The sequence below is a fragment of the Lottia gigantea genome (genome assembly GCF_000327385.1).
Source record: "Lottia gigantea unplaced genomic scaffold LOTGIsca_24, whole genome shotgun sequence".
NCBI lineage: Eukaryota > Metazoa > Mollusca > Gastropoda > Lottiidae > Lottia > Lottia gigantea.
In genome coordinates this window covers 1,365,425-1,437,513 of record NW_008708707.1, presented here as the reverse complement: position 1 = coordinate 1,437,513, position 72,089 = coordinate 1,365,425, and the positions used below count along the sequence as shown (strand labels likewise).

General features: G+C 36.3%; 2 protein-coding genes across 2 annotated transcripts; both read right to left on the bottom strand.

The window, feature by feature from the left end:
• Window positions 1–59,369: 59,369 nt before the first annotated feature.
• On the bottom strand, window positions 59,370–59,615 carry LOTGIDRAFT_79517 (hypothetical protein; the record flags this gene model as incomplete). Its single annotated transcript, XM_009055238.1, has 1 exon — window positions 59,370–59,615. A coding segment is annotated over one exon (246 nt), but the record flags the coding sequence as incomplete, so codon positions are not given.
• A 3,895-nt stretch (window positions 59,616–63,510) lies between these two features.
• LOTGIDRAFT_73599 (hypothetical protein) lies at window positions 63,511–66,000 on the bottom strand (the record flags this gene model as incomplete). Its single annotated transcript, XM_009055234.1, has 2 exons — window positions 63,511–63,764; window positions 65,667–66,000. Coding segments are annotated over 2 exons (588 nt in total), but the record flags the coding sequence as incomplete, so codon positions are not given.
• Between the last annotated feature and the right edge of the window lie 6,089 nt (window positions 66,001–72,089).

Sequence of the window (72,089 nt, the reverse complement as noted above, 5' to 3'; positions counted from 1 at the left end):
TCTCTTAATAAGTAAAACTGAGTCGATAGAATTCTGCCACCAACAATACTCCTTAGAGGGTTAGAATTAAATAACCTGCCAAAGATCTGAGTCGATGACATAATTGATTTGTCAATACTAAAATCTCATCATATAAGTAGGTTATTCCATTAGTTTTCAGAACAAATCAAAGTACTTTACGACGTCATCAGCACATTGAAGCTTTAGTAACCATCTTGTGATCCGAAATTATCAATAATTACAAACAGATATAGATGATGTTATTTATTATGCTTTAAGGTTGGTTCCGCTGGGACACAAGAAACTTGTTGATGGACGAAATATACCTTTGGGATTTTTAACCATGCCAGTGATGCAGTTCGGGTGGGTTGATGGAAAAAGCGTCTAATCGATCGGATGTGAAAATATTATATACCGAGGCCGAGTGTGCTACAGGCTGTGCACGTTTATGACCCTAGCAATCGAGAAAGAGCAGGCAGCGTATTCTCAAAACGACCTTAGCGCTGGGATGTCCTAGGTTCTTATCTTCTAACATTGATTCCAGGATATCCTAGCGCTAATATCGTTTCGAGAATACATGGCCAGGGTAACCCCACTGTCCTGGTAAAAATGTCTCTCGGGCGCATTGTATGGTGTTGCCTTCATTAGCATAAATAGATGCAGAAACGATGAACACATAAATGCCTCGGCCCGTGCTTATATAATGGATGTTAAGTTTTTTTTTAAATTCAAGAGCTTAAAGTCCACAGTGCAAAGACCTGTGGGAGTAAGTGTTCCATACTCGTTGCTTCAACAACCTAAAAAACAGGATTGATTTTTTTGTGAGATCTACTTCGCTAAAATAAAATTCCATTCGTGCATGTTGAGACTAAAATTGATATGACTGTTTTCTTCATTCACTACATTAAAAGGAAGGTAAACAGTTAACTTGTCGTCTCAACAACCTACTCACTTTAAAATCTTGTCAAAGATATCGCAATTTAAAGTCGCGATTTGACAAAGAGTTTGCAAACATGAACGAGTAAGAAATATAAACGAGAAGGCTTTGAAATATGCAATGTGGAATTTTTGCCAGAACAAAACTTTCCCAACTTGGGGTGTTTTCATCCCAGGGGGTGTGGCACGGGAGTTTCGGGGGTGTGGACAACTGATGAAGGAGAAGTTTGTTTTTTTGTGGGGGGATATCATATGGTTCCAAAGAAAACAACAATAGCCTTCCCACTGAGCATCTTATTGCAATCGTATGATTATATATCCATTATTATGTGTGATTATTATGCTTAGTTTGAAGAAAATTTATAATGTTTTGAATGTCTATTGTTTTCTGGGTGTGAGGGGTTGAAATGATTACTCCAGGGGCGAAGGCTGAAAAGGATGGGAACCACCGATGTTTCGTTCCATGCAAACGACTTGGTGCCTTTTCATGTCAGTAATCAGTCCTATATCAGTGACAAGGAGACCCAGCTAGAAAAGATCCTATCTTAATCCTATAATGGATCGAGCCCCAAACCTTATTGTCGCCTCAAATATGATTGAGAAAGACGTGAAACGCCATGAAGTGTACAATGGGGAATTTTGTGCCAGAACAGCAGCAGTGCCTCTTTGTTTTAATACGATGTGTTTGTGTATTAATACGTCTTTAATCACTGAAAAGTTAGCAAGTAACAAACTCGCTGTGACATGGCTAAAAGCTTTGAATGACATTTTAATTGACTATCAGGTCGATGCCAATTATCTCGTCCATTTTAAAGTTCATAAATGCTGTCGTATTGATTACATGTATGGGATTTTGATGATAAAAACTTGGAGCATCACGATTGACTGAATTCAAATTAATTCACGAAAATGATAACATTATAATAAAATTTTTATAAGAAAATTCCGAGGAAATATCGTCCCTATTAACAAACTACAAATTACATATATACAAAACCTACACAAATAAAACCAAACGATGTAATTTGTGTTTAACTAAAATGCCGCCCAAAGCACAAACGTTCCTTAATTGTCATGAAATGTAGCCACGAGAATAGTTCTACGGACGAAGGCTGAAAATAGATCAAAAGATTGCATAGTGTGAAACTCTGAGTAACGACGTGATTCAAGTTATGATATTTCTATATCACTCTACAATTGATGTATTGAGCACTATTTTAACAGTGGTATTTCTATCTCACTCTACAATTGATGTATTGAACACTATTTTAACAGTGGTATTTCTTTATCGCTCTACAATTGATGTATTGAGCACTATTTTAACAGTGGTATTTCTATATCGCTCTACAATTGATGTATTGGGCACTATTTTAACAGTGGTATTTCTATATCACTCTACAATTGATGTATTGGGCACTATTTTAACAGGGGTATTTCTATATCACTCTATAATTGATGTATTGAGCACTATTTTAACACTGGTATTTCTATATCTCTCTACAATTGATGTATTGGGCACTATTTTAACAGGGGTATTTCTATATCACTCTATAATTGATGTATTGAGCACTATTTTAACACTGGTATTTCTATATCTCTCTACAATTGATGTATTGGGCACTATTTTAACAGGGGTATTTCTATATCTCTCTACAATTGATGTATTGGGCACTATTTTAACAGGGGTATTTCTATATCACTCTATAATTGATGTATTGAGCACTATTTTAACACTGGTATTTCTATATCGCTCTATAATTGATGTATTGAGTACTACATTAACAGTGGTATTTCTATATCTCTCTATAATTGATGTATTGAGTACTACATTAACAATATATTTTTATGATAATTACAAAGAGAAAGAGTTTTATGAAAGAAATAATTACAAATGTAACCAAGTAACCCCATTATATATCTTTAAATTTGTCGCCAACATTATTTTAACATTGTTGTAACAACATCCTGTCGATGTCTTTGATGTATTTCATCATATCTATATTTAGTTCAAGGGCTTAGCAAGATGTAAGGTTACAATATTTAAGTGGTTCTGGTAAGATGCAGACAGGGCACTGGAGGGACCACATTGTTGTATCACTGCTGTGGTGTTGCTCTTGGGCTGTTGTCCTGTCGGGAGGTGGCAACTCGGAAGTTGCTCAAAGATATTCAAATCTGTTGGGTTGGGACGGGAAAAAAAATAGCAGTACATACGCAGTGTCTACTTGTTTGTGTTCCAAAGCTGGCTTGCTCACATGGTGAAAATGGTGAAAAGAGATAATAATAAAAATGATAACGATAAAAGATACAAACTAAAATAAATGGACCATGACCATACTAATTACACGTATGAAAAACGTTAGAATACTGAACATCTTTAGGACACCCATGTACAACACCTTATACTAAGTATGCAATGGGGATTGTCATCTCGGCAGCTGTGCAAAATTCTTATATCTCCTTAAAACTTCAGCGTTACGTTAAAATTGAGAAAAAAAATCAAGTGTATCGGAAAATAGTGTACCAAATGCCCTTCTGTCTAAAGATTTTAAGATTTTAAGTTTTAATCTATTTGGAAGCTTCACTGATTCGCAGTACATTACAAATATAAATAATGTGTGTTGAGGGTCCCACGTCGCCATGTTCTTGTCTACAGGTTCCAAGTTGCATTTAACACTTTGATAAGCAATATTGATCACACCAAATTTTGGTTTTGGCGAATCAAGTTAATTTTATATTGCCCATTGCTTTTTACTTCCAACTATCCTATTGAATTGATTATCCAAGGCTACAAAAATACTCCCCGCCCCCGACCTTGCTGTGCGATAACCCCGGTCAATAAAAAATACCCAACCTTCGCTGCCCTTTGCCTTTTATTTGCTACTATCCAATTAATTGATAAACCCAAGTCTACAAACGCCCCCCCCCCCCCCCCTCGTTGCGGTTGCCCTTTGCTTGCTACTATCCAATTAATGAGATAAACTATAGTCAGCATTAGATGACATTAGATAAAGATAATATATTAGGACGTCAACCATTTTAAAATCGATACAGCAATTAAGGAGGCATGTTTTTATTTTTTATTATTCAAGACAAACAAACATGGTTATTTAAAGGGATATATTCGTCGAAATATTGACTGTGTGTGTCGCTTTTCAGAATGCTTTACAGTTTCAAATTATAAGAGACTGTAATCCGAAGACCCATACATTTATATGAACCAAATATTTACATGATATAGAGCGTTACTGTAATCTGAGAAGTGACGTCATACATTAATGACGCTTATCACCGTTTCCAACGATTAAAGCAATAATTACTTATTTAATTGTTGACAAATGTGGTGTAGATCATATAATCTGATAATCAACAAGTAGCTGATATAAGGTTTTTATCGGCAGATAAAGTTAAATATTTAGACGACTAGACAGCATGATCTCAACTCGTGCGTAACCCGAACCTATCTAACTGATATTCAGATAAAAGTCAGACTTAAAAATTATCAAATCGTCTGTATATCTCTTGTTTAATGGGTTTCAATTGTTCTGAACAAATTGATCGTCTATAGAATATAATTGAAAACAAAACCGGCCTACAATATTAATTACAAGGTGATTAACAATCAGTATGGTTGTCTTCACAAACCTACCAACGTATATCAACGTATTACCAACGTTTGTCATTTGATTTAACCAAAACAAAGGTTTTAAAGAACTGGAATGATGCAAATAGAAGCATCAGAACCTTAAAAGCTAAAGATCTCTTAACAATATCTTTAAGAGAGTGTCATGTTTGCTGAAAGCCTGTTTAGGATAATGAATACATCGTAGAAATTCGGGTGGTACAAAATTAACTAATCCACATGCGGTCTTAGATACTACATACAATAAATAAACCTAATACTAACCATCAGAACCGCAAAACGAAACCCGAAATCGAAAACAACAGTGTGGCAATTTATTGGTAGCAGCTAATGAATTTTTCAAACAATTTAATAATGAAAAGTGGAATCAGGCCACGTATTCTCGAAACGATCTTAGCGCTAGGATGTCCTAGGTTCTTATCTTCTAACATTGATTCTAGGACATCCTAGCACTAAGATCGTTTTGAGAATACGTGGCCAGGTGTCTAGAATATTAAGCATTCCCTGCCTAGGGCCACGCCAGTCAAAGCTTCTCAACTTAAACAGCAAATACCAAAAAAATAGGAACAAAAGAAATAGCGACTTGATGACAAATTTAAAAGTTTATCCATGTATATTATAAAGTGACATATTAAATAAACTTGAAGTCGGTTGTTGAGACTAAATATAAATATGCGAGTCTCGAAACTGGTAGGCGACCGAGAGAAATTATATGTTTTAAGGTAATCTGATAATGACCGACTTCCTCCTTGTTTTCCTGACGCTAATTTCCTCGCGATCAGTACTGTCAACAGACAGTTATCTACCGCTTCCTTACCGTTTACTGGAAACACGATTTTCTAATTAATCGTAACCAGAGAGAGCTATCCACTATTGTATGCTTTGGTGTTGCTTTAGGTTACGATTTGTAAGACTCTGTTGGAACATGGCAACAATAATGGGTCTATTTAGGTCTAATAAGAACAATTTCATAATTGGCTTGAAAATTCAAATGTCAACGCCCGTGGTTTTTACATAAACTATGTGCAATTTATAGCAAAAAATGTCATGTGATGGTATCATTGAAAGCTAGTTGAAAAGATTGTTGACCTGACGAAGCTAGTTGAAAAGATAGTCGACCTTACCATATGAGAACCTGCTGTGCCATTTTATCAAAGCTACCATTTTAATGCTCTTAAAATTGCCAGAAACCAAGTCGTATGTCAAATGTAGCAAAATCAATATATTACTTTTTGTATTGAATGCTCAGCTTTGGGATACCAAGTGTTATCTTGGTGCGTTATTTCATTATCATTTTGGGGTCAAGAATCCCCTATCAGACTCATACCTCCATCCTGCTTAGCCACACTGCCATTAGACCAGGAATATAACTGGGGTGAACAATGGCAATTAACCGACATTATTAGAGAATGAATTGTTGAAAAGCAGCGTACCAATTCCAGGAGTAGCGAACCAGTATTCGATAAAAATATATTAAACATTTGGTCTGTGAACCTGTTTCTAGCGAGGGATTCCCCCAAAAATTGACTAGCTCAAAACTGTTCTCCTGTACAATTAATGAGCCCTTTTTAATGCTTTTCAAAATTGACAGAAACCAAGTCGTATGTCAAATGTAGTTAAATTAATATTTTACTTTTTGTATTGAAGCTAAGGCTTGGGATACCAAGTGGTATCTTGGTGCGTTATTTCATTATCATTTTGGGGTCAGGAATCCCCTATCAGACTCAAATCTTCATCCTGCTAAGCCACACTGCCATTAGGCCAGGTATATAATTGGGATGAACATTGGCAATTAACCGACATTATTAGAGAATAAATTGTTGAAACGCAGTGTACCATTTCCAAGAGTAATATACTAGTGTACCAATAAAAATTAAAACTAACCTTAGACATGGGACCCGGCTTCCGGTATTCGTGTATATTTTTAAATTGTAAAAGAAATTTAAGGCCCTTCAATTGTATATGTATATGGAGATCACTTACAGTCCACACTAGTCTCAATCATTTTATTGTATCTCGAGAGACTTGGTGAATATATCAGGCATGTATCACTACCAACGGTAGTAATTATTTATTCAACCAATTTTATATACCAACATTATTAACCTAGGACAAAGAGAATAATTAAGCCATATTTGATTGTAGTGTAAATGAAGGCACTCAATTGTGCATGATTGTGTTCCCTCGGCGCACTCTTTTCCTAAAAACATTGGCATTTGCTCTATCTTAAAGAGAAATGTCTAACATCATGTTCTCTAACCCCATGTCTCCTGCGTATGAAAAACAGTTTGAAAAAAGGCGTTTGAAGTTATTGTCTTTGAGCTCCCGGTTGTAAAGAACTTTTTGCAATTGTTTTCGCGGATTGGAATATCAACTTCAAATGAATAATAATAATTTAGTCCAAGAATGAATTTTCATTGATATAATATTACAAGTTTTTGCCACAATTTGCTATATTTGGTAGAAAAAAACGTTGCGGCGCCAGATACACATATGGTACAGACCGACTTAATGGGGGGGGGGGGGACAACTGTTGAGATCTGTTGAGTTTGAGATCCTAAATGCGCATGGGCACAAGCCTCTCAATCCACAACCTTCCACGAGGGTTCTCCCCAAACGTTGTGAAAAATACAAGAATAGAATACGTGTAGAAATCATATTTCTAAATTTATTAGTGGAGGTACTATTCGGGATACAAACAATTTTTCTATGATTTCGACATGAAAGATATTGCCCATCGCATGACAAAGGTCGTTAAGTAGAAAAAAACAAATCACTTCGCCTACAGAATGCAAGTCTGACTTAGTTTGAGATGACAATCAAACGTAAGTTCTTCTGTTTGATCAGTTTTCATTAGAATAAATTGAGATTGAATGAAGATTCACTCCTACGACCTGCACTGGGTGACACAATCCAGACTATAGTCAAACAGAGCAAATACTTACAAAATACTTCAATGTATGGGCTGTTTTATACGCACATACATAATTTATAGACCAACACCATCGTCTGTACTTATGTATTATGCTCCAACGTCTATGTTTGTGGTAAACATATTTTAAGTCCAAACCACCCTTCCCACCCTATACAAATATTAAGCTCTAACTTTTATGTCCGTGGTATACATAGTATATAGCCCAAACCAGCGTCCTGCCTCTTACCGGTTATGTTCGTGGTATACATCTCATAGTATGAATCACATTTTGCTTCCATTTCCCAACGTTTATGTTCGTGGTATACAAGCTTTATAGCAAACAAATCCATGAAAATACGATTTCGTTATTGATGGAAGCAATAAAAGATTTAGATATATCATTTTTAACGGAGTATTAAGCTCAGATTCATTCAAATGAAATAGTGATTAAACCTTTGTGAAAGATTGGAAACGTAAAAATTGATCTTTGTGAAGGTCGATTACAGCTATAACGATGTGAAATTCAATCCATTACGCCGGCAGATGAATCTTAAACATATGATGGCATATGTTTCATTTGATGCAAAAACTGCCCTGTAATTACTGGAAATTTAACCTATTCTCCGATTTTATTCGATTATACGCTTCGTACTGGATTTAATTTAAAAGGCCAATGGCAATATGACATACATAAATACAAAACAAAAAACGAAAAATGTCGTTTCTTTTAAAACCTCAAACAACCGTACATTTTCCTCTTTGCTGGCAACGGAGAAATGATCTTAAAATAGACAATTTTTGCTCAGCAGTTTTCTTTGAAACAGTGTATTCTACAGTATCATAAAGAGGGCTGAGCAGTATTTCTACAGCAGTATTTTACCACTATTTTTCGCTCAGCAATATCCTGTGGTATTTCCACCAGTATTTTTACAGTATCGTATGTCTATTTTAAGCAGTATTCTACAGTATCTTCAATAGTATTTCTACACTACAGTATATTACAATATATGTTCAGCAATATTCAATACTATTGAAAGCAGTTTACAATATCTTGTAAAGTATCCTCAGTAATATGATAGTATTTTAAACAATATCTTACACACTATATCAATCAGTATTTCTATAGTATCATAAACAGTATTTACAGTACCATGAGGTATTTCTACAGTATTGTTAACAGTATTTCTATAGTAACTTAAGCAGAGGTCAACAGTAACTTAAGCAGAGGTCAACAGTATCTTAAGCAGAGGTCAACAGTAACTTAAGCAGAGGTCAACAGTATCTTAAGCAGAGGTCAACAGTATCTTAAGCAGAGGTCAACAGTAACTTAAGCAGAGGTCAACAGTATCTTAAGCAGAGGTCAACAGTATCTTAAGCAGAGGTCAACAGTAACTTAAGCAGAGGTCAACAGTAACTTAAGCAGAGGTCAACAGTATCTTAAGCAGAGGTCAACAGTAACTTAAGCAGAGGTCAACAGTATCTTAAGCAGAGGTCAACAGTAACTTAAGCAGAGGTCAACAGTAACTTAAGAAGTATCTACAGTTCCATGAAGTATTTCTTCAGTATCTTAGGCAGCATTCTGCAGTATCATGACCATTTTCAGTATCATAAACTGTTTTTCTACCGTATCATGACCAGTATCTCTACAGTATCATGACCATTTTCTCTACAGTATCATAAACTGTTTTTCTACCGTATCATGACCAGTATCTCTACAGTATCATGACCAGTATCTCTACAGTATCATGACCAGTATCTACAGTATCTGCAACATCTGAAACAGTATTCGAATATTTTACAGTTCTGTAATATATCAAGTTGTCGTCTCTATAAAAAAAATCTTGGATTCAATATTACTTGGTAATTAATCTATCGTTTGTAATAATATTACTACGGCATCTTCTATTGTCTTGTGCATTAAAGTTAAAGCAACAAACATAATTGAACTACGAAGTTCAATCATTCAAAGACATTTCGATGAATGGTCAAAATTACCGTCCAAAACCAAAACGAAGTGTTCATTATCTGTATCGGTCAAGGAAGAACTGTTTTTTTTTCTAGTCATGCATCCTGGAATCTAAACTCGAGTGTTTTTCAATCCGTCGATAGAAACCAAAATATATAGTTCAAACACAAAGTGAAAAGAAGTCGACAAACATAGATAACTGAGTTTATCCCGTAGAAGAACTGGTGTAGGGAAGGGCATTGTTGGTTCGTTACTTTCACAAGCAGTCACTTTGGGAGGACCATCTACTGCTAGGGGAAGTTTGTTGCAATAGCTTTCTTCAAAATCTTGTAGATAAAGAACACCAACTCTGTGCTTCAAGGACCATCTATTGCTAACGTCAATCGTCAATCGACATAGGAAACGATGGTCTTGAGGGTTCTCTTTTCTTTCAGATTCTGCGCCTCTATGACTTTGTATTGCTTATGCTGTCGGTCTTTAGGCTAAATGCAATTGCTTCTTTTAGGAGAGAATGATCTTTGCGAGATCACTTATTTAACAATCGGGCACATTCAAAGCCTCACCACCCCATCCCCGTCCTCTACCCGTAACCAGCACACAAGCATCTACATTACCGGACCAGTGATCAATGATATTGTGCCTTATAGAAATATGATATCTCAGTAATTTGCCCACAATCTCATTAACTATATAACTAATAGGGACAGATCTTCTCAAATGCTATCATCTTACTGTACAATTACAGAGTTTTATCCCTGTCATTTGGATATAATATTGAGTTACATCCTGCGTTTTTCCTAGATCGAGTCTGCTTATAAAACCGTGTTATCAACGCTGTTTGAACATTGAGGGAACAATTATACCATAGAAACTGGTATTTTAGTGTGTAGATCAAATGTAAATGGAAACGCTGGCTTATACTGTTTTCTGAGTGGTTCAAAACATGATTTTATTGCCATAGCTATACCGACTCATAATATTAGAGAAGCGATCTTATTTCTTGCTCTCAAGGCCTTCCACTAATTTATCTTAAGCAAGCCAATTAAAGGGTGCGGCATTGTATTGGTAGATTTTAGTCTTGAATATATGTTAATAGCCTTCAGAAATACTAGAAATGTACGCAAATCGCATAATTCCTTAAAAAATATTTAAAAGTAGGAAATTTACTCACTAATTCTATTATGTCTTTTCTATGTATCACAGAATATTTTAAAATGACGATTCGTCATTTTAACATTCAAATGCGGATAATTCTGGACACACATGGATCTTTCTTTCTTTTCTTTTAAATTAAAATGTTCAAGATCTGGAAAATTCGATCTTGCGATAAATGGGTATGGATAATCAGGCAAGAACCAACACCAAGAGGTTTGGCAAAAGATCAGTTGGAAGACAGGATCCTCGTAAAACTAAGTTGTTATCCTTTTCTGTTTTTCTTTGTCATTAAAATGTTGACGAACTGAATAATCAGATCTTGCAATGTCTTAGAACATTAAAATCATCTTTCGGTAGATTACAATCCGTTTAAGGTTGATTAACTTAAACTGCTCGTGAGAGTTAAGTCGTTCAAAACTAATCTATTTAACTTTCAATATAAAGTCTAGATGAACGGTGTAAATCAAATTAACTTCAAAATAAGTCATACACACATTTAATTCTAAATTGTTTCTTCTTTTAGATGAAGTCAAGGCCATTTGCTCGCTTTAATGTGTCTTTTGATTTACTTTTATTTCTCGTGTTGTACGTCCTCTCATCTTTGCCAGAAACATTCGTCTTTGATTTTGGTTAATGACTAATGGCATAATTTAACATGCGAGGTTTTGAGCTCGTGATCAACGAAGAACTCTCTGCTACCAATACGTAAATGATCGTAGTTCGACCCGACGGAACACTGTTTGATTCTGTATCCGTTTCCAGGCCTCTCAAAGTACGTCTATTCAGATGCAGTTACGTTAAACCGTTGGCCAATTATTTAGATTTTGCTATCATTGAAAGCTTGGGCTTGGATCCCCGACTTTGCGATGTCGCGTTCTTTGGGTATTGTGGTCCCTGTGTGCAAATTGGCCAGATTATATTATATCGTCATTTATTGTTGAATTTTGATAAATGATATTTCGCACCAAACAGCTTCATGGTTTTCCCGCTTCCTAGGGAGAAGAGCAACGCAAATACCAATAAACGCAATAAGGAACATGTAACACTATGTAAAGCCACTATTTTTTTTATTTAATGTGATTTATTTTTTGTTATCGCTGTTCAATAACTTAGCAACAAGAATATATGCGAATAATTGCCTATTGTTGTAAGACACAGTTTTAAAAGATGTCTCAATACACGTCACCTATCAGCGCGAAAAGATAACTACCAGATATATCTCTAAAAAAAAATTACGGTACCAATAAAGCAATATATAATGTATGTTCTTGATGGGTTTGTGGATGCCCTAGAACAATTGATAATGGTTATACTTAGTATCTTGAAAAAACCATTGAGTCGTATGATCATTGCCTAAGTGATAGAAAAACTGAGACTGCAGATTAGTGATGCGATACGTATCGCACCAAGAGATCGTACGTGACCTTTACATCACGATTCCTATCGCATCGTGGCATGATTTGGGGGACATCTGTCTGAAATTCAAGGTGCGGCAACTCTTTAGAGGCGTTATAGTCGCACGAAAGATCGTCTGAAAGTGTTCTACCTCGAAAAATGGAATTGATTTTGTGCATTCTGACATGTATTTCGGGCTGAAAGTGTATAAAAATCACAATTTTTCTAGAAAGGACTGTCGCTGCCAGTGAGCGCTACAGCAGACACTGGAATTTTTTAACCTTTCATGTTCGATATGGTGTAAACAATCATTCAAATCCCATAACAGACGAGTTGTTAAATAATATAAGAGCTCTAATCAAAAACTCACTATTTCTACCAGTTGCTAATAAATCTTTCAATAAACTCATTCCATCATTTATATTTTATAGAAAACATGCTTATATTCCTGTTTTGTTATGAAAGTTCAATATTTATATATTCGATTTATTAAAGTTTTCAGTCCTATATTTATTAAAGTCCAATATCTATTCAAGTACTATATTTATTAAAGTCCAATATTTATTCAAGTACTATATTTATTAAAGTCCAATATCTATTCAAGTACTATATTTATTAAAGTCCAATATTTATTCAAGTCTAATAATTATAAAATTTCAATATCTATTTAAGTCCAATATCTATTTAAGTCCAATATCTATCTAAGTCCAATATCTAATTAAGTCCAATAATTATTCAGGTCCTATATTTATCAAATTTTAATATTCATGACATTTCAACATCTATTAAAATTCACTACAATATCTATTAAGGTCCTATATTTATTCAAGTTCAATATATATTTAAGTCCAATATTTATTCAGGTCCTATATTTATTAAATTTTAATATTTATCAAAGCCCAATATCACACGAAAGTTCCATATTTATCAAAGTCAAATTTTCATATTATTATATTTCAATATGTATTAAAGTCCAATATCTTTTAAAGTGCACATATATTAAGGTCCAATATCTATAAATGTCCAATAATTGTCAGCTGTTGGCCTCAGTAAATATTACACTATTTGGGTTGATAAATCCTCAAGTCAGCATCACAAAAAGTCATTAATTGTATTATTTAATATTTGTAATATTTAATTAAGTGTCATGTATAATTAAAGTGCATTATTTATTAAATGTAATATCAAATGGTATTACAATCTGAAAACGCACCAACTTAAAATCTGTCTTATGTAAAAACATAGCCAAAACAAAATTGGACTTAGATACATTCATAAATATAAATTTTTTTTTAAGGCTAGGAAACGTCCTTGGAAATGACATTAAATTCTTTTTATATTTGATTTAAAATCACTTAGAGGCGAATTCCCTCCCTACTTAGCATGATTATCATTTGAAACTACTTGAAAATCTCTCCATTGAGCCCCTAATGTCACCTTTGAGATAAAAAAGCCGATTCGGCTACATTGACATAAAAAAAATATACCACTGGAATTGGCACCCGTTAAAGGTTTACATTATTTCATATTTCCTAAGACTTAGCATGCATAGTTTTTATTTGCCCAATCATTAAACGCAATCGTTCTCCAAAAAGGATTCATTTCCAAACGGAAATGATGATGCAAAATGATCCATTTCCAAACTGAAATGATGATAATTGCGAAAAAAAACAAGATTTCCAACGCATATATATGCTGTTTTTAACAATTGATTGTGATCTCTGTATATTTATCGGAGACACTTATGTCTTCAATTTACACCATACTTTTTTCTATAATTCTCGCAAAAAAAATTGCACATGCTGCATAGGCCAGTAAATCAAACAATTCCATTGAAGTAAACAGAATTGCAACGAAATCTTCAGTAGTCAATCGTGTCCTTTTGCGAAGACATTGTTTTTGATGTAACTTGTTCAACAGACATGTTATATATAATGCATGCAGGGGAGTGTTTAAGAATAACAGAATAAAGTACAGTTGTCGTAATAGTCTATTGTCTAGAGCATGTTGTAGATTGTGTTATTTTCAATGAAAATGTTATGACATGTCCTATCCTAGTTATTGCTGACGAACAACGTTATTCAGTACGCAATAGAGGATATTTTGTAAGGATTTTCTACTCATTTTTTAAAATTTTCAACCCTCATGGATTACTCTCATAAAAGCCAAACTCTTTTATCACCTTAACGAACATTGAGGTTTGTTTCCTTGTGCATCCTAAGACCTGCGTCACTTACAGACTCGCTTCGCAGTTTCGCCATGGACCGGGGAGAGGGGGTGGTAGGGGGAGGTGGGGTTAACGGGCACGGAGAGCTAATAACATTGGGGAATCAAATACACACAAGGCAAACCTGAGGTAGTAATTGGAGTAGCTGTTTAATACGACCACAGTTGAAATAATTGTGCACAAGGGGTATCAGAATATCAGAAGCGTATAAGGGCAAGACGGATGGAGAGCTCAAATATTGGGGACCAAGGACGTGTACGCAAAAGAACCTAAAGTTTACTACGACAACAGAAAACACATTAGCCGACCTTGATAAAAAGCATAAAATTTTAAATACAATCAGTTTTCAATAAAAAAAAAAAGAAAGAGAAGAATAAAATAATTTCCTGTCTCTTTAGATAAACTGCGTCGTAAAACATTTTTTTTTAAGGTTGAGGAAATGTATGGTTTTGGTCGACATTTGTCTTTTCAAGAGAAATAATTTACATAACAATTCACATGAGTTCCGATTAAAAGTAGTTTCTTTAAAATTGACTTCCTCTTACAATATTTAGCCCGTAACCCTTTTAAATTCTTTATCTCGTTGATATTTTATAAGGAGACATTTATGAATATTGCTGGCGGTTGTCAATACATTCTATGACATTTATAAATAGTTTACCTGTTAGCAGTTATACAAATATGTATTCTAATGTAGTTAAAAATACACATTTAAGTGTTTCGCTTTAGGTCATTATTATTTCTGTTTCAGCAGAGTATGTCATAATCTTGAAGCAGTTGGGTGAAGGCATCGTTTGTAGACCACAGCACTTGGGAAAAGTCTGTTGCTTTCCAAAAATGGCTCTGTCATTTGGTTTAACCTTACTTAAATGGTATCCTGTATTTGCGCAGTTTTCTATTTTAACCTATTTTTTTATATTCTCTTTCAGATACGATATTGGTTATATTGTTCTGAAACCTTCGACACGCATTTCTCATACGCACATTTGTTGATACGGACCGAAGTACCGCTCATATGTCTATATCATTCTGCTTTGATGGTACTCTTGAAAGCTGTGTAAATGGGTACAATGTCACACCAAAGAGCGGATGACAGAATGCAGGTCTGCGTAACTGTTTTTAAAATCCCAGACAATTTCGTTAATTATTTCTGCAATCTTTTGTCCCCATTGTAATCTAACAAATTTTTTCCACAATCACGTTCCAATGATTTTTATTTTTAAACAATCAAAGCGTGTGACATAGAGCTAGTTTTATGAAAACGATGACGAAATGCGGAATAGCGAAAAACCCAAAGAAGCTGTCATATTTCACTTTCTTTACTTTGGGTTTCGCTATCCCATAATGCGTCATCGTTATCAAGAAACGATATCTAAATGACAGGTTTTGATTGGTTACCGTGACACGTCTATTAATAAAATAATAATTCCATATACAGTCTAGGTGATTGAAAGATTACCATTTCATCATATGTCACTTTTAATTTTATCATAATTATCTCGCATCAGATTATAGAACGCTGAAATTAATCACGCACAAATTTAATGGAGTATTGCTTCCTTGTCTGCTGTCAATTGGATTATGGGTTTGAAAACCGTTTAAACACAAAGTAACGTCGATCAAATGGTGACTGTGGGTTCCGATCTCGATCGGCGTTTGAAAGTCCGATTGCATTAAATAAGTCATCTGCACTCATTATTCCACTCGACCTAGCTGTAAATAGTAGGGGCACGGATAATCGAGAAAGATCAGTGACATTAGGTCTGGCCAAGGACCAGCTGGTAGAAAGGAACCTGAGTTTTTATTCTAGTAAATTATTCACCTTGTTGCTAGTCTTCGAGAACCCAAACAGGTGCTGAAAGGTTAGACGTAAAACTCCAGTTAATTTCCCACCCACTGAAGAATTTTTCCTAATTCAAGTGAGACACTCTTTTATACTAGACGATTATTCAACATTTACTTTTCAACTCATTTACCTAGTTGAGTTAACTTCTAGTATATCTTTTCAATCGAAACAAATTTATGGCCAAATAATTTTTTAAATTTTTCAGCTGATGAAGAGCCTCTGTAATTATAGAGTAGGTCAAACTATGGTAATTTAAAGACTGAACAGAACGATTTGTAGATGACAAGCTTGTCGGGATGTGAATAGCGGTAATTTTAGACCACAATTCCATCATTATTAGCTTAAAGTTAACACGGTTTCCGGCGTACAAGTGGTCTGATAAGGCAATGTTTTCACGACAAGCGAATGACGTTCAATGATGTATTATGCTTTCTTGACGTTGAATGCAATTGACTGCTCTGATAGAATGAATAGGCGAAATTGGTTCAACAAACCCAATAATTAAAATGTCTGCTTCCAATATTCGTTTAAAGCTTGATTGACTGTTTCTTCTTGAAGATGGGTACAATGTTAACGGTATCAAGTCCATAAGAAGTAAAAAGTTGATTTGATTTGCTTCAAAGGGATTGTGACGAGGTTTTCGAAATTGTTAATGTATATCGGGGACCAGCCCCTTAGCCAGATTTGATAGTTCGAAGGGGCATGTAATATATCTGGAGGGGCAATGGTGTTTAGTTGCAGTAATGGTATTGATCTGTCAGAATTTTTCAGGAGGGGGGGGGGGGGGCTATTATTGTTATTTTCAGTCAGATGTCTATGGTTTTAACAATTCCATAAAAAATAAGTGTTTGAAGACGTCACTAATCGCAAAATATGCTTTTTCACTTAAGTCTCCTCGGGATTAGTGCCGCCATCGAACACTTAGTTTTAGTGGAATTGCAGGAACCACAGACTTCTGCTTGAAAATTGGAATTGTGCAAATTGATGCTCTCAGTGTCCCCGATACACATGCGAAATTTTGAAAACCGTTTTACAATCCCTTTAAGGACTTCTTTCAGATAGATACAATGTTAACGGCATCAAGTCTGTAAGAACTAAAACGATGATTCGATTAGCTTTAAGGAATCCTTCTTTCAGATAATAACTAGACGATTTCTGTAGGCTATTATCGTCAAATTAATTTCCAATCAACAGATTTAATTCAGCGACAGAAATATACGAAACAGACGCTAAATAAGCCACGTGTGAGGAAATTAGCCTTTGAATTAAAATTTGTGTGCAAGCAACGAAGCACGATATGAACTTTATGACCATAAATCATAAATTGGTGATCATGCCCTTAGCGCATGCGTGGGTGAGGAGGGGGACGATCAACTATGAGAATATTTTTCATGAAATATATGTGAATATTTTCGAAGCAATTTTTCAATATATTATGCAATTGGGACTGTGCGTGCTGATGTACTGTTGAGTTCCAATGACCGGCACGGGCACACAAGGAGACAAAAATCCAGTCGGTTGTTTTCCACCCTGTAGATAATCACGTACGGAAAATGAATCTGATTGGATGATTGCAGACGATAAAAATATCTGTGACAATTATCAAACTTGTTTGATATTATAAATTTTGTCGGCGACACGATTATCTTGATTTTTCTCAAGATTCGAGTTGGCGACAAAAATCTCCGACCATGACAGCTCGTGTGCCCGCGCCTTTACCCAACCACCATTTGTGCTTCTCACAATATCAGAGTAATAACTGTCTTTATGACAGCACTATTGCTAATAATAAATGCAAAATGGTTTTGGGAATAAGACTCAGCTAATATTTTCATCAAAAGAAAAAATTCCATTTATTTAAGATGACGTATGACATAAAATTCCATTTACCGACTGTCTTCATATCCTCATTTTACTGATAAAAGTCTATACGTTCATGACAAATAGCACTATACCCAAATATACCCAAACGACATCATAAGGTATCCTTTGGTAGGAACACAGGTCTGACAACCCCATTCGCATAGTGGTATCAGGTGCTCGGAAAGTGTTATTTGCAATTACTTAACAGTATTATCGCGTACAATCATTATAAATATATTATATATTAAATAACAATATATCCCATATACAACAATGGGTTAATCCAGTTAAGGCAAAGCTATAATAATCCTTACTAATTGCAAAGGTTATTAGATTCCATTATTGCATTAGTTATTTATAGTTAAGCCCCAATGGACAGTGTCAAGGCCGGGGGATGTTTCCTGTCTGTGGGGACAAAAAGCGCCAGTCATTGTATAAGCATAGTTTAGGGGAGCTCAATACGATTGGCAGCTCAATATCAACTGAAAGCGGACTTGTCATCTACCGACCAACAAACCTGGCGGCTCACAGCATCATATCGACAAATCAATCAACTGATAATAACTGCGATCAACTGTATATTCGCAGATTCCAACCATTCTGGTTGAATATCAGAATATGTTTGTAATATGGAGTAGTGGCTTCCGGTTTTTCAGTCGTTGATCTTAAGTTGACTTAATCAAGCGAGTGGTCTAATCCTCTTTCCAACTGCTAACAATCTTTGAAATTTTCCTTTCAGATTTCCCCAGTCGCAAGATCGGCCCCCATAAGTAGTCCACGCATACCATCATGCGGGAAAGGTACGTCAGCCATAAGTTCAGCACGCATTAATAGGTTTTATGTACACATCAATACGCAGATTAAGACTGCCCTCATGCCGTAACGATCATCAGTTGCGTATGGTTACCAATAAAAACATAGTGGCCATAGCAACGCAACCCACGCGCACATCATATTCAACCCGTAGGTGGAACATGTTACAGATAGATTTTATAGTTGATTTCGGTTGCTTGTGCGTATACACATAAATTTACACACAGCTCATAGGCTTCAGTATACGCTTTGTTGTGAGGACACCATTTCATGCATCATTCCAGTGTGGCTTGAGAAACTAAGAGGTGTGAGGAACGCCAAACAGATAGATAACCTATCGTGTAAGAGTTTAGGGATTTGGAATCAATTTCGTGTAGCAGTTAGTTAGTAATTGTCATTAGGGAGAATGCTGGCGTGACTACTGAGCGAGTAAGACTATTATTTAATGATGAATTAATGCCAGTAATCCCGGATAACTCACGAAAGCCATTTAGGTGCTGAACTAGATTTCTAGAGTGATTCAATTCGTTCAAATTATTATTTATGTCAGCGGCTTCCGTATTTAATTTCCTGTTTAACTTTATGCGTGTCGGCTCATTTATTTGATCGTTTTGTCCAAGAATATTTTTTACTGTTTGTTTTAGGATGATAAGTTTTTCAGAGGAATTAAAAAATAACCAATTCTTAATTAAGGCGTATACTGGAAGTTGATAGTGGATCAGATGGGATTGGTATATCAGATGGGATTGGTAGATGGGATTGGTATATCAGATGGGATTGGTATATCAGACGGGATAGGTTTATCAGATGGGATAGGTATATCAGATGGGATTGGTATATCAGGTGGAATTGGTATATCAGACGGGATTGGTATATCAGATGGGACTGGTATATCAGATGAGGTAGGTATATCAGAAAGGATTGGTATATCAGACAGGATTAGTATTTCAGATGGGAAGGTTTTACATCAACATAGTTCAGCAAACGGTTTTCTATTTTGATACGCACTTTAAACTTTATATTTTTGCACCAATTCCAAAGTTTACACAACTTTTTCTTTAGACGAAATAGGAGGAATTGAAAAGATTGAAAAAGAAATTGATTTCCACTCATAGACAGCACAATGGGGAAATTTGGTTCGAGGCATTAGCCTACTTCGTCTATTCCAAATGTTGAGAGCTCTACATCGAGCATAGTTTTCAGTTCAAATAGCATCGCTATTCACGATACTCTATCATCAAGTCAACTTTTTTTCACGTCTGTAATATAAGAAAGTAATCGAGACACAATGAGAATCCAGACACGAGTATCTTAGAGTGTAAGTGCAAGATTTGTACGAAGCACAATGCATTATTAATAGCTTCTTCTGTTTGAGTAGACATAATTATGACAAGGCCAGAAGGAGATCAATAAAACATTTGAAGGTTGGTAATTTCCTCCCGATATTTGTCACCTCTGACGGATATTGACTATAGCAATTGTTGGTGTCTTGATAGCGTTTTAAATTCTGTAAGCCATATGCAAGTGCATTTAAGAAATACATTTCAAATTTGTTAGCATATTTAACATATGTTTTAGCGTCGATATCGCAGACAAACACGCTTAGCTCGACAAATCTTGCCATATCAGTTCTTTAGACGTGATATACGTTAGGGCCAGAGCTCAAATGTTATTTTGTATGGAAGTTGCTCTGAACTACTTTTGGATCACTTGTTTTGAGAATTTTTGTCATTTCTTTTGGCTTCTATACAAAGCTGAACCAGTTAGGAGTCCATGCAGACATTAGATAGAAATGTACTATCTTGGCCGTAACTCTCGAGTCTTTCTCAGAGGCAAAAATCCTGTTGTTGAGTTTTCATCGAAACACTATAGGTAGACTTTAAATGTTACCGTAGACATTAGCGATATGATATTTTCTTTCAATTTTCTAAACAAAATTTCTTTCTGGTCAAAATTGGAAGTCAGCTCGTGCTGATCTTCAAAGTTTGTATGAACTGCGTCTTCAGTTCAGATCGAAATGCAATGGTTAAAAGAGGTGCAGGAAATGCAACATTTATTCTGCGGCAGTCAATTTAGTCGCTAACTGAAGGACTGAAAATATCTCCGAAAGGGTCAATTGAAGAGTTCAATTTTCCAAACAAAATTCCTTTTTTGTCAAAATTGGAAGTCAAGCTCGTGCTGATCTTCAAAGTTTGTATGAACTGCGTCTACTACCTTGACTGCAATAACCACCGTGTTTGTATCACAGAACATTGTATTGATTTTGATTTGATTGTACGCTGAAAACGTCTATGATAGTAGGTGGCTATTGCAGTCAATGTATTAGACGCAGTTCATACCACCTTGACATTGTGAAGATGGTTCTTGCTCGACTCTTATTAATTCTAATTACGACGATTCTGCACAATTATTGATGTCACGACTTTTCAGTTGAGAAACCTAAGTAGTTGCTGCAATGGTTAATGGACTTTTTTCGCTGCAATTACCTAGTATAAAATAGTTAATAGATACATGTCAAATTTGTTCCGCCATTTGTTCCGAGTTGGTTTTTGTACGTGACCTTTGTAACATAAAGGCGAAAGGCATGTATGATATATTGCATCTTCAGTTCATTAACCCGTTCTCTAAGCCTTAATTCCCTCCATATCAGTTCTGAATTATATCATAACTGAAGTTATCAATGCAGCAAGGCCTTGCTTACTCAACTAGCTATTTCCAACGACTTCTTGTCAATCTATCGTACACCGGGGCATAATTAGTACCGAAAGTGAATATAAGGTAATTTTCCACTAGAATGGAAGTGGAATTAAGATGAACTACCAGCCAAGTCCTGAGTGTATGAAGTCTTTCTGCCTCACTGCACCATCACGAATATTGCTTCATTCTCGCCTTTAATTTACTACCATGGGACTAACTCAAAACAACTCTGTGTTTATGGCAATAACCCACAATGCTTCAGGCTATGTCATAATTGTCACCACATACAGATTTTTCTCTTTGTTTCTTTCTTCCATTTAACGACTACTTGATTGCCGCAGAAGAAACGTTTCATTTTCTACATTGTATCATTTTAGATAGGAACTCTTCAATTGACTTTATTAGGTGTTTTAAATCTACTATTTGGCTATATCTATGATTAATTGACTGTCGCAGAAGAATGTTTTCATTTCATTCACGTCTTTTAACTCTAGCATGTACATCTGAACTCTTCAATTGACCTTGTTAGAGATTTTGTAATTCCCGTGAATCTAATTTGAAATTAACGACTAATTAAATGCCACAGAAGAAATTATTAATTTCCTACTCTCTCTAAACCCTCGCATTTCCTGCATTGTAGTATTTCGCTCTTTCAGCGACTAATTGACTGTCGCAGAAGAACGTTTTCATTTCATGCACTTCTTTTAACTGTAACATTTCAATCTGAACTCTTCAATTGACCTAACTGGAGATCTTTTAAAATCCCGATAGTGATGTTGAACATATCTACCATTTAAGGAGTAATTGACTGAATGTTTAAATGTAGCATGTCGATCTGAACTCTTCAATTGACCCTTTCGGAGATATTTTCAGTCCTTCAGTTAGCGACTAAATTGACTGCCGCAGAATAAATGTTGCATTTCCTGCACCTCTTTTAACCATTGCATTTCGATCTGAACTCTTCATTTGACCTTATTAGAGATTTTTTAAGTCCTGAGCTTGATTTGCTGATTTGATTTCGGTTGGAATTTGCTTCCATTAACCCCCTGTAATCTCAAACTTTCTGTGATTCGTGTTTCTTAAAAGTTCCTGGTGGAATTGGACTAATTGTGGGCTTTGAAGATTTATGAAGCTGAACGTGATAACATTTCGGTACATAAATTGTTCCGTTCTGGCAGCATGAAGCAGTAAAGAGGCTCATTACTTTCTCAGAAGTTCTTCTCAATACGATAAAAGAAATTGCTAAAGTAGAATGTACTAGACAATCGCCATGAAATTTTGTACTGTCTTCTTTGATATGTACTTGTGTTTTATGTCCTACTTTGTCAACGACATGAAACATCATGCAGTGTACAATGGTAGTAACTGTTGTCCAAGTTCTGCCTATTTGCCTGACGAAATTGCTTCCATTTGTATCGTCAACGACACAATATAAAATGTTAAGACGTCCTTGAAAACATATTCAAAGAGTCTAGATATCCGAGTCTTGGTCGCATCACACTTAATACAACTTCCGTACTCTCGATTATCAAGATCCTTAAAAAAAACAAATTCGATCGTGTAGTGTGTATTTGATTTTCACGAAATCTGCTGATTCGTTTAAATCGTCCGTGTGATCATCTGTACAATGAACTCTACAAAGAGTGCTAGAGATATTTTTGTGTGGGAGGTCACCTTTAAGCTGACATTGCATCGTGTCAAAAACGTTCATGCGTTATTTGTGTTTGAAAATCCCCTGACAGTTTACAATGATTAATTTAGCATTATCATTGATAATACAATAGCGAAAAACCTGAAATAAATCTGCGGAGTGTTGACATTGACAAATCCGTATTCTGCTTTTGAAAAATTGTTATAGGTATTATATTTCCCTTGGTGGTTCATGTTTGCTTTATTGAACAATTAGTTAATACAAAGTCAATAAGCCCCTTATAAATCTCATGATACAAAATTTAATTATTAGCCATTATTTGAGCTTCTGAGTTTAAAATAGAAAAAGTTTTGGTCGTTAGGAATGGGACAATAAACCAATACCCAGGGTGCTAAAGAGAAAGAAATAAGCGAACATATTTGACAAGGATAACACGATGATCTTGTCTATAAGCTGAAATATTTGGAAATCAAAAAAGAGTAGGCTATTGCGGCCGTCTTTGTGAGGTTTTTCGCATTGCATACTGCATGGCGTTGACCGGTACACATGAGAAGGGCGTAAAAATTGCAATTGATGTGCCAAGTATTCGGATAGGTGCTCAAATAAGCAAGAAATGTCCAAAGATCTCTACAGACGCTATTGGGTTTCAATCGAAGGGTTTCAGAGTAGTACCAAAGGTTAATGTAAGTGGCTGAAATTGTTCTATAACGAAATCGATCTTTTCAAACTTAGATGCCCCTTAGATATGGAAGACTAGACGATAAATAATTACTGAAGTCTAAACCAGTCGAAGTTTAAATCACCCCACAGCACAATATTTGGTTGAGTAATTGAATGATTATCGAGATAAGTCAACGTAAATAAATAAACAATGAAATCACAAGTTTCGAGATTGTTTTAAAAGTCAAAATATCAATTGTACCAAAGTGAATAGGTCAGTTGTCGCACATCACATTTCGAACGATTGGACATCCTCCCAGATGCCGCCAGTTGCAAGCAGTCGTTGATGAAGATACTGAGTCTAGCTTGATTGTCTCTTGTCAGTGAGGCATTTAGGAGGGACAGACATGGAAGTCGTCTAGTTGATCGGATGAGACAATAAATTGAGGTCCCGTGTGCTTCAGACCGTACACGTTAAAGACATTTATGCCACTGTCTTGGGAAATTGCACACTGCAAGCAACGTCCGTCTTCTTGGCACAATAGAACGTAAATCCATTGCAGATATTGATACCTTTAGATTAAGGAAAGGGGGCAACGTTGACACTACGTTACAGCCTATCTAAGCACTACAAACTGTAATCCACAAGAAACGTTTTAATCACAGATTTTGTAACAAAAAACGTATTTGCAGACCGCAGACATGGACCAAGTTTAGATTACAAGGCACGAACGACTGTGGTGGTTTTTAATGGTGGTAAACAGTTTGTATTGAATTTGCACGATTTTTCTGACAGACTCGCATATTTTTATATGTTGTTTCCTACGATATCACACGTTTGTTCAACCTCAAATATCATTTCAATTGAATAAGAAATCGGAAGGTAAATTACATGTTAAATATTTCTAAATTGCTGTTTAATATTTCCTAATACTTCTTACACCATTTGCTGATCTTTCCATAGCCAGTTGTGGAGCCAGGGTTACGTCCGAGAGGGGGTTGGGGGCACCTTGAGATTGCGCAAATTTCTAATCTACTTAGGAGATTTTTGCCCTAAAAACCTGCTTTCGGAGCTGCAAGGGGGCCACTGCCACCTCTCTGCCTCCCTTTCTGCCAATTTGGCTCCGCCACTGAGCCCCAGAAGGAATTACATGAAAAAAACATGCTTAGACTCAGACAATAAGACTCTTGCTCTTGTCAGTAATTTAGGTTGGATCCTGGCATAGGTCGTGATGGTACCTCAAATTGTGAACCCGGCTTCCCCGTCAGTGATTCAGAGAAACTGACATGCAAAAACGTTGGTTGTTCAGATGGGGAGTTCATAAGGTCGGTGATTTCGAAGCCTTTCTTTGGCATTAAGGTACGATCCTTATAATACTTGCCGATTTTTAACCCAAATCCTTGAAAGAGGCAAGGCTGATTTGGAAGCTGGCTTGAGTTATGTGGAGGCAATAACCGAGGCTATTCGTGCTAGCAATAAAGAACCAACGATAGTTTTTTATCAATGACGTTTAAAAGTGAGAGAACAAAGTCGAGCAAACCTCAGTTTTTGGGGCAATGGCTGTGTAGATACGCCACTGTACGCAACGAATGAAGGGCGCTGGCCATCTTTACAAGAGCAATAAGAATTTATCCGTCTTCAAAAGTCTAATCAATAACACAAAAAAAAGAATGTAAAAGCCAAATTAGTCTGATTCTCAATTCACGAAGAATAAATAGCATTAAATTGCGACCTTGTCTTGTGGTTGAATAGTGTGGAATATATTAGACTTCTCTATTTACCCAGAAATCTAAAATTCAAATGTTTGTAAATCACAGACACCGAGTTTAGATAACAATCAATAGTGTCTTATTATCATGTCTTAGAGAGACAATGAGAAAACAGTTAGACAGCTTTATCAACTTGTCAACAGAATGTTCACCTTTGTTAATCACTCAGTCAAGTACAAATGTGTGTAATTCAGGCAGAATCAACTTCTGATATATACTCAACTAAAAAGAGGGGGGAATACCGACTTTACGACATCTGAGAACAACTGACAGCATCTGAGAATGACTGACATGATCTGAGAATGACTGACAGCATCTGAGAACAACTGACAGCATCCGAGAACAACTGGTAGCATCTGAGAACAACTGACAGCATCTGAGAACGACTGGTAGCATCTGAGAACAACTGACAGCATATGAGAACAACTGACAGCATCTGTGAATGACTGGCAGCATCTGAGAACAACTGGCAGCATCTGAGAACGACTGGTAGCAACTGAGAACGACTGGTAGCATATGAGAACAACTGACAGCATCTGAGAATGACTGGCAGCATCTGAGAACAACTGGCAGCATCTGAGAACGACTGGTAGCAACTGAGAACGACTGGTAGCATATGAGAACAACTGACAGCATCTGAGAATGACTGGCAGCATCTGAGAACAACTGGCAGCATCTGAGAACGACTGGTAGCAACTGAGAACGACTGGTAGCATATGAGAACAACTGACAGAACTGAACGACTAGCAGCATCTGGTAACGACAGACAGCATCTGAGAACGACTGGCAGCATCCGAGAGAAAATAATCACACGCTATACTGTAATTTACTCGGGAGAAAGAAAGAAAGAAACATTTTTAACAAGGATTAACTTAAGTTCATTAAGGAAACTATCAACCAGGTGGTACTTGGTCAAACCTCGTGGCAATGATCTTTCCGATTTATCCTTTACGGGATCTACTGGAATTATGAGATGACTTATTCAAAGTCATCGAACTTTCTACACTGACCGAGATCATAACACACAACCACGTTTGAGCCTTCAAATCCACGTGTCGAGAAATACCCGCGTTTCAAATCCAAAATGAGGACTCTCGCACTCTTGCCATATACAGAAAAGGCCCATAGAAAAAGAAAGAGAAATGCCTAGTTTGAGGTACATGTATTTTGAAGGAATTATGCGTTTATTATACATTTCTAGTATTTCGGCAGACTATTTATATATATTCAAGAACAAATTCAACTTCCGAAAACGGCGAATCTATCCCTTTATTGCCTGATTCCATGAAGTAATCGCGAACTTTAATAGCTGTTATCCACAACCTGCTAATGGATAGAGATGATTGTGTATCGGAAATAGAATAGTACATACGAAGGATGAGATAATACGGTTTTCAGATAATCCTATGAACTATATTTGTATGACACTGCAATTTCAGAAAATTTACGCACCATCTGATTGGACAAATGAAGACCATGCAGTGTGCAACAAGGAACATTTTGCCAGGACAACAGTATTAGTCAGCAATCTAAGTTTAGGAGTTTTACATCCTACGTTTCTGCATCTGATTGAGCTAACGAGGCTAGCAACCTCATGCAGTGTTCAATGAGGAATATTTTGTCAGGATCGAGGTATAAGCTTATACAATTTTCAGAAAAGAAATGAAGTTTTACGTCCTACTTTTCTGCATATGATTGAGCTAATAAAAGACACATCAGTGTGTAATAATTATTGCTGTTAAGACGTATACACAACGTAAGCAAATTCACTTTTCTACAACTGCGTTTTGTCACAATCCTCTACTTCCAATAAAATTTAATTTACATCTATTACCGATATATAACTATCAACTCCCACTCGTTTAATTAAAACTTAATGATAGAAACACACCACCAGATTTTACGATAAAGATCTTTAATAAGTCATCACAGACAAACGAAAGAGGTTTGAGCTGATGTTGTTTCTAAAAACAGCAACTCAAAACGACCCTCGAGGGTCGCGTCAGCATTTGTCATTCATTTGGAATAATGGACTTTAGGATATGTATTAGCAGCCAAGTGGTTTCTTAAGTAGACATTAAGGCTTTCCATGATAACTGAATTTTCTTCAAGAGGACTAACTTATCTTGCTAATCAGAATCGGTAGATCAATAAGAGTGCCCCCTGGTGATCTGCAATTGGATATTAACCTCAAACCTTGCTTACAGTACGTATCAACTTTTATTCTTCATTTGAGTCGCAATTAGTTTAACTTCTCCTACATCTGAGGAATTTACAAAGTCTGAATTTTACCTCTTCACAATGTCAAGCTATTACAAACTTCGTATTAGACCTAGACTGCAATTTTGTCATGACAGCGGATATTGTCCTACTCGAACGTCCAGACGGATTTCCCATTTCAGCCACCACTACCTGCATCACGGGCAGGTGGTAACCGGGTTGAAAAATCCGAAGGTATTATCTCGAATTTTGCCTTTGATTTAACCCTGAATCTTGAGGTTAGTGTGCAAACGTCTTACTCGCTGAGCCACCGCGGCTCCAAGAAAGCAGGTTGAAAACACATATCTACGACCTTATAAAGGTGCGGGCACAAGAATGGTCTTGGTCGGCGAAGGGTTGCGGGCTCACAAGGAGATAAAAATCTCCAGTCGGTCGTTTTCCACTTTGTCGATAATCACGTGGGGATCATGAAATTGAAAGGAAAATGAATCTGATTGAAAAATGACGCTCTTTCTTGAAATGATAAAATAATCGGCGACAAATTTCGAATATGTTTGATATGATTAATCTTGTCGGCAACGAGAGTATACTCAACACTCGAGTCGGCGACAAAAATCGGCGATCAAGACTGCTCGTGTACTCGCACCATCAGACTCGTCATTAATTTTCAGCATTTGTATTCCAGTCTAGTTAATAAATATCAGTATTGTGCTTTGTAAGATAACACGTGATTTGCTTTTAAATATTTAATAATATCTGTCTTTTCTCGCGATTACATGGAAATGAACATTTCAATAGACGGATTTATCCTAGATTTTGACTTGCTGATAAGCGTACGTACTATACATTTGATAAAAGACGCGATACGGTGTCTGGTCGTGTTTGGTCCCGTACCTGGGGTATTCGGGGATTATTAATTCCGGACTTATTCAAATTTTCGTTTCGTTTTGCAAGAGCTTATATTTTTAATAAAGCCACTTCAGCTAGGGTCTAACGACAACCTTCTTGAAAGTTCGTCAAATTAACTTTTTGGCATAACACCCTTTTCTACTGTCCCCAGCGCTGGTATTTTGTGACGTGGTGTTAAATTGACGGGATGTAGTTAGACCCTGACTGAAGTAGCTATATTAAAAATAAAAAACGGAACAAAGGTTTGGTGTAATTTTAATTAGACTGCGATAATCCCAGTTATGTTTATTTGCACTTTAAGTCTGCCATGTTAGCAAGCTAAACTTCACGAAACTAGTGAAGATTTTGAAATAAATTGGTACTTGAAGTACATAAACATGTGACGATATTCACATGCAGTATTCAATGAATAATCTTAAAAAAAAACTGAATGAGAAAAAATCAATGGTTCTGTTATTGAGTCTGAAGAAAATTTAATGTTACAAATACCGGGATTAGATTTATGCATTTTAAACCCACCTAGACACCGTTGGTCTCATTAACTTGGAACGCACAACAACCTTGTCTATAATTCAAAATTCAAAATTTGTGAACGGAAACCTAATTTTTAATTTATAATGTCGATAGCCCTTACAGGTTTTAATTGTGTTCTTAATGACGTTTGACATTTTGTGAAATTTCTCGGGATCTTGAGAAACACAATCGTTCATAAGAATTCATTCAGGGCTTCACAAGTACCTTGATTACTAATTATTTCTTTAACACTTAGCGGATCCCAAGAGTATTGACCGTCATGAGTTAGAGCATTATATTAAATTACCTTGTTCCCGGTCGACACTACGAGGAGGAAAACCTGTATATACCTATCTTAAGGTATTTCTGACCGCTGAAAATCTTTGTGGTGCATCAGCAGCATTGCTGGATACCCAAACTGCTATCATTCAAAATGGTTTTACGAATGACATCGCACTAGTGTGCATGCCTAACTTTAATTGATCAGATCACCAGTGTTTTGATGGTCTTGTTCCGATCCGGTCGAGATGGTATCCTCGCATTTATCAACCTAGTTCCGCTTGTCAAAAGTAGTGCAAGTCAGTGGGACTGACATGGTAGAAACGTCTAGTTGTTGTTCAAGGCACCGAAGTTCCATATGCTACAGGTTGTTCACGTTAGCTTTTCTTATCATTTTTAGAATCAAATTAAGCAAACTATTTGTCTAATGAATTATCATGTATTCTTAATCATATCATTAGGTTCTTATTGCATATAATTTTGATTTTTAACCAATCATAAATGTCCATGTATGTACAGACTGGATAAACAAAAAATACTTTTTGACCTTTCTTGATCGACAATTCATTGGAATTTTGCTGGTAATTCTCTTCTAATTTAGCTAATTATGAATTAATTATAGGTATGTGAGACAAACTGGTATTTTTCCAAGTCATGAGAACACCTCTACTTTCTATTAATATAAGTATTAGCATTTTCATTTTCATAAATGAAAATAAGGGATCCCTCGACTGTTGGAAATTGAAAAAAGTAGGCTAAAGCCTGTGCCCTCACAAATTTCAACTCGTTGCAAATTGCCTCCTATTAGCCAACTCAGTTACAGAAAATAAGACGTAAAACTAAGCCCAACTTCATGTCATTAATGATCAGAGTTATCCAATGGATTTGAAACGAGCTAAGCAATTAACCTTAATAAATTGGGTTATAGATGAAACAACGAGATGGAGCTCAGAAAGGCGGTCATATCTATCATACCAAATGTCAAGAACGGTGATAAAAGAATCTAGTTTGATATACGCGAATATAAGCAGTTATAAATCCCGCCATTATTTAGCAGTGGCGGCTTCAGCTTCCTGGAGCTGGGAGTTCAAATAGAGAGCAGACTGACTATATGAGGATTGAGAACTCTCGGGGCTGAGATTCCAATTCATTCATGGAGAGGTTTTATTCCTTTCTTAGAATTACGATGTGTGCGTGCAATTGGGGGGCATATTACTTTCCTTGGGGTCAAACGTTTAGGAGTTTTGTCGTTAGGATGAGAAAATAAACCGAGGCACAATGTGCTACGGCCTGTCCACGTTATTGATTCTCTTTTGAAATTTCCGTAGAAATGAAAAGAGGTGCGATTCGGGACGCACCATTTTTCGTGGGGCATCACTCTATCCCCACTCTCGCCCAATGACTCATCTAGATAGGTGGGTGCCCGTGCCCCCACCTCCTGGAAATAATGTTTGACATATGATCTCCTGCATTCTCAGACTCCTCTGAAAGTTAATTTATTGTCTGTTAATGGAAGATTTAAATATTCTCAGTCTGTAGTTAATGCTATTTCACTCATTTATATAATGCTAATTACTTAGTTTGATTATAACTGTATACGTAGGTACATTTGTACCTTTCTTTTCTGGTAGTGGGGCCACATTAGGGCTGGGGCCCGTGGACTTGGTTCAACCAGTCCCTATAGTAGTTTGGTCACCGCTCGTGCCGCCCCTTGAAATATAGGAGGGAATAAAGTTATCTATATAGAAGTATATAAAGCCGGAGTAAAAGATGACCCATCTATTAGGTCATCTATAGAGTGATATTGAATGAGCCAGGTTTATGGAATGGCAATACACTTAACTGAATTAATAACCCCAAAATCTTAACGCTTCTTGATTAAAAAGTTGAAGTATCGCAGAATGATGGGGTTAGCGTGAAAGTCGCCCTTTAATAAACTTTTCCCATGATTGCACTTAATTTGGATCGAAATAAAATTCCGTTGAATTACGCTGTAATCCCTAGCGTCTGGCTTCTCGATTTCTTTTATTTGTGTTCGCACGTTTTCACACGGGTATATTTTAACGTATTAAGCAAATTACATAAAGTCGAAATTACCAACCGAGGTTGAAAGTTGCTTTTTATTTGGTTAGGATACGCTCGAAAATATACCCCCACCGATTCCCCGGGGATATTCTTCTACAAAACCCAATTTGAACACAATTCAAATTTAGGAAATACTGTAAAATGATTTGCTCATAATTGATTTTTGTAATTTGAAGATCAGCCCAAATTGGACCCCCCGCCCCCTCACACACACACATCCCTTTTTTTAAAACGTTACATATTTGAACGTGACAAAAGGGAAGGTTCACTCTTTCCGCAGCTTTTTTCTTCTTTTCCATCTTGAATGATCCAAGATAATTGCAAGACTTAACTCATCTTCTAATGATGTCAAGCTATTACGAAGTCCGTCTAATACCTTGACATCATTAATCACTTATCTTGTGTACATTTATGGAATATAGATTAAGCTGTAAATCAAAACATAAGTTCGCCCACGAGAACTAGTTTTTACACACGAAGCCATAATGTTTACAGTCTTTCTATCGAGTGATATGATTGGCTGTATTCGCTAGCGTACAATCCAATCAAATTCCTACATTTACAAACTTCCGTGGTTTAAGAAAAATGTTATTAATATCAAGGTATAAGACGAAGATTTAAATATTTGCGTCAGTTTGATTTCTTTCCCGATCGCCTCTGGTGATTTGAAACCATTGCAGAAACATGATGATAGTAAACCTCAAAGACCCCAATCTCGGCCACTAACTTCTCGGAAAGTCTTTTATCTACCAAACATAAAACTGAAACATAAGTACACGATACTAAAAATCCACGAGCGTTACGGATCATGTAAGTCTACTCTTAAAACATCTCACTAAAATACGAAATTCTCTGATCGACGAAAGCATTGTTGTCATAATATTTACATCTTAAAGAGTATCTACTACGTCGTTAAAACGGTTCATCGACTATTATGAATCTACGTATCACCTAAATGTGTCTGTTCATTGTAAAAAGATCGGTTAATCGAATTGCCAGACAATTTGCCTACTAATATCCACAACAGACGTGGAACAGTCGAGGCGGTGACACTTGCTCACCTACCTGAAGGTCTTGGGATCAATCCTATCATGGGTACATTCAGGGGTCTAGTCGTTCGTATGGGAAAATAAACCGAGGCCCAAGGTGCAATATGCTGTGTATGTTAAAGAATTCTTAACGATCCGAAATCAGGCCCATAACCCCCCCACCCCCCTGAAAAGATTTCTGACAACCAAGCAATACATTACTGCAACCAAATACTATACACCATTGCCCCTCCAGATCTATTACTTGCTAAAGTACCAAAGTAAAGAATAGGCTTATGCCACTGTCCTGTCAAAATTTAGAGAATACAAAATATTATTGCACCAGTTTACGACTATTGCCGTAAAGAGCACCGCACAATCGTTGCGCAGTTGATGTTCACGTGGTGCCAGCATCGTTCAAAAATGTTGCATTATAACATTAATGCTTATGATTCATTAGAATTTGTGGAAAGTTTTCTAAAAGAGTAAATATATGTGTATATATAAAAAATAACATTAATCATAAGAGTCGCGCTACTGGAACGTCTAGAATCTTGACATATATATATTTTACCCGCAATGTGATACAAAGTTTCAGAACCTGATTTTTTTAGAACGTGGACAACTGTAGGAAAGTCAGGTCAGCTTTGTTCTGATTGAGCCAATAAAAATTGGACAAGAAAAATGAGAAAAATCTTTAGTTTAAGGACAATTACTTTTTTTATCTGATGTCGGTAACCAAGCTAATCTTAGGTTCGCCAATACAGACTTTTTGCTTTAATAGACGATTAGCATTCAGGTCAGGTTATTTTTTCCATGTTCTGATTATGACTGTAAATGGCTTATGAATTTTAATTTCTCGCTGGCGTTAAAGGCACTCTGTGCAAGATATTCAAATCAAGACCAGTTTGTGGCATATTCCTGTATAATATAATTTGAGCATAGTTTCTAAAATAAAAAAGCAAGGGTTTTGGACAGTGTCGTATTTAGGAAATATCATGTGAGGGGGCCGAGTATGGGCCACAAAATATTCCAGGTGTGGCCCAGACTATTCTTCACTAAGTAAAATGATAAGAAAAATTTGAAACTGATTTCGCATTGGCAGGTTAAAACTGCATGCGCAGCTAAAAGGTCAAAGGTCACATGCTGACGTGGCACTATCAAAATGAAAGTTATGGTAATGGCCAACACTTATTTAGAGTCATTGTAAAGGTAATATTATGTTAGATACAAACGAATCTCTGGAGGTGTGGAAAATCCCCATTTAATAGGGCCTTTTTATTCTGACTCTACTCAAGCCGACAATTGTCAAAATAACCATCTCATCAATCATGCTACAGTGGAAGTAGCGTCTGGTCGTTCTGATGGCACAATAAACCAAGCACTGCGTTCTATAGGCGGTGCACATATAAGATTCCTCGACCAACAAACTCAAAACATACACTATTGGGGTTGTACTTGGCGAAGTTTCTCCCATGCAGATTGACTTTTATTACCAGTCGTCATCAGCCAAATCAAGCACAGCAAAGTAGAACGGAAAACTACAGTTCTAAAGCTCAATCAGTTCGTCTATTAAAATGTTTCATAATTTTGATTTTCAACGATGATGAAGCAAAGTCTTAAATATTTCCCGAGTTATTACCTTTGGGAAACGATTTCCAGACGGTGAGACATATGTTATTGTCATAACAAAAAAGTCCGGGCTTAGTCCAGCTAAGAAGTTATTCTTTTGTAAAATTAATAAGCACACATGGGAATGTGTATCAGTTTAAAAAAAAATAGGAAACGTGACAAATTCTATTTCCTAGTGTTCACCAATATATGGGTTTTGTTAGTACTGTGAAGGCAATTTTTGTTTTCATAATCGTAAGAGTTATCCATGTTCTTTGAACTTCATTTGGTTATACATGATACAGAAACAGTCTGATTTTCAAACAAATTTGGGGGCTTTCATGCCCAGTCTTCATTGCCACTATAACACAGATATTTCAAATACATAGTTGGATTTCGCATACTGGCAAGTTATAGGGCCATAATTTTTTTGGCCCGGATAGTGCCTGGTCCTTTTCAGGTCGATCGGCCGCATTTTTGGTAGCACTACAGATGTCGGGAATTCAAAAGTAATCGGATAGTGTAGCCGATCAAAATCGGTCAGCTCAAGGTTGTGTTAACTGGTTAGAAGGTGGTACTGTGGTTCCAAATCGACCCGCACCTAATGGTTCATAGAAATATCACTGCTCGACTCTCCTTTTTAAAGGTTAGAAAATCCAAAAAGGTAGAGGTTATGATCCGCCATTCCATCTGTAGCGATAAACGACCACAACAGAGGCCCAGTTGACAGGTTATGATAGACATAAATATAATTTGTCAATATTCACAACTAATTATGGCGGTTTTCTCCGAGGACTTTTTAAAGGACAATTTGATCAGACGGTGAAAAAAATTTTGTCTCGAGAGAAATCAAATAGGTGTCGCTTTTACTCAATACAATTTAAGTTTGTTACTTACGTCTATTAGACGGTGTCGGACATAGCTCTTAAGAGAAAGTAAATAGTGGTAATAGATGAACGTTGGTTTCATTGGGTAACTTTGCTAACGCTCCGACTTCCTGATTTATTTTGGAAGCGGAAGTGGAGCTCTCTTAAGAAAAAGTAAAAAGTGGTGAACGTTGATTTCATCCGGTAACTTTAGTAACCTAAGGATATCTACGGCTGTCTGGTTTACTTTGGAAGCGGAAGTGAAGCTCTTTTAAGTACTTAGGCTTTTCCAGCTTCTTGGTTAACTTGGGCACCGGGGGTCGGGATATGTTAAGAGACCGTAAATGTTGTTAATAGGGGAACGTTGATTTCATTGGGTAACCAAGTAAAAATAATATAATTGCCTCTAAGTACAAAAATATAATTGCTTGGAAGTACAAATATATAATTGCTTCAAAGTACGAAAATATAATTGCTTTTAGGTACAAAACTATGATTGCTTGAAAGTACAAAAGTACACAAATATAATTGCATCAAAGTACGCAAATATAATTGCTTCAAAGTACGCAAATATAATTGCTTCAAAGTACGCAAATATAATTGCTTCAAAGTACAAAACTATAATTGCTTCAAAGTACAAAACTATAATTGCTTTAAAGTACAAAAGTACACAAATATAATTGCATCAAAGTACGCAAATATAATTGCTTCAAAGTACGTCAAAGTACGCAAATATAATTGCTTTAAAGTACAAAAATATAATTGCTTCAAAGTACGCAAATATAATTGCATCAAAGTACAAAACTATAATTGCATCAAAGTACAAAACTATAATTGCTTTAAAGTACAAAAGTACACAAATATAATTGCTTCAAAGTACACAAATATAATCCTTCACAGAACAAGATCATTGTTTCGTTCGTGTCATCTTGGCATAAACCAGATTGCCTCGAGTCTAATTTTAAACATGGCGGAAACAGTAGATGTTAGAAACGATAGTAGAAACCTCTTATATCTCAATGTCATGTTTTGGTTTTCATTAAAGGGGTTCTAACTCTTAGAATGGTATCAACATTCTCAAACTTGGTCAACAAGTGCATATATTTGTCAGTTGGACTTCCCAGGTGACATGACTAAAGAATAGAATCTCTATAAAACGTTTATATCCATTAAACTAAATAATTATTGAAACACACTTCTAAGTATTAAAATTACTCGGTTTAATGGATTATTACTTAGTTTTATGGATTTATCGGATTATCGGGAGATTATGTCTGACACCAGGTGAGTCTACTGACTCAATTATACTTAATTAAATTTCTTTTTTTTTTTTTGGTCATCCCAAGAGGTATTCTACCTTTAACATGTTACAGAAGGCTATTAATAATAATGATAGGACACTATGAAACTGAGAGTTACACGCCATTTGCAGTTCCTTTGAGACCTCCGCGCTAATGGACCTGTAATTCTATCGAGGCCATTCTCAGACGAAGTATCATATATCACTTTGTTTCCCAATTCATGTTTTCATTATCTGAAATATAACACCCCCTTTTCTATCGATAAAACGAGAAATAATTAGAAGTAGATGATCACTTCATTAGGAACAAATTGTTTTTGAGTCAAGTTGGTTCAGAAGCCATGGCGTATTCAGGCGGTAATCTTTCGGCCATGGCCCCTTTCTCGGGCCAATAAAAATTGTGTGTGTATTCTACATAACTTCCACAACCGAGTTAAATGTATTCTCCGGCTTCCAAAATTAGAAAATCATCCAAGTTCCCGTGACCCCCCACATGCCTAGTGTCCTCTAAACTCCACACGTCAATGAACTCCTCGCTACGCCACTGTAAAAAGCCAACTGATAATAAGGCGTAGCAGTTGAACTGTTTCATTTAAGAAAGTCGGTAAGTAAACTTTGATTCTACAATTTGTAAAGCCTTTGCGGTAAAAACCGTTTTGATATCACTTAACGGGGAAAGTTGGTCAGCTTCGAAATAAAAAAATGAAATGGAGTTTTTTTTCTTCAAAAATAATAAAAACTTAGTGATAACTTGTAGACAGAATATGATTTTTTTTTCAATATTAAAAAAGTTCTTTCATTAATGAAAGTAAAGGATGAAATCCCTTGTTTATGTCCTTTTTTCTTATAACTTTTTACTAGACATCACGTTTTCTTATCTATTTTTCCACCTTTTCGTTTTTTTATCAACCATTAACGTACAATTTTAACTCTACCAGTACACTGTGTCATTAATGTTTCAATGTATGCAATGTAGTTGATGGAAACTGTCACCTTGAAATAGAATGTAAAGTGGAAAAGCGAACTAAATGGCTCCAGTTTCTAAAAATCTAAAATTAACAGAAACATCAAGTTGAAATATATTTCAATTACATGGACATTTCGTTTTTTTTTTTATAAAATTTAATTATCAAAATCATCGTAAATATCTGAATATCTGAAAATATTTCTAAATTATGCTATATATATCTATGTATATACTTGATCAAACTGAATTTGTTTTAAAAGGGTTAATTAAAAACCCTAGATTGGTGATTGGTTTTATAATGGCTCGTTATATTTAGTTGAAATCGTAAGAAGACATATTTCTCTACAATTAGGCGTTTATTGTCCTCATATCCGTACAGTAGTTTTCTAACAGCTTCCAAAGCATAACAAACTTTAAAACCTTGCGTAAACTTTTTTGGTGTTAAAAAATTAATGGCTGAATTTTTTTTAGTTTAAACTTTCAGATATGTTAAAGGGCACATTACTCTAGATTTTGGTGTATAGTTTTCACAAATTTGAGCCAAAAAATTTCGACCTACAAAGAAAGCGGAATGCACCTTAAATTTAAATAGCGGGTAGGATTTGTTTCCCTGTAAGTAGGAGTTCGTTTGTTCGCTTTGGTAAAGTATACCAGCGGGCACCAAAAGGAGATCCGCATGGAAATTTAACTCAATTTTTACTAAAAATTTCAATAATACGTAATACGAACTGTTCCTTAATCAAACGGGCGGATAATTCACGACCCTTCCTCGAAGTATTCTCCATTTTCACTATGGTGGACGAGAGGGCATCAAGAGCGTCTAAAAATAGAAAACGGGTTAACAAAAGTCCAAGGGTTGTCAACCGAGTCTTTAAATCGGTGGCGGGGCCAAAGGGGGCAGAGGGGGCAGCCCCCCCCCCCCTTCCTCGCAGCCCCGAAAGCAAGTTTTTCGAGCAGAAACTATTAACTAGGTTGGAAATTCGGGCAATCTCAGATATTTCGCCCCCTCGGACGCCAACCTGGCTCTGCTACTGCTTTAAATGAGGCAAGAGTTCGCTTAAACGAAATACAGTTGTCAATAAATCCTCAAGATGTGTTCTACATATTGAATTTTTAACTTTTCTATCCTAACCAGCTGTCCTGATTAAAGATTTTACATTCAAAACACATTTAGAGCAATCAGATGGAGTTTTGCGGGTCAATATTCAAGAACGTCTGTAGAGACATTAGGGAAAAATATTAATGGAAAACCATACCAAAATTCTCTTAGCATCCGCAAGCAAATCTACGGCAAATTCCTTGCGGTCTTTAATCATAAAGTTATCATGGTTTTTAGTTCATATCAATTTTCTTTTTTTTTCTTTTCTCTTGTGCGGTGATTACACAGGATTTGTCGTAAGGATTTATATCTATGAGGTAAATCCTCCCATATGACCAAACTTGTCCTGAAGATTTATCCTTTAGGTCATATCCATAGGATTTATCAAGTACAATCACTGCGTTTTTCTTCTGGAATGGGAATGAAAGACACCGCCATGTTGAAGTGAGCATGTGATATGTACCAGGAATTCTATTGGTAGACCTGTAGTCTAAATCACGGCAAATTTTCGGGAACACCCAAACAATACGTCAGGACGACTTTCGATCAAATATTCCAGATACGCCCCAATCACTCTCGACTTTGTTGTAGGACTGTGGATCAACGAACGCTGCTCAATTTTATTGGTGTCAAAAATTCGATAAATGTGCACCGGCCTTTAAGTCGAACAAATGATGGTTATGGGTTTTTATCGCTGTCGGTGTGTGAAAGTACGATGGCTTTGAATGATTCATTTCACTAAATATTCCAGTTGACCCAGCTGTAAATGGGTACGGATAATCCGGGAAAGATCAATGCGAGGACGTTTGACCATCAACAACTGGTAGAAAGGATCCGTGATGAAGCTAGTTGTAATCCTTTTGAATTATAGTTTGTTCTTTCTTTCTTTTTCTTTTCAAGGATAACCGTCTCACTAAAGTACACACAGTTCAAGCCTAGAGTTGGACTCGAGAGATTAGAGCTTATAAGGTGAAGAATTAACTTAGGGGTAATCGGTTCAAATCCAAATTCAGAGTCACTTGCGCTGTAATCCTCGAAAGGGATTTGAATAATCAAGATTGATGAGGCTGTAATGACAGATGACAAAGATGCTGATGAAGAAGATGATGATGATGATGATGATGATGATGATGATGATGAAGGTTCGGAATTGCAAATCATTATGACAGATCATTTGGGAAATTAAAAGCAGAACATTATGTAGTAACATGAAATTAATTGAATTCCAATGGGACATTTTCTGTTCAGTAATTCTTTTTGGATTTAATAAATAGAAACATGCAATAAATGGAACTTTTTCAGCCTGGCACCTTAACTGATTTATTTTCTTGAAACATGAAAATATATTAATGCAATTTATTTGTCACCCTTCTGTTTCGGTACCATATTGGTCTAATATTCCTGAAACATGCAACGAAACAAGAAATTGCCTCAATAGATGGAATTGCAGCAAAACCGATTAAATTGATGGCGTGGTAAAAATAAAACAATTCAATTATTATAAAATCGGTAAAAACGTTATTTTTATTTTCAGCGTTAAACTGAATGGATCCTTTATTCTGTGATTGTTAAATCTTTTATTTTTTTAATCTGTTATTGTTCCATGCGTTGAATTGTTTTGCTTATTTCATTTTTTGTTTCCTGCTAAAGTTTTGTTATATTAGAAATTGTAAACGCTATGATTTCCACCGTGAATCACTAAATCCGGTAATTTCTATGGCTCAACACCATAGGGACAGGTTGAACCTAGTCTTCGGGCCCAAGAAAAAAATGTTAACACATAATATAAAATGGTTCACAATTTATGCTGGGACCCTACCCATTACGAAGGCAGTAAACACAGAGGGGTCTCAAAATGCAGAAGGGCATAAAAACAATTTATATTTAACAAGTTAGGTTTTCCCTAATAGCGTAAATCAAAAGCCCTGGGATCTCTCCAGGTAGAAGTATTAGCTTTATCTTTTTTCCATTTCGAAAGTGTCAGGTGATATTTATCGTGTACAGTCTGTAGAACAAGAGGCCTGGGAAAATTGACCCATATCGACCAATACCGGAATTAATACATGCATAAGTCGTCCTGCCACCTCGCCTCCGACGTAAGAGTCAGACTGATTTACCTGTATGAAAATTATAATCCATCATTTAAGTCGGTGAGAAAATTCTGACATTAATCATTTTTTTGATGATCATAAAGTACCATATACTATACGCCATGGGATTCGAATTTTCTCGATAATTTGCTAATGTGGCAATTTATTACAATAATTGTTAACAATAAAAAATATATTGCTGACGTTTGAATGAATTATTACTTCTTCGTCTTCGTAAAATAGAATTTCTTCCTTTCGTACGTTCGTACGGATGTCCTTGTTTGTAAGACTCTTCAGAGCATCATATTCCTGTGTGCGTAGACTGTACTTCTGAGACCATACTTTGTAGGAACATGTGCGTAGACTTATTCGAACACCATATTATTCGTCTGTGTGTGCGTGTAGGCGTATACATACTTAACCTATAATATCCGTACGTACGTGCGTATGCGTAGCCTATTACTGCGTGCATTGAATCTGTTATTCACCCATAGGCTTTACCACTGTAACTTCTAAGGGAACAATGTTTATCAGCTGGTAGAATTCCAATATGTCAGCAAGAAGCACTGTTAACATGTTATAGATCGATGGTACAAGATTTATGGCGAAAAATGTTATATTAATATACACCATGTTAATTGTCGGGAAACCATTGTGGCCGGGTGAAGGGGTTATATTTACAGTTATGGTCAATCACTTGTAGCAACTACAATAAGATTATGACCGAGTAAATTGTATTTATGTCCGCCCCTTTCATCGCCTTCTATATCGTTTAAATCGAATTAACACCACAATGGAATGCCGATATATTTGATAAGCAAGGCTGCTGATGAGCTTGACGAGTTTCTTTGATCAGCGATTGGTTCAAGGTCGTACCAGATGCTAAAGCGTTCATGGTTCTCAGAATGATAGAACAAAACAAATGCATGCATCTTAATTCTTAATCAGAAAACATAAAACATTAAGTCCTGAGACATGGAAAGTTTACATCAAGTCCAAAAACACAGCATTTCATACTAAGGAAAACAGAAGTGTTCACTTCAAGAATCAAATAGTGATAAAAATACAGTTACGCTGCTCTTTGTTTTTCAAAAGCATCTGCCCCAGGTCAGCCTACCCCCTCTCTCAACGTATAATTTGGAAACAGGTCGCCACAAAAGCCATGAATTTTATTAAGTCAAGTTTGAGACAAAACTCCATCAATAATAACTATCAGAGGTCAGATATAGAGTCAGCAAGTTTCATCAGAAATAACTATCAGAGATCAGATATAGAGTCAGCAAGTTTCATCAATAATAACTATCAGAGGTCAGATATAGAGTCAGCAAGTTTTATCAATAATAACTATCAGAGATCAGATATAGAGTCAGCAACTTTCATCAATAATAACTATCAGTTCAGATATAGAGTCAGCAAGTTTCATCAATAATAACTATCAGAGGTCAGATATAGAGTCAGCAAGTTTCATCAATAATAACTATCAGTTCAGATATAGAGTCAGCAAGTTTTATCAATAATAACTATCAGAGGTCAGATATAGAGTCAGCAAGTTTCATCAATAATAACTATCAGTTCAGATATAGAGTCAGCAAGTTTCGTCAATAATAACTATCAGAGGTCAGATATAGAGTCAGCAAGTTTTCAATAATAACTATCAGAGATCAGATATAGAGTCAGCAACTTTCATCAATAATAACTGTCCGAGACCAGTAAGTTTGGTCAATAATAACTATTAGAGACCTGATATACAGTCAACAAGTTTCAGATTCAATAATAACTACCAGAAGTCAGATACAGAGTCAGCATGGGTCGGACTGACCTCGCCTCTTTATAAGTACTTAACTATAATTATATATATTTTAAACGGTCTGACACGACATTTCGAACTGGTGGTGAAAGGTGTTTTTATGTTCCTGGACGTCTCCGTCTTGATGAGTTTCGCCACGCAATAGTAAAGTTCAACCTCAGCGACAATACTAATAAATACCATAATGTTCGTGTCAGAACCAATCACTTAAATACGCCTCTTGAATTTTTTACGCCTTTTAAGTCTTTTCAAAATATATTTGATGAGATAATTTTTCTGATGTCATGGTCGTATTTCGCAATCAAATTTCGAAAGTTGAAAACGCAATGCGGTGCGCAATGTGGTCATTCAGTGTATTTTACCTGGTATACCATTGGGTGTTAACATTTATGATTGTTTTATTTAATGTGTTTGTTCAATATGGGGTTGGTGACGTAACAAATTATGATGACGTCCATTTACACTTTAGAGCAGCATTATCAACTAATTTGAACACATCCTTTTCTACATATATGAAGACGCAAAACAATGTCTAATGATGAAATTCTGTAAAGACCTATCTTATCTTACCATTAGAAGAATCTACATTTGTATTAGTTATATATTTTTGTTTTAGTATTATCATATTATCATATTATCGCATTATCAGCTAATTTGAACGCATCCCTTCGCAGTTAGGACGCACTTAAAACACCAAGAGTAAAGAACCTTTGATTTCTCATCTGGAATACCTTTAGCTCCAGGCTGTGAGTTATTTTTAAAAGAAATCCAAATCACTATTAAAACAAATTGAAGCATAAAACTGCAAGATGATGTTATTGAGATATATTGATTTGGTATCGTACAAGCAATTGGGAACAGAAAACTGTTAACATTAGTTTTGATAAAATTTCATAAATTGAGCATAACAAACAAAGGCTTGGAAATTCAAATTATTGGAAATGACAAATTAAAAGGTAAATACGAAACATTTATAGGGTGAGGGGGTCAAGTAGAGGGGGGGGGGGGGCACACAATAATCAAAGGGGATCTCACAGGCAATGTTCAATGATAAGGAAAAGGGGCCAGCCCCCGGGCACATCTCCCAGAAATACCATTGAAGTGCGTCCACAAGGCCGAGCTTTTAGATAACATCCACAGAGATTAGATTTGACTTAAAAAGACGGTTGCGCTATTTTTTATTCATTTTATCTTATTTTATTTTTTTGTGCAATCAAACTTTAGTCTCAAAAATGGCAATTGTTTAGCTAAGCCAATCAGTAATAGTGTTCACAGCTCACCGTCGAAATTTGAGCCTTTAAATCAATGTGACTCCAGAAGTATCCGAGATTGAATGTTAAAAAGACGACTCATCTTTTCTCATCTTTTCTCGAGACATTGCCATATATAAAAATTATGCTATTTTCGTACATTTTTAATATTTCTGAAGATTATTTTCATATACTCAAGACTCAAATATATCCCCCAAAAATGGCACATCTATCCCTTTAATTATTTAATATTATTAATGAAGAAAAATTCCTAAAAACTAAGCAATTCGTTAAATGTATTATTGTAACATCTTTGCATTCAGGAAAAGATTAAGTGCAATATTTTATTTACGAAATTTTTGTGAAATTCCAATTTACCGAAGCAACAAATAAAAAAGTAAAAAAAAAGTAAGTTTACATTAACGTAGTATTTATGTTACGTGAGCTTCCTCTGCGATGAAGATGTCAAACTGCGAACTTCAAAATCGAAGTCCAATTATGAGCTTTCATGTTATATGACATCATTTAATGCTTTCCATATCCACGTTTCCGGAAATGAAAATAGGATAAAAAAAAAAAGAACTTCAGAACATTTGCTTAAGTAGTTCTTTCCATTAACAAATTAAGAAATGCCTCATTTGATAAGCGCTTCATCAAAGCAAGAAGTATTAAAAACAAACTTACCTTTAAAAATAAAATGCAATCAACTCTGTAAACAAACCACACAATAAATCCAAACAGCGGTGAAAATCAGTATCGGAGAGAATGTCAAGTCTTCGAGTATGGAATCAAGGAATATCAGAGCGACTCGACGCTATGTCTTGGTTAACTGTCGATCGACAAGCAATGAGTGCTCACTGATAGCCTTGTGTATATTATACCAATAGTTAGCGATGCCAACATATATTTAACATCGCATTGATATGATTTCTAATGTCCTCGTGGTATTTGAGCCAAGCAATTCACATCTCTTAGTTTTACAAATTCATGCTGTTTTCTATCTGAACTGTGTCTTTTGTATCGTCATAAACCCAGCAAGATGCAGAAATATATGACGTACAATTTTCTTTATCATTCTTCTACATTTCCCTCTAAAAGATCAAGAACTCTTTTTTTTTCTCACTTTTTAGCACTTTAAGGGACAGATGTGTCATTTCATGTAAATATCTGTCCATTTAAGTTAGTATAAAAAATTATAACATCTTAACTTTGCTGTGTACCTACAACGTGCGTAGACTGCGTTCACGTGGACCCTCGGACTACAAGCAAAGCGTTGATGTGTATCTTTGCATTTCACTTTCAAAGTAGATTTTTTGTTGTCGATTTTCATTTAATTTACAAGTTGCCAGTTTTTGCTACACTGTAAAGAACCTCAAAGAATGTGTCCCATGCGACCTATTTCAAACGTTTCCGTTCACAATCCGTTGGAGATCAAAGAAATTTATAAATGGATTAATAACTCTGTTGTCATTTACCTCTAGGTTAGATGTACTAACTTCACAACGATTTAGTGATCTTAAAACGATCTTAAAAGCATGTGCTTGGTTTGGTTGGCAGATGGCAAGTTAACCTTCGCTTCCAGCGGATGTTGATATTGCAAGCTAGGTAATTGTTGGTAGTCGTAGTAAGTGGTTGAAAAAAATACTCACCGTTTTTCTTTTAATAGACTTTATCGACAAGGCATATAATATTTAGACCAAATTTAGAAACCAAAAAAGATAGAAACATAAAGTGAGATTTCTAGTTGGAAGAATATTTGAAGGAATTATGCGATTTTCGCTCAGTTCTTGTACTTCTGAAGACTTTTACATATGTTTAAGGCCGACGTCAACCCCCGAAAATGCTGATAGTAAATCGAACCTTGTTCACATAAAGAATGAAACAACTATATTTGACAAGGATAACAACTTAGGTTGACAGTTAGGGATTCTTTCTAGCAACTAGTCCTTGGCCGAATCTCTTGGCATTGAACTTTCCCGGATTATCTGACCAAGATCGGAACCAACAGTCGCGATTTGCTCGACGTAACCCAAAGATCCTGTGCATAAGCAACTGAGCTATATAAAGGATGCCCACGGACAAATACATCCTTGAACTTTGACTCGTTGACCTGCAGTGAAATTAAGTGCTAATGGCATGTCACCTAAGGGAAAAATAACGACATTTCCAAAGAACCTAATCGAACTCAGTCGAGCTAAACGTCTACTCGGGAAGTAATGTTTATTTCCGATACGTCCTCTATGGATAGCTCTGTATTTGCTTTTAATGTTTTCTTTGTTTGCATAAATAATAACGTTTAAGTGGGAAGAAAAACTGTCATAATATTGACTTAAGCATTCATATTGGAAACGAAAATAACAATTAAAATTGCTCTTTTGCTGCATTGGACACGATCGCATCGAAATCGAAATCGTGTTTCAGTAATGCCCTTGAATATTTTCCGTGACTTGAAATGCTTAAAGATCATTGGAACTTTTTTGCGGTGCATTGGTTAAACAATTCAACCAATTGATCTGAAGGTGCGTTCAATTAAGTAGGTTTCAGAAGCAGACTCTGGGGTGTTTCGACCTAGTGTCGCCCCCTGTCAATGGTCCATGGCAGAGGGGCTGGAACTCTTTTTTGCAAGTTTTCCTTTGGATGAAACAATGAATTGACGTCACGTGTGCTACAGGCTGTACACGTTAAAGGTTTATTTGACATTGCATCATTAAATAAGCTCTCCAATGTCAAAAGTTAAAAAAAGTTAATTTTCGAAATATTATTTCCAAGGGAGAAAACTCTGCAAACAACCTTAATCATTTAACGTCCCGAGTCAGCTAAAAGCAGGGCGTTTCTACGGGAGAGGTCATGTTACTCGGCTTTGCAATCATTATCTCCTCCCTCCTTCCAAATTGCTTATCAATGTGAATAAGGCAAAAGGCCCAACACCCCGACCCCCTCCCTATCTGACAATCCCCTGTAATCCCCTACTCGCCTCCAGCCGCCCATGAAAAGATTCATTGGCCACCGAAGAAAAAAAAAGATCGATGGTCTAATGACAACAAATATTATTAAAGCATCTTGTATAGAGACAATCTAATATAAATATTATTTTGAGATAACATGATTCAAATGAGAGATGCGGAATTTCCTGAAACCAAATTGGAAGTAGTAAATGGTTGTTCAACCGATTCAAATAACAAATTCTGTATAATAACATATTTTGAAAGAGATATCGAGGACAGGGCTATTTATATCTGAGAGCGACAATAAAAATACCGACTGTTTCCAATAAAACTCACAAGTTGAAGACATAAAAGTATGATTATTCAACTAAAAAGCTTTATAGATTATCGATCTGAAACGTTTTAATTGCTGATCGTTCATAATACGTCGGTAGCTTTTCTGATCAATACCCTACCTGGGACACAAAGCAATGCTGCAATTTTAACAAAACATGTAATGCGAAACTGTCTTGCGCCCACTCAGTGGCGTTTCTTGGAAACATCAGGTTAGAGGGTCGAGAAGGGGCTGCAAAATCAGGTCATTCTTTCACCATGTGAAATGAAAAAAAATTTGAAAGTGGGGGCCAAAAGTTTGGACACGGACACTAGAACACGCACGGAATATGTAACGTCGAAAGATGGGGTCCATATACTCAGCCTATGTACTGGGAACTAGTAAAACCTGCCGTTCTAAATTTTACAAATTTTCTGTTCATTCAGCACTCTAACGTCCTGATGTCACTTCCTGTTAGTCAAGTGTCTCAATACGATGACTTTGTCATAATTCATCACATTTCTGTAGATTTATTTCACCTCATAGACTTTAATTTTATTATACCACCTCGAATCAAATTATTTTGAAATTATAACGGTTTATAGACCTACTTATAACCCAATTTCATTTCCTTTGGGACAAAAATTAGACTGACACTATTAGTGTGTTATCCTGAAATCAGGCCGTCGTTAAATTTATATTATACTGTCGATATATACCGAGGCTTCGGGGGGTGGGGGGGGGGGCAGGGTTCGGACCCCCACCCTATCCCTAAGAACTATCTCGGGATTACTGCAGGGTGAACCATTAGCCATGCCTCTGGACACCCACTCCCCCCTCCATCTGCAAGAAACGAGGATGATGGGCGGGCGGGAGGGGGGGGGGGGGGTGCTTAGGGGTTAGGGGCTAACAGGCAATCCTTTCCCCATCTTAATTGATATAAAAATTTGAAATTGGGGTGGGGCAAAGCCAGGCTAACCTTTTCCAGGGGAGAGGAACATGGCTTCCGAGTATAAACCCCGCTGTTACTAAGGGTATCCCTTAGAGCACTGTATAGTCAAGCAAGATATTTTTAGGTCCGATTCAAGCCATAATCACGAGAAGTCCACTCAATTCTCTACTGTGTTATTGTGCAATGAGATAGCCGTGGGGAAATTATCGTTCAATCGAATTATTCGTGGAATTTCCTTGAATATATTACGTAATACAGTCCTTTTGCTATTAAGTCTTCAGAAGTACTAGAAATGTACGATAATCGCCCAATTCCTTCAAATATACCTCACAATAGGAATTTACATTCTATGTCTATATATGGTAGAGTTTGAAGAAATGACGACTCGTCTTTTTAACTTTCTCATCCAGATAATTCTGGACGCACGTGAATTTGAAGGCTCAAATTTCGACGGTGAGCTGTGACCAATATTACTGATTAGCTTAGCTGAAAATAATCCCGTTTCTTAGACTAAAGTATGATTAGTCAAACGGATGACGAAGCTGTTCCTTTAAAGTATATTTCTCCATTACGAAATATTATCCCCAATGGTAGAGAAATTGTCGTCCAATTAAATTATCCGTGGAATTTCCTCGAATGTATTACGTAATAGGGTTCTCTTTCTATATCAGTACATTTGTTTATATGATTAGCTGTAATATTATCCATTGCGACAGACTGATTTACTGTATTTAAGCCAATGTATATAGACAGAGGTTCTTAATTGAAATGGAGTTTTACGTCCTTTTTTTCTGCTCCATATTGAGCTAAGGACGGAGAAACATGATGCTATATTTGTATATATGATGTATGATTTATTTAATATTTAGGCCGAATGAAATTTATTGGAATGAAGTTATATGTACTACTTTCTGTTCTATATGGGACTTTGTTCAACACCATGCTTTGTGCAATGTAAGAAAACTGTAGGAGAGCAGCTTTAACCAACTCCTTTTGGATGTCAATGTCATAATTCAGTATGCAATGGTAGAAATTTATCAGGACACTTGCATTACCTTCGTCTTTCTAATGTCCAACTGTAGTCATGCAGTTTGCAATGAGGGAAAATTTGTCAGCACATCAGCATTGGTCCAATCATTTCGGATGTCAAACTGTATTCAAGCAGTGATGAATTTTCCAAACCACAGCATTACCAAACTCTTTCGGATGTCGTCATGCAGCGTGCAATGGGAGGGAGGGTTGGTTATCAGAGGAGCTGCAGCTTCGTCGTGCAGTGTACAATGAGGAAAACTTTGTCAAGATATAAGCATTACCCAACTCTGTTTTGTTTCAACTGTCGTGGGATCTTGAACAATAACAGTCTCGTAAGTCTGAAATCGATTTATGGCTTGAATTCAACTCCTCTCTATCAATTTCGCGTTCTCCGTGTCTCGTTAATAGGAGAAGAAAACGCCTAGGGACAGGCACGAGACGCCTATGACACTTCATTAGGAGTAAGCTGGAAATTTATTAACTGTCTATAAGGTGTAGGTCAAAGGTCAACTTGGATAAAGTTGTCGAGGTATAAGTAATTGTTTACTGAAGCGATTGAGACCACCGGGAAGATTGAGTTCAAGACGCACTGGAATTGCTCTTGAATTGAGGAAACATAAGAGAGGGCTCTTAGAAATTTGTAACTGTTTATTTTTCGTTTTTAGAAAGGGGGGTTTGATTCTCCCAAATGTACTAGGATGGAACAAATACTACATTTAGAAATTGGGATAAACGGTTTAAATTCCACTTTTAAGCACTCGAATAGACTCTTTTAAGTGCGCAATGGGGGACATTTGTGTTAGGACAGCGGCATCTTAATTGAACTGAACTGAAGTTTTATCTTATGAAGCTTTTTATCCTGTTTGAAGATTCTTCTTCCTCTTCAACAACCTCAATGATTAAATATAAATACATGCCGCTCTTTAATTGGTTAAAGTTAACGTCAGCAGAACGAGATTGTGGTAGAACACTTGTTAGATTACAATGGAGACGCAAAATAATAGAAAACAAAAGAGAATCAATCCCTTCCTTGCCCGAAACATAATTTTAATAAGATTAAGGATTCATAGATGGTTTGGTTTAAGCTTGTTTCCCGATACAGATGAGTGGGATAGAAAGTTAATCTGAAATTTTATCCTAAATCTTGAGATGATTTAATACCATTACCACTATAACTGATACGATAGTAATCTATTTGAAACGCCAAACATAATTTCAATTCTTTGTGGACAGTATAGATAGGATCAGTTGGTATGGTTTGAAATAAAAATATCAACTCAAAACTTACTTATCGCTTATTTTGTTTGAAATTCAATCTCAGAACCCAAAACACGGTAATACGAACATATTACTTTCCAAAACAATATCAACATCAAAAGCAATCTGCAATTAGGAAAACGATAGCAATGAAGGATGACAAAGGAAGGTTAGCTAGTTACAACAAACACAACGAATTTCGGATTCAAATGCAGATCTGGAAGTTTCGCTTTACCATCTATGATCTAACGATATTCTTCTTTAAATCGTGTTCTGTACAATTTTAATCCGCTTGCTTTGATCACTCCCCTGTATTCCAGTCGACCACGCTGTAAATGGGTAAGGATAATCTGCAAAAACCAATGCCAAAAGGTTTGGCTAGCTGGTAGAAAAGGGTATCTCTTGAACTCAAATGTTGGTCGTGGGTTGTAATCATTGTCGGCGAGTTAGTGCAAGTCTATTTGACCTTGAATAAGTCATCATCATTCCATTCGATCCAGCTATAAATGGGTATGGATAATCCGGAAGGGATTAAAGTCTCCTGGTTCAGCTAAGGATACAGTGCTAGAAAGGATCCCTCGTGAACCAAAATTGGTGGTCGTGTGTTTTTAAGCTGGTCGGCGTGTGAATGTCTTGTGACTTACAATAATTCCAGTCGACCTAGCTGGGTAGGGATAATCCGAGAAAGATCAATGCCACGAAGTTTTGTCAAGGACTAACTGATAGAAACGATCTTTGCCAAGAAGTTTAGCCAACGACCAGCTGATAAAAAAAATCCTTGAAAAAATAATCAATTTTTGTCTTTTTATTCTGTTTGTCTTCCCAACGACTGTAATTTGAGAATAATGTGGGATTAAAAACTGACTCTGTCATTGACAGTTTAATATTTGCTTCCGGTCTTAATAATACACATTTTTTCTTTGATTATAGTATATGTAATTCGCAGGGATTAAGCGAGGTAGAGTGCGGAGTTCGGACAGGGAAAATGACCCCCCCCCCCCCCCCTTTCCCAAACCCAAGAGTCTGAGCAATTTGGGGTATTACAGTTATTTGGTGATTTGCATCTGAAGCTTAAGGTGCGGGCACACAAGCGGTCATGGTCGGAGACTTTCGTCGCAGACTAGAGTCTTGTCATAAGTTTTTCCAACTGGTAAGGGGTACACGAGGAGACAAAAATCACCAGTCGTCGTTTTCGACCATGTCGGTAATCAGGTGCAGAGCATGCAATTGAAAGGAAAGGGAATCTGATTGGATGATGACGGTCTCTCTTGCAGACGATAAAACTATTGGAGTCAATTATCAAACTTGTTTGATATTGTAAATTTTGTCGAGTACGCCATAATCTTGTGGAATCACGGCCGCATGCGAGATTTTACTTAAGACTCTAATCGGCGACATAAATCTCCGACCAAGACCGCTCGTGTTAGTGTTTCAACGTTAAAGATCTTTAGTGGATAAATAGAAAGATCGGTGTTTCCTCCATTGCATACGCGCATATCGTAACTAAACAAGGGAGAAACTTTTGAAACATTTTCTTTCAGATCATAAAAGATATATCCATGAGGTTTTGTAAATGTTGTATTAAAAGCGACAGTCCGCCTACAAAATAAGGACTTCAATAATAGTACATTCCTTTTTGTATGAAATCTTGTCTCAGTTTGAGTGTCAAAGGACTTAACCTTTTTAACACCCACTGAGAAAATTGCATTGATTTTTAATATCAAACATAATATCTTTCGTAATCTATTGATGATGCTAGTTCACCCGAGCTTTGTCGTTTGTACTTAGCCCAAGTTATAGAAAGTTTTGTATTTCCGGACTGGATCGACTCTAGAAAGCATCGGCCGTGGTGCCATACACTTGACTTGAGAGCGAATATAACATATAACATCGTTTCGCTTTTGTATCTCTATAACACTAAGAAAGCTTTTTGCCAGACAGAGTTAGAAGTAGCCAATCCTAAACAAACAGGCTTGCTGAATCAAAGAACCAGCTGTGTTTCATGTACATTCTAACTGTTAAAGTTCGCTATTTTGGAGGGTTGATTTGGATCTTGAATGTATGTAAAGATTCTTCAGGGATACTAGAAATAAATTTTCTATATATGGACACAAATGGATTTGAAAGCTCAAATTTCGACGGTGACCTGTGAACACAATTACCGATTAGCTTAGCTAAAATAAAATCCCGTTTCGGGGACTAAAGTTCGATTGGTCAAACGAACGGCGAAACTGTCTCTTTAATATAAGTCCACTCAAGTCCATGGATTATCTATTACCGTCCCGTTATAACGACACGGAAATCATTTGTGAGTTGAAACTAAGAAGCTTCAAATTATTTCAGACAGTTAAATCTAGTTAATTATCTGCCCTTGGGAAAAGATATTGGATAATCTGCCCTACATATTTAGTGTCTTTGCTTCCGTATCGATATAATTAGACGCCTACTCGGTAACGTTTCTGTTGTCATTTTGTTTGCTTTAAAAGGATACTACCTCTTAGAATGGACATAAAATTGAAAGTCTCAAACTTGGTCATCAAGTGTATATATTCATCAGTTGGATTTACCAGGTGCCATGACTCAAAAATAGAATCTCTATATAACACGATATATCTATTAAACTAAATGATTGTTGAAAAACGCTTCTAAGCATGTTTCAAAATTACTTAGTTTACTGAACTATTACTTAGTTTTATTGATTTATTGGATTATAGAGGGATTCTGTTGTATATTTTTGACACCAGGTAAATCCAAATGAACAAGTTAACCAAGTAAACAATTTCAAGTTTTTGGTCATCCCAAGAAGTAGTATAGCTTTAAGAAAACTGTGTGAACAAACTTCGAGAGTGTCTAATTATTCAAGTCTACGTTTTCTTCACAGTAATATAGTCTGAGTTATCCCGACGGGATAATTTGGCTTGATGTTCTACTTGTGTGCCTGTTGATCTAGTTTCGCAAAAGACTGCACTTGATCTTTGTCGTTTAAAACAACCCCTTATCAATATATATATAGGACCATGATTAACTTTATCTAAATAGCTTCGTATGAGACCGATTTCAACATCATTAAATCATGCATATTTATTAATTCGGTCTCAAATACGAGGTTTACCTGCTAAAAGGAAGCACGGTAGAAATTTGTTTTAGTTTCAGACTTGTTGAAGGGTCGATGACACTTGTTGATCACATCTTCAAAAAACAAATCTGCGAGAAAAATCTCAAAAGCATTCAGCATTTACATTTCAACACAAAAAGGGGTACTGAAATGACAGCCTCGGGGGTTAAATTATGTCATATACAAGAAAAAAAAAATTAAAACGCACCTGCTAATTAAGAATGCATTGAAGCTTCACTGCAATGAGCATTCTCCACCAAGAAAACCTATCTCATTGGCCATTCAGTGAGATTTCAAAAACATGAAAATAACTTAATTTTCTATAGCTTGAAGCATACCAAGCTCGTCATAGATTTCTTGTCGCTTTTAATACGTATAGATAATTTCGTTAATAAAAAAAAGTCCGTGTTCATTGCTATGTAATTGAATGGTTTTGCTTTCTTCCTCTTCCGGAAACTGGCTTAAAAGAGTCATTACAAATTCAGAAAAGGATAGGGTTGTAAGCCATAGAAACATACGCAAATTGTTGCAGCGCAAGTTAATATCAAAGATATCTGTTCTGTGTTCACTTGGCAAAACCTCACAATTTCCAAAGAAGTGTCATATCAAAGTTTGCCCTCTCTGATAATTCCAGTCAGCCCAGCTGTGAACGGGTATGGATAATCCGGGAAAGATCAATACCAAGAGGTTTGGCCAAGGATCAGCTGGTAGAAAGGGTCTTCGTAAACCAAAGTTGTTATCCTTGTAAAAATGGTTGTTACTCTTTTCTTCTCTGTCCTCTGTACGAAAGTACTGAACGCGGTATTCACTTTCGCACGACGACTAAGATTAAAACCCAACCCTACTGATTAAAACCCAACCCTACTTTTCAAACGCGTGAAGTTGGTATAAAAGTCGGACTATGTATTCAAAGGTAACGTTACAAAATTCGTTTCTTGTTTATGCAAAGGAAGTTAAAATCCTCATTTATAAAATCGATCTCAAATTACACTGGGCTTATAAAAATGCATCAAAGACATTCTTTATATTCCCAAGTTATTCTGTACGTTATTGTATATTCTAACCGCGACCACAATATTTAACGGTGTTTACAATCTACGGATGTAGAATTTATCAAGTGAAATGCCCTGTCGTATTAAACGTTTTATGAATTCCATCTCTGGAGTGAAATGATGCGTATTATTATTCATAAACCACATTCATTTAAAGGTGGAATAACTTAAAATTTAAGCAAAGTAAAGATAATTTTAAAGGTGGATTACCCAATATGTTGAATTTTACTAAAACATTCTAGATACTTTTCAAGGGCTTCCAGAGAGATATTTTTCTATTCTCAGGAAGTAAATCAGGGACAATTTAAAACATCTATCAGCATAATTCCGTTTACCGTCAGACGTTCGTGGTTCCTGATATTCTGAAAAGTTTAATCAGGCGTCATTATATCAAATGATACTTGTTTGTCGTTCGTAACTTAATGGACTAAGGCTGACTAGTAACGTCGTGCAGTTTGCAATGAGGGATATTTTGCAAGAACAAAATTGTAAATTCTCCTGATCTACTGGTAGATTTTGATGACGTTTATTTATATCAAACACCACGCCACGATGGTGGGAAACTATGTTTAAAAATATGAAAAATCAATTCTCAACCTTTGCCTTACACCAGAAACCAAACCCGGAACAGAAAAGTAGGTCGAGGGCGTAAAACTCTATTTCCTTTCATTAAGCAAGCCAAGAAGTTTTAGTCAAATAACTTAAGCGAGCAGACACCATTTTCAAGATGCGTGGTCTATTACCACCCGAGCGTGAATAAATTTCATCTAACGACGTCTGATACATTGTTTGAGAATTAAAACAGATTCAAAAATTATAGGATTCATTTAGGAAAGGTCTGCTATAACAAGGTGACTAATGATGTTTAGAAATGTCAAGCGATATTTAATTCTATATTGATGGTATAATTTCATCTAGTTTTCAAAATCTGAGAGCTTATTATACTCCATCAAGATCACATTGTCGCTTTATTATAATAAATTAAATGCCATTTAACGTCCTACTTCTTTGCTCCTTTAACGCCATGCAGTGTGCAATAAGCAACATTTTGAAAGAACAGCGGTATTCGTCTTTCGTTTTCCACTCAACTCTGAGAATCATCGAGATCATGTTGTCGCTTCTATAAAGTTCAAAGTTTAACTTCCTTTTATGCTACTGCAACACCATGAAGTGTGCAATAAGTATCATTTTGAAAAGATTATCATACATCATTCGAGATAATGTTGTCGCTCTATTAAAATTATTAAAACGCCAACGCCATGCAATGTGCAAGAAGCAAACATATTACCAGAACTGTAGCCATAGTTTTCTTTATCGAATTCAAACTAACTATCGAGAGACCTATTACCTGCACAGCCTGTAGCACACTGATATTATCTCGACCTTTAGCGGGATTAAATCCCGGAACGCCAAACTAAACAAACCGGAAGTAAACATTACGCAAAATGTTAATGCTTATATAATGGGTAATATTATTGAAATTAACTATTTTTCTCTTAATGCTTGTCGTTTATTTTTTCCACAAAAAAAATCCCGTGACTAGCTTTGCGTGTCCCTTCTTACTTTGGCAAACTTGTCAAAGTGGTGATTAGGAAATCAGTGACAAATGTCAAAGAAATACTTTCAATCCTATCGAAGTTTAATGGGTAAAAATTTCTGTTGCTTCGGATCGTGATGAACCAATCACTGTTAATAGATATTCTTCAAAAAAAAATTTCTGAAATATTACTTCGTTTACGATGATATTTTTAAGGCGAGCTGATTTCACTGACATCGTGGCCAGATCAAAAACTATCTGTGCTTGTCAATCAAGAATTGCTACCACGGATTTGGTTTTAACACCTTCCCAAGTTTTTGTTGACACAACTCAAGAATTATATTCCTAGAAGGTTCAGTTGATTTCTTTAAAAAGTGTAATTTGTATCACTGATACGAGTAAAGTAAAAAAAGAAATGACGCTGACTAATCGGAACCAAGAATTCTGGTTGTAATTGATCCATGGTGAAACTATAACATGTACATCTAATGTTTGTTGGAAAACCAGGGCTGGCTCCTCTAATCGATACCGACATGGTACCTTAAGAATTTTCCACCCGATTTTCATCCAGTCAGTGTCGGAAGTGTTTTGTGCTCATATCGGCGTCTTAACCATCTTCTAACAACTGCAAATAGGCGAGCAGATTGGACCAGGTTAGAAAATAGAAATGATTTATGTGTCAACTTGTGGCTACTGCGATTGGTCAGATACTTCTAGATGATACTTACTACCAAGAGTCATCCAGTTGTTGTCAGCATCTGACAGTCGCAGGATCGAACTGAAACCTCCTTTATGTACCTGAAGCCCTATAAAAAATTATATCTACAAGATGTAAGGCGAGTCAAACATTTTTTGGAAAGTCTTCCAGTAAAAGCGGACTACTTAACAAAAGGTATTGTGAGGGTTTCGTGAATTGCTGGTTACTGTCGTGTTCAGTGAAAACGTGAAAACTAAACATACTTGACGACATAATGCAATAAAATCCGAAGGAAAGTTACGTGTCGAACGAGTATTTGGCATAATGACACTTCTTGTAGTCAATAATCCAACCAACATTAGAAACTTCTTTGTTAAACCAACAATAAGACACCAATATGAGAAAATTTGTGCGTTAAACTAACAGTATGACGGTCTAGATACATGTAAAGTCAACATTTTTAGACGTGTATTCTTCGTAGGTAAATACCATACAATAGATAACAGACAGTAATTTCATCAAAGACTATAGAAAATAAAAATGATGGAAGGGAATCGCCAATGGACAAAAAAATCTTTCGCTGGATATACGTTACGGCAAAAATAAAACTAAATGCGTCCTGTTTCATTCCACCAGCACGCAGGTTATTTACAACAAGCCACGTATGGTACAAACCAGCCGGACAACTCAGGCACTACTAGTTCCTCGTAATATAAGACCACTAAAACCTTGTATGTAAATGATTGTATACCAATGTATTATTATAAGAAATCCCCCCCCCCCCTTCCACCATCCGACCCTCTTTGGGGTTTTTGCATGCCTGTTTTTGACAACTGTTTGTTTTGTGTGCAGTGACAGTCAAGCGGGTGTTGATAACATGCAGTGGTCTACTTTTAGCTTGAATAGCTCAAGATTTCCATGATCATGATATGTTGAATTTTTGTCCAGAAACTAAGTATTGGCCAGACTTTCATCTGACATATTGGAAAGTTTTCAACAAGATTTCTGGAAAAAATAATAGAAGGTTGTATTTCATGATTTAACATGGAAACAGTCCGAATTACCGGTCTCAGTCCATATACGTTATATCGTCAATGGAGTTGTCGCTTTCCAGTTGTTGTTGTCGACAGTGGCTCGACTAGATGGGCGGGGGCATGTGGACTGGGGGAAGTGGGTTGGGGTCCCGCCCCTGGAATTATGCTCTTTCGCATTTTTTCTGGTGGTGTAGGCCCTGTGGTAGTGGAGCCATTGTTTGTCAGGGGATCAAAATGCGGCAACTCTGTGTCTGGTCTGGTAAGGTTCTCCCAAGAAAATTGGGTCTGACTGGAAATTGGAATGGTGCAAATAGAAGACTCAAATGTCACAAAAACACATAAAAAGTTTAAAGAAAAAACCTCTGTACAATCCCTTTAACGTATACAAACACTGAGACTCGGATTCTGTTCCATAATTGCTTCATCATTAGAAACAAAATCTGTAACAAAACTATAGAATTACTAGTGACATTTTGTTCTAAGCCTCTTATGTTTATCTTCATTATCTAAAAAGGTGCTAAACTATAGGATGTAAAACTCCTTTACTATTATTATACAGAACGTCAGTATCCATTATGTTTGATATAACTCATAAAAACACAGGAGACAATACAGATTGGTATTAGAAAATGAAATGAAATAGAGTTAGCACCTTACTTAACTTTATCTGATTGAGATAATGAAGTCCGACAGCGCTACCGGTGTGCAATGGGGGAAGCATTCGATTACCAACTGGGATTTTTAATGTGCACCGCCTGTAGCACACGGGGCCTCGGTTCATAATCCCATCAAAACGACAATACACTTTTTTCGTGTCAGTCCCTCTGCATCACTGACAGGGTTTTTATGTGATTGAAATAATGAAGTCCGATAGCGCTCGGGGAGCGCAATGAGGGAAGCATTCGATTTCCAACTGGGATCTTTAATGGCACATTCTATAGCACACTGAGCCTACACTTCTTGTCAGATCCGAAAGATGTCATTCCGACTTGCATCGCGGAAAGGGGAAATCGAGATTAAAAATTCTATGGTGTATCTCAACCTATGCATATCTCTCGATCTTAAACCTTCAGGTTAGCGAGCGAGAGTCTAACTCACAGTTGACATCCAGTTAAAAGCTATAAATAAATGAATAACGGGTTATCTTTAATGTCAGCGTTAAAAATCCATGCAAATCAATTTACGTTCATCACCTTGTAACTTTTTCTGCTTTCTGCAAGTCGCGTCTTGAAAATTTTATTTGAACATCGTGTAAAGAAAATAGATAAAATAAAAATAAGTAAGTTTTTTGGCTTCAGGAGAAATTGGGATTGTAGACAGATTAATACCAAATCATTCTCTTTTTTTAGAAACCTTTAAAATGCACTTCAGTTCACAGACAAACATTACAGTTCAAAATTGAAGGAAAACATTCAATTGAAGATTAAGCTTCTATGATAGAAATATTTGCTAGACATTTAGATATACAGCTCAGAAATCAGCCGAGGTTAATGGATGAAAAATTCCTTTGGCTTTTAGACTATTACAAGATGTGGTTCATTTGTACGACAGTTATCCCTAATGTGGTTTAACGGAAAGATAGGGACAAGGCTGCCCTTGCGACTGGCATAAATTGGTTTTCAAGCAATTTGTGGCATCTGGTAGAATCGTCCATTTGTACCAAAGCGTCCACCAAAAGCATGAGTTTTAATGGGTAGGTGAGCTCTTGTCACCCCTGTGACTTGAAGCATCTGAGTTTTCATTTAGTGGCATCTAGTAGAATCGTTCATTTATACCAAAATTTTTAAGAGAGCAGCAATGTTTATAGTGACTACTAGATCTGGTAGAATAGTTTATTTTTACGATCTCCAAAAGCAAGTGGTTTAACGGAATGGTAGGGTTCGGGTAGCTCCTAGTGTTCAGGTAGCTCCTAGGGTTCAGGTATTTCCTAGGGTTCGGGTGGCTCCTAGGGTTCAGGTAGCTCCTAGGGTTCAGATATTTTCTAGGGTTCGGGTAGCTCCTAGGGTTCAGGTAGCCCCTAGGGTTCGGGTAGCTCCTAGGGTTCAGGTAGCTCCTAGGGTTCGGGTGGCTCCTAAGGTTCAGGTATTTCCCAGAGTTCAGGTAGCTCCTAGGGTTCAGGTAGCTCCTGTGGCTGTTAATATCTGAGAGAAACAGGGTTTTCAACGATTGACTCGCAACTGGCATCTTGGCTAACCTGTCAGCACACGGACGACTGAAAAATCGCCAGTTATGACAGTTTAAGATTCGGTGCTATGAGATGAAGTGGCAGTTCTGAGGGGGGATATGCTCGGCTTTTATGACTAGGTTTTTAATAACCGATGCTATGAGTCCCACCTGACACTTCCGTGGTCCTTACTGGGCCTAATGATTACAGAAACACCGCTAAGGTATAAATATTTCAGTCGAATCACGATATATAGCGTGTATATTCAACTAGGGATGTTTAAACTCTCTTCCTAATTGCAAGGGTTGATCTAGATTAACTTCCCATTTAAATGTCGTTTTGAGCGCAGATTAAATTAACCCTAGCATCAAATTTGATTTTCAGTCGAGCAAAATTCAATTATTGTCACTGATCTTTGACTCTGTGTTAACCCCTCGAGAAATAAAACGTTTATAAAGCACAATTATTGCACGACTTCAGTCGGTCATATCAACATTCTAAACCCTTCCGTTATTTTGAGAAAATAAATCTTGATAAGGTCACAAGGTCAAAATATTTCTTGTAAATCTTATTACTTGTTATTATCCCTGAGATCTGTGTAAGTCGGGGGATTCGAAGCGCTTAGTGGTTGTAAAATGCTGTTGCTTTCCGTTAGCAAAGCGTTTCTAAGCGAGAGTCCCGTTATAACAATATTTAACATCTCTTGCAATTACGAGGGTTGTCTGAAAAGTTAATACGCTGACTCTGGAGATGTTACATCCCTTAATGGAACTTAAAGGGACAGATGAAATTTCCTTTCAGCCACCAATATCAACTGTTCTAAGGGAGATAACAGATATTTTATTGGTGGTTAACGGTCCAACATTGAAGATCCAAACTTACTGCTTGACCTTCGAGTGTTTCGACCCAGTTTCCCTTGAAACAGTGATACGTGGAATTGGCCATAAAACCGACGAACCATATTCATCTTGGGATTGCCATGTTCCCCGTAAAAAGAAGGCTGGCCCTGATTTGGCTTCCACTTCAATGAGTTCTTAATTGCCAGTACCTTCCCCAAAACCCCAACCCAAATTCAAACAACATATTGGCGAAACATTGGTAGCAGCTAATGAACTTTCCACATCAGGATGTATATCAATCATAGATAAGTAAATATTTCATAACGAAAAGAGTGGTATCAGGTGTCTAGAAGAGTAAGCATTCACAAGATACACGAAAACGACTGGGAATTTATCTAATTTAGCACTATGAAAAGTTCACCAGAGAGCCGCGCTCGAATTACTGTTTTTTCCATATCTTGACCTTAATATACCCTGATCGCATGTGTGTCAAAAGGTCACTATGACATTCTATTGAAAAGAAACAGATTCTAATCTTGTTTTTTTAATAAATATCATAGACAAAGCCTAGAATTCTTTATTATACCTTGACATTTCAGTTTAATCATATTTATCAGCTTGTATTGTTCATACAGCATGCAGAGATTTCGTGTTATATCCAATTACGATATAATGTTCGCTAAATATACATACACCGGGTCGATTTCACTAGAACTCATCTTATTTGTTGACACGTTTCTGATATAATACCTGTATCAGGACCTTTTATTAATTTTCAGATCTGATGGGAGTTGCAGTAGATAATTGGGCTAGCAATACCCTACAATTACGTAGAGAATACCTCCACAAAACATTTGAAGTGATCAAATGAATATTTAATCATGTCGTTCTCAGCGCCAGTAAAGGTCCCCAGACTTCAGCCTGAAAAAACTGTCTCCTCCATAATTTTATGTTATTACCCGAGAAGCCTCGAGGAAAATGTTTTTCAACGGTAAGATATCTGTTTGAATTCAGTATTTTGGAATCAAGAATTCGCTCTATGGTGAGCAAGGGAGCAACAAAGCGTCACCCGAAATTGGGGATAAGTAATAATAAGATCAGTTGGAAACAAGTATTTGTATAACTTTGTTGACATTTGGCATCAATATAAGAACATACAGAGAATACAATATACAAAATATAAATCAACATTCATAATTGATATCATCTGACATTTAATATCATCAAACGTGTACATGATATCTTATTTATCTTTGATCCTTGAGGCCGATAGTTTCAATTGTTTAATGTTTAATTAGTCCGATCTGCCTCTACCCCAGCTTCTGGTAGATATCTTGATTGGCTCTTCCAGCCGATAACTGTCAACATAGCTATCAGAGGCTGGAATAGAGGCAGATGTTTCGGTCTAATTTGTAATCACTAGCTTCTTTCGCACAACAACTACAAGCAAAAACGAATTACTAAGACGCCGATACTGATTTGCGAAATTACATAGTGCTACCACCAGGCCTTGACAAAACTCTAATCGCTTCAACCAGAAGCTGGAAATTGCGGGAAAATTAGCTATGGTAATACATCAATGATCAGCCGATCACCTCACCTACTTTCATTGAACTGAAACTATGGACTTTTAGAGGATTGATCCGTAAAACCAACATTTCGAGACCAGTTGCGCAGAAGATGATTTAATATCCGAAAGACAGGTCGGCGTGAAATAAGCTCGAATGAAATAAATATCCTTGGTTTCCGGTGTAAAGATTATCGATTAGGCCAAACAATAACATCAATAACGCACGATTGTAATTTTTGTCAGATTGAAGGAGTGGTTTGTATACAATTATCACCTAGTTGTACCGGACGAATGGTTCGGTTTTAAACAATTCTGAACTTCCGGTATGACCGGATGAATGAATGGTCCTTTTTATGAGTATTTACGGTGTTTTAAAAAATAATTTTCTTAAATTTTTTTATGTGTATTAGTGTCATTCTATTTGCATTATTCCATGTTTCCGTTTGTGGTTCCTGGAATTATAGAAATGTTTAACCGTATATGACGTCATGAGTGGGAATGCAAGAATTAAACTTTAAGACGTCTAACAATTGATTGAAAATTGGAATAGTGCTAATCGATGCTGTTGGCGTCCAATGAAAAAAAGTCTTCAACATCCGGTTCGCCCGGTTCAAAAATTCTTAACTTCCGGTTCGGCTGGATTAATTGTTGGTATGCTAAACTTTTCGAGTGGGCGTTTTGGTTTCTGGTGCACTGGAAATTCCGTAATTATATTATACGTGGGTTGTATGTTTATCAAAATACCAATGATTCGAATCGGCGAGTTTTAAATACATGACATGTTTTCGTAATTAACGTAGTGATAGACGTGGTAAGAAGCATCCGGCCTTCTGAAAGGAGTGGGTGGCAAATTGTCTCAACCGAGAAGCTAATATAAAAACAGGATTTGATTTTGCATAATCAGCCAGTTTCCACTGACCTAGATCTTAAAGGGGTTGCAAAGGGGTTTTTTATTAGCTACTAGTGGACCCGATACACATAAAAAAAAAATTATAATCCGTTTAATTTGGGTGCTTGACTTTGGGTTTTGCTATCACTCCATTCGTTACTGTTATCAAGGAAAGCTTGGGTTGGATCTTAAATGACTTCATTAGAACGGGACTGTGAAAGAAAACTTGTTCGATTATAATAGAAATTGGACATATCTGGATCTCTCTATTAGTTAAGTGTACAGTCCATCGAAGCAGAATTTGAAGATGGTTTTAAGCAGCCGCAAAATACACGTCGAAATCCATTTCGAAAATCTGAAGACATCAACGAATAGATGACAGGATTACACAAGCTGTTTGAATACATCAAGATGATGGCAAACATGTTCCAAGCATTGGGTACCTGGTACCCAGCCAGCAGCAAAAAGTTGGTCACAGAGATGGGAACCCAGCAGATCATGAAAGAGACAAAAACACTCAAGGATACTTTGGCCAGTTTTAAATCGGATCGTTTGAAAGCACTCTGTTCCATGTGGTCCCGTACTCTTAGATTGCTTTTCCTGACGCACCAAAACAACAAGCCATAGCTGATGATGATGATTCCAAAGGGGATGAACACAGCCGAAGTTATCAGAAACAGGGTATATGATAGACTGGATGGCCAGTAGTGGGTACAAGCTGTATATCCGTACACAAATTCGATGTGACCCCAGCCTACAGCAGGTGGAAAGGCAATCAGGAGAGATGCTACCCAAATACTGATCACGGAACCTGAAATGGAAAAGTAAAATAAATTAACCGTGGTCCTACTTTTGTGTACCCAAGACGACACGGCTGTAAATGGACACACATTTACGAAAGATCATTGACCTTTGTCGAAGAACAGTTTGTGAACAAGGATCTTGAGACCTTTCGACCAGTATACCGACACTGACAATACGAACATTAATGAGCTCGATATGAAATGATATGATATGATATGACAATGGTCCTTGCCTACTTAGGTTCGTATTCCAAATGGATCTGTAATGTGTACGTCCTGTGCTCAGTGCTAAGGGGTACTACTGAAGAAAGAAATGGCCAGCAATGATTCCTTAAGAGATAAATCACGAAAATCAATATGTGTGATTTACTTTTTTCATTTTTTTCATTTAAATCATTATTATTAGTCTTGTCATAAATAAAATACTGTAGTTCATAAAATTGACTTTAACAGGATGTCTGACTTCAATTATATTGAATTAGTGCCAATTATCGGGGAGTAACCAATAAACAATATTGTTTTCCTATCACTGCGTATCGATCATATCGATTACAATCTCATCTTTGTTATCTTGGTATAAAAAGGTAACAAGAAATTGTTGTTTCCGTTAAATATACGGCAATTTAAAGAACTATCTGAAATCAATGACTTTAAATTGTTTTCGTCAAGTCAATCGACCAGGCCTTCACCGATACATCCAGGGCATCAAAAAATGCCAATTGTAATCGTACTTATCTCTCCGTGCGAATAGATAACAGGCTCCAAGAAAGTAATGCCACCAATGCAATTGTAGTTATCTCTCCGTGCGAATAGATAACACAAATTGATCAAGTTTTAAATGTGGTCAGAAGCTAGGCGATCAAACATTTGGCAGATTTTGTAGGGCACCAAGAAAGTAATGCCACCATTGCAACTGTTTATAACTGTGCCCAGAGGTTAGAGGATCAGACCTATACCAATAGGCCCAGGGCGTCAAGAAACTCATCCAAATAATTTTTAGTTGTTACATCTTCGCACGAATAGCTAACTTAAATCGATAAAGTTATAAATTTGGTCAACAGCTAGGCTCTACTAGAAGATCAGACCTTTACCAATAGGTTTAAGGCATCAAGAAACTTGCATGTTTCTAGCATGGTCTCATTGACCAGAGCTAAGTATTCTCATACTGCCGAAACGTGTTGTTGATAATCAATCCTTATCAGGACTGTATTCCTCAAGATCGGAGAAAAATATACGACACTTTGGGATTTATGTTGCGTTATAATCATCAACACAAAACACTATCATTATATTTCATAATACCTTTTAATTGAAGTTTATATTCAGACTAAATATGGTTAATATATAACACCCTGCTTACTGAAGCCTGTTTGTCCCAATTACAGGAATAATGGGTGGGGGTCTTGGATGGTAGCAACAATGGGTGGGGTCTTGAGTGGTAGCAACAATGGGTGGGGGTCTTGGATGGTAACAACAATAGGTGGGGTATTGGATGGGAGCAACAATGGGTGGGGGTCTTGGATGGTAGCAATAATGGGTGGGGGTCTTGGATGGAAGCAATAATGGGTGGGGGTCTTGGATGGTAGCAATAATGGGTGGGGGTCTTGGATGGTAGCAAGCAAAATGGGTGGGGGGCTTGGTTGGTAGCAACAACGGGTGGGGGTCTTGGATGATAGCAACAATGGGTGGGGGTCTTGGATGGTAGCAACAATAGGTGGGGGTCTTAAGTAGAAAGATAAGTGTGCAATGAGGTAACTTTTGCCAATTTTTTGTCCCATCCGAGCAATTAGATCCCTTTTCAATGTCAGTCTCTCTTGCTAGCATCACTGACATGGGGGACCTGGCTGAAAAATCTAAAAATGTTAATACGCTAAGTAAAAGAGTAAGTAAGTACAAAAAGTAAAACTTACCTATATAAAACGTTTTATTCAAATACGTTTTAGCGAATGTGGAGTGACAGACGCAGACGTAACGTGTGACAGCTATAACAGCTAAATTTATCAGCGAGGCAATTCCAAAAATCAGCATAATCAGACCATTAAATTCACAGATAATATAACTGAATACAAACTTATCATGGTATGATACCGCAATGGAGATCGGAACGCTGGTCACCGACAGCCCAAAATCCGTAATGGCCAAATTGAAAATATAGATATAAGACGCACGTTTTAGTCTAGGGTCTCTGAGGATCAAGTAACAGATGCAGCCGTTGCCGAAAACGGAGATGATCAGAATAATTGTCAGTATCAGCATTTCGAATATCCGTTCCACCAACGGCCTGGAATTCTCGAACGTTTCATCAGCGGGAAACACCGTCCAATTCTCCATTGTCAATACTGAATTTTTTTTAAAACTACAAAAGCAGATAGTTTGTTAGTCAAAGACTGTTACAAATGAATTATTTTCATTGCAACAAATCATATATACTATGAAATGAAATCCGACGTCAATGAATCCATTTAATTTCATTACAGTCTATGGTCAATAGTTTCTTCTTCCAGATTGTCCATTACAGTATATCACTATACGATAAAATATTGTCTGTTTGTTATTACAGTCTGGTACTGTTGAGGTTTCTCTCACGTATGGTATGTCAAAGTTTCCAAAACCGCACATCGTCTTCGAAAGCACGTTGGACGTAAATTCCAATTATATTTCATTTTTAAATCACACAAAAATTGATAGTCTTGAAAACATGAATTGGAAATATAGCATGCTGTTCTAGTTATAAGTTCTGATACGACTCAAAACCATACGACAGTGTAAGACGTAAAACTCCATTCATGCCATTTTTAAAACCATACGCATAGTCCAAAAGAAAGTAATTACAAGTTTCCAAAACCATACGCAAAGACATTGAAATAAATTGGAAATACAACATACTAGTCCAATTTAAAGTTAGTATAGGCCTCAAAACCCATACTTACAATCGTGAGCGTCCAATGCAAGTGTTCAGAAGTCTTTTGCGTTGTCTTCTTAGATACAAAAGCCTTTCTCAAATAAAAACACAAATCACAGAAATAAATGGGAATATAATCAATATTTCTTTAACACCACAAGGAAACTCATCCCGTCCTCAGAGCAAAATCAGAACCAGAAAACGTACGTAAAATCCAATTTCATTCCAATACCAGATTGTCCGAAGCGGCAAATACTGTCATATATTTAAACTGGCTTTATACCATTCATGCGTTCTGTCTTCTTTTATATTAGTCTTTCCTTTAGTACATATTGATATACCACGACTCAGTAGAAACAACAGAAAACTCACTGAACGATGAAGGGTTGTGTTATTGATGGTGTTTACCATTCACCGTGTTTCGAGCTGTTCCGGTGGTAATCTAAGAGCTAATGAAGTCTCTATTGAGAGACGGTACATCGTATATATTAGTTGTTATAAACTAGAATAATAACACATGATAGTGAATGACATCCATTTCATTAGCGTTAAAGGCTTCTGAATTCTCACAGATATTATATAATATTCTCGAGATTAACAAACAAGGATAACAACTTCAGTTCACATAGAACAACGATTGGTTGTTGGTCCCCCATTCATGTATCCTTTCTACCAGCTGGTCTTTTAACAAACAAACCTCGTGGCTTTGATCTTTCCCATTCAAAAGCTGAGTCGACTAGAATACTGAGGAAAGGTGCCTTTTCATGGTCACATGCCGACAGAGTTTAGAACCCATGACCACGATTAGTAACCAAGCACTTGATGCCATTCCAACACATAGAGACTCTAATAAATGACTATACGCTTATTTGTTTGGTATAATTTATATATATAATAGTTGCTCAAATATCTATAGTCTGAACTCAGAGTTAAAGTTGTCTTCTTATCATGTATTCTTAAACCTATCATTATGTTCTAATTGCACAAAGTTTTAACCAATCATAAATGTCCATGAACAGTCTAGATAAGCAAAAAAGACTTTTTGATCTTTCTTGATCGGTCATTCATTGGAATACTGCTGGTAATTCTCTTCTAATTATGAAGTAATTATGGACATGTGAGACAAACTGGTATTTTTCCAAGTCATTAGAACACCTCTACTTTATATTCATATCAGTTTTAGAATTGTTATTTTCATAAAAGAAAATAAGGGAACCCATCTTTAAAACTGAAAACTATGGCAAATAAGGTCTTTCTATTTGTATTAACGGCTTAAACAATATCGCATATTACATAGTATTGTCAACATATTCGACGACCGTCCATGACCCTATAACCTGCATCACCGACAAGTGGAAACTGGGTTGAAAAACCGTGAAAACCCGAAGATATGATTTCGCTGTGTGCTGGGATTGAACCTCAAAATATATACAATAAGTATATTCTTGTGGTATCGATTTCTTATTATCACGTTCAGCTCTGTCAAGATTATGATATTTATCGGTGGTTTAATATTTTTATCACTCACTTCTATTATTACTTTGTGATAATTATCACATCCAACCTTAATGCTCAACTTCTTCATAATAACCTGTTGTGATAATTAGAAATCTGATGACGCTTTATAATTCTAAACAAAAGCGAAGTTCAGATTTCATTTTTTTTTTTTAAAAAAAGCCACGTCCGTGTGAAGCAGAAAGCGTTGTACTTTTGTTATTGACGGATTATTATATGAGAGGCGCTGCACTTTTGTTATTGACGGACTACTGTATGGGAAGCTCTGCACTTTTGTTATTGACGATCTACTGTATGGGAAGCTCTGCACTTTTGTTATTGACGGTTTACAGTATGGGAAGCTCTGCACTTTTGTTATTGACTGTCTACAGTATGGGAAGCTCTGCACTTTTGTTATTGACGGACTACTGTATGGGAAGCTCTGCACTTTTGTTATTGACGGACTACTGTATGGGAAGCTCTGCACTTTTGTTATTGACGGACTTCAGTATGGGAAGCTCTGCACTTTTGTTTTTGACGAAATACTGTATGGGAAGCTCTGCACTTTTATTATTGACAGGCTATTGCATAGGAGATGCTGCACTTTTGTATTTAACGGACTAAAGCATGGGAAGCATTACACGTTTGTTATTGCCGGACTATTGTATGGGAAGCTCTGCACTTTTGTTATTGTCCCACTTCTGTATGGGAAGCGCTGCAGTTGTGTTTGTCTTTTATTTTGTCTGTTTGTTTGCTTTCAATAATTTTCACATTTACTTCTCCCTCTTATCAATAGATTCTCTTGAACTTAAAGATGGGTTTCCTTATTTTTTTAGTGTCAAATTGAGCAAACTATTTGATAAATTGATGTTTCCAATGAATTATCATGTATTCTTAATCAAATCATTATGTTCTTATTGCATATAATTGAGAGTTTTAACCAATCATAAATGTCCATGTACAGTCTGGATAAACAAAAAAAGACATTTTGACCTTTCTTGATCGGTCACTCATTGGAATTCTGCTGGTAATTCTCTTCTAATTTAGCTAATTATGAATTATGAATTAGTTTGTAGGACAAACTGGTATTTTTCCAAGTCATTAGAACACCTATACTTTCTATTCTTATAAGTATTCCCTTTTCATTTTCATAAGGGAACCCATCTTTAAAATGATTTCTAGTTTGTACTTGATGACGAATAAGATGAAGTAGGCCATTTATCAGAAACCACACCTAAGTCTGGGGAAGTGTGAGAAGTGTCAAATACACCGAAATTATCATAATAATATACAATTCACAATAATATTTGGAGTATTTCCAGTGGACTTTCTATGAAACATAAGTTGGAAGCGTCAGGCTACCGGGTATCCTTTAAACTAAAAGATAATTAATTTGAGACTGGGGAAAAGGCCTAAATCTTAAAGGGAGGGGGCGTACTATAAAAATGCCCGAGGGGCACAAAAATAGGTGTCTCGAAGGCGAGACCGAAGCCTCTTGAGAGCGGGTGGTGGAAGGCTGCCAGGGTCCCGATGAAGACAACAAATTTTGAGCATTTAAGGGCTTAATTTTCCCTTCGAAATAAGGGTCATGACCTATTGACCCTCCCCCCACACACACCCTAAATATGCCGCTGCCCCTGGTCCCACCCTAGAACCACGCCATTGCTTTTAAGTTGAAGGGAAAAAAAAACAGCAAGAAATAATGGGATCGATACCATGATGCAGCGATGGATTTTTATTCCTTAAAGACGTGTGATATCTAATTTTGATGTCTTCGAGACAGGAAGCTTAAGTCTAATCAGGAAGAATATTAGAGATTTTAAACAAATAATTGCTCCATCGATAAGCAGATTTTGAGCAATATATAATATTTTTCTTCAAAAATCAATATTTTTCGATCCGTTTTGCCCCAGGAAAAGTCGACCATTTAACTCTATCATGTAGGTAAAAAAAGATCATCGTTGTCTTAAATCAATATTTTAAAGAAATTCTCGTTTTTATGCATTATTTGTCCCTTTGCTGATTTTATTGATATAATGACGTAATAGAAGGATTGGTTTGCTAAATGTTTCGTCACTTCCGCTTATTGGTTTTCCTTTAATTGTAAACCAACAGTGTGCCAGATCTTAATTCTGAAGCGTTATGTATATCATGCTAAATTCTAGCAAGACGACAATATTCTTTTACGGCTCTCAAATTCAGTAAACTATTTCTACTCCTACGTTTTATTAAATTGAAGATTAACCATACGCCGAAATTTCATTCTGAACGGATTTACAGATATATGAAATCATGCTCTATCGCTTGGGAATATTTAGACAACTTTATTCATAAAACTCACAAGTTTGTGAATGATCGTCACTTCTACATCAACAGTTTCCTTTAATTGTAGATGAACCACACATCGGTTTTTCAATTCTAAAAAGTGATCAATAACTCGATTAAAGTCTTATTAAGACGACTTAAAAACTCGCAAACACTTGCCCTTGTTAATAACTTACGTAAGCTTACAGAACGCGTGGTTTTAACTGTCTTATAAATGTATAAAGAGACATTATAAAAAAACTATTCCTTTTATAAATCTGGAAACGATCCAGACATATTGTGAAACTATAAAACAAGTCTGAAAATATCACATAAGGTTTAGCATTGTATTTAAATAGGACTTTGTACATTATTTAAAGAGCAATATTGTGTTGAACAATTTAAAATCAAATTTATTGTCTATCTTAAGATGTACTTGAAATTTATTGCTTTAATGTGTCTATCATTAAAATAACATGTCATTCCAAAATCGATAGGTGACTTCGGTTACGAAATAAATTTTTATTGTCTAGCATAGCCCATATACAATGTTACATCCGACTCTCTTCTGCATCTGATTTAGTGTTTGGCGATATGATATTTTTTGTTTATTACGATATAAGTTCAAATATCGTGATATAGAATATATTTTTCATCACGATAAGTTCAAATATCGTGATACAGAATATTTCCAGAAAATAAACTCTGTGTAACGCTATAAAGTATCTCGTTTATTGTTTCTGCTTAAATGTATTTGAAAACTGATGCACGAGGCCCAAGATCCAGGACATAATGTCAAATTTTGATGCTGACATGGCAAAGTAAGCCAAACAAGTTGGTCATGAGGCTGATGGCTCAATCAGACACAGTTAAACTTTCGTCTATCAAAGGTATTTAGCGTTGCATTCTAATTGATATGCATATAATGCACATTGTGATATCATTCCCGATTATCACAATATCGTCACGATATTATCGGTACAGGAAAAATGCCATATCGTACCGGTTTTTACGATAATATCGTCATATCGCCCAACTCTAAACAATGCATAAGAGAAGATCAATCAAAACAAGAGAGTATCTAAATAAATGGAGTGGATCGATACACTTTAATAATTATATTCTACTTAAAATGAAGAGAGCCTTCCATTTACAATTTCTTAGTTACAAATAGTCAAACAAATTTAAACTGAAAGGGATACTGTCGTGCAAATATTTGCCGTTCCAGCTGACAGAGCTCAAGTAGGCCTATTAGATTAAGATTAAGATTAAGGGGATAGAGCTCAATTGATAATCAAGGTTCTTGTCGTTTAAATATTTGCACTAGAAAAAGCTCAATTTGAGCTCTTCGTGACACATTTCATACACAAAATTCGACGCTTAGTTTGTCTGTAATTTCAGAAATACTAAGTCTGCACTGAGCAAAGTAAAGAGACTATATATAGACAAAGCTTCAAGGGACAACAATCACTGGTTAAAGTTTAATGCAACGTTTCGATGTGCTTCTCTTATCTCTTCAGCACATATAAAGTACATTTTACTGGATGAATCAATTGTTTAACTTATCAACAATAGTGAGAAAATTGTAATCACAAACAGAGTCTCTGAAGAAATAAAAAAAATAATTGGTAGC